This window comes from Dendrobates tinctorius, unplaced genomic scaffold, assembly GCF_039654945.1.
Source record: "Dendrobates tinctorius isolate UK_male_01 unplaced genomic scaffold, ASM3965494v1 ptg000073l, whole genome shotgun sequence".
In the NCBI taxonomy this organism is placed as follows: Eukaryota; Metazoa; Chordata; class Amphibia; order Anura; family Dendrobatidae; genus Dendrobates; species Dendrobates tinctorius.
Genome location: NW_027361741.1, coordinates 1,811,723 through 1,883,811, shown reverse-complemented (window position 1 = coordinate 1,883,811; position 72,089 = coordinate 1,811,723). Strand labels below are relative to the sequence as shown.

Sequence of the window (72,089 nt, the reverse complement as noted above, 5' to 3'; positions counted from 1 at the left end):
ACGAGGTGTACGGAGCGGAGCCGTGTGTACGAGGTGTACGGAGCGGAGCTGTGTGTACGAGGTGTACGGAGCGGAGCCGTGTGTGTACGAGGTTTACGGAGCGGAGCCGTGTGTGTACGAGGTGTACTGAGCGGAGCCGCGTGTGTATGAGGTGTACGGTGCGCAGCCGTGTGTACGAGGTGTACGGAGCGGAGCCGTGTGTACGAGGTGTACGGAGCGGAGCCGTGTGTGTACGAGGTGTACGGAGCGGAGCCGTGTGTGTACGAGGTGTACGGAGAGGAGCCGTGTGTGTACGAGGTGTACGGCGCGGAGCCGTGTGTGTACGAGGTGTACGGAGCAGAGCCGTGTGTGTACGAGGTGTACAGAGAGGAGCCGTGTGTGTACGAGGTGTACGGAGCGGAGCCGTGTGTGTACGAGGTGTACGGAGCGGAGCCGTGTGTACAAGGTGTACGGAGCGGAGCAGTGTGTACGAGGTGTACGGAGCGGAGCCGCGTGTACGAGGTGTACGGAGAGGAGCCACGCGTGTACGAGGTGTACGGAGAGGAGCCACGCGTGTACGAGGTGGACGGAGTGGAGCCGTGTGTGTATGGAGTGGAGCCATATGTGTACGGGATGTACGGAGCGGAGCCAAGTGTGTACAAAGCATACAAAGCGGGCTTTTCCCACGGACACAGGAGTACATGGCGCAGCCCCGAGGAGCATTTTAAAACACACACATGACGTTCCACCTGAAGTGATATGCTGGAAGCTGACCGGAAATGAGATAATTTCTTGAGGAGATTGTGACGGAACCAGGAATGCTTCAGATCCATCACCGTGTCCTCCTCCGACAGCGCAGACAGCAGGATCGCCTTGGAATCGGGGATGCCGGCCATGTGAGCGGATCATGATAGGTCCTGCACCGGGAGGCTCAGGTGGGCACTACAATGGGAGCCGGGCTGCTATAGTATCTTTGTAGAATCTTTCTTTATTTCTTTCTCTCTTTTTCTTTCTTTCTCTGTTCTTTCATTCTCTGTTCTGTCTTTCCCTCATTTTCTTTCTCTCTCTGTTCTTTCTTTCTCTCTCTGTTCTTTCTTTCTCTCTCTAATCTTTCTTTTTTTCTCTCTCTGTTCTTTCTTCCCTCTCTCTCTTTCTCTCTGTTCTTTCTTTCTTTTCTTTACTTCTTTCTTTCTCTCTCTGTTCTTTCTCTGTCTCTCTCTGTTCTTTCTTTCCCCTTTCTTTCTCGCTCTCTGTTTTCTTTTTTCTCTCTCTCTCTGTTTTCTCTCTTCCTTAGTGCCAGTCAGAGTGCCCATAATGCCAGCCACTGTGCCCTCAGTACCAGTCAGTGTGATCAGCAGTGCTAAATGGGTGCGATTAGGTGTGGACATGGGTGTGACTAGTTGTGAAATGGGTGTGGCTGGGCGTGGCCAAAAATTTGCAGCGGCGCGCTGCGCGCGACGCAGTCTTTGTCCATCTTTCCCTTCTTCAAAAGTTGGGAGGTATGATAGGGGCGGCTATGACCAGGGGGTCTGGTTGCCCAATAGAGAGCAGTTCTGCCAGGAATTCTCTCACCGTGCGTACAAAAGGGGACAGAGCTTTGGGAGGAGTACTGTACCTAAAAGCAATAAATAGGACTGAGCTGAAATACCGGGCACAGCTGTGACTACATGTTATATAGTCGTGTTAATCTCCTCTCACTTCTTGTAAACTACAAGTGTACAAAGATATTATATAGTCACCATGTGACTAGTGGGCCTGTGTAACTTCAAATGCCAGGGCTGAATTTTAGTCCCAGTCCGGCCCTGTTCTGACCCCTCTTGCGCTGCCGTCCAGAACCCAAAGATGTTCTATAGGTGGCAGCAGTGTCAGAGGTGTGGGGTAAAGGAAAAGCTACCTCATCACCAGCATCTTCATGTACTGAAGTCTGCCAAGATGCTTCAGCGCTGGTGGATGGGACCGAGGGACCAGATGTGAGGGAAGGCAGGGAAGGTGCAGATGGGTTGGGTTTGTTGAAGTGGTCCTCAGTGGTGGACTCCTGTGGGATCGCTCCAGAAAGGTTCAACTCTGCAGGCTCTCGAGTGCTGCAGACGGTGCTGTGGAACAAAGAAAAAAAATGTAATTAAGCTATTGCTTGGCCCTGGCTGAAACAAAAAAAAAAGTTACACAAGTAAACATTTTTTACTTAGTAAAGGGGAATATTTACCTTCCGCTCACCATAATCGACTGGAGGAACAACAGGGTTCTAGCATACTTATACTTTGAGATCCTGCATCCTCCCGATCCACTCGGGGCCTGCATCTCTTTGTTGAACTCCCTCTTAAAGAGATCCCTGAGTGACCGCCACCGCTTGATAACTCTGTCCCCTGTAAAGTGAAAGCACAAATTGATTAGTATACAACACATTAAATCCTGCAACATAACATACTGAACTGTGAATACTCACGTGCTTGATTCTGGGTCCAAGCATCAAGGTCCTCCCAATCTTCAACAACTTTGCGGCACACTTCCTCCCAGAGCCGACGGGTCACAACATCAGCGTGGCCGCAGTCCCACATGTTCCACAGCGGCTCCCGCTCTCAGACTAGAACGATAAGGAGGTCGATGTCTAGACCTGCCTCCTCACCGTCAGAGTCGAGATCACACTCTGACGCCTGTTAAAAAAGACAAAAAGCATTACACTCAAATCATCCACATGAAGTTGAAAAATACAAAAACCAAAAATTAAAAAAAAGGTACTTACTCTCTGCTGACCGCCCAGATGCTCACGCCGACGACCCTGGGAGGCGCTTTGAGAACCTCTATGTTGAGCCCCAGAATCGAAAGACTATAAAAAAACCCATTATGTGTTTGGATGTAATCTTATGTGATGTGTGTACTGTGATGTCTGTGACGATCTTTTTTTATAAGTTGGGTGTACTGTGATGATTTGTTTTTCATGTGTTTGGTGTACTGTGATGATTGTGATGATCTGTTTCTGCGATGCATGTAAGAAATTTACACTCTGCGAGCCCACTCCGGGTCTTTCTCCACAAGGTCTGTCTCCTTCAGGAAGCACCTCTGATGCTGCATCTTCCTGTTAAACAAGAATTAATGCATATAGGGTTATGTGTGCAAAAAATGTTAACATCATAGTAACATAGTAATTAAGGTTGAAGGAAGACTTTAAGTCTATCTAGTTCAACCCATATCCTATCCTAACTTGCCCTAACATATTGATCCAGAGGAAGGCAAAAAAAACCCATGTGGCAAACAGTAAGCTTCAAATAGGGGAAAAATATTCCTTCCCGACTCCACATACGGCAATCAGACTAGCTCCCTGGATTGACGCAATAGTAAGCAAAAAGGAAAAATTTTTTTTTACCTGTTTGCTGATGATGTGAGGGAGGGCTCCCAGAAGAAGAAATGTTTGAGACTGGCTGGCCTGGCTGTGTGGCTGGTAGGCCTGGCTATGTCGCTGGTAGGCCTGGCTGGGTCACTGGACACTGTAACTCCTGCTGGCTGGTCTCGGGCTGGCTGGACTCCCGCTGGCTGGACTCCCACTGGCTGGACTCCCGCTGGCTTGTTTGTTCGGACATTGACGAGTGAAGCCCTACCTGTCAGGTTTATATACCTTTCCTAATTGGGGACTGGCTAATTGGATCCTAAATAAATTGGAGCATGCTCAGTTAAAAAAAAGAATCCGTCGCCGGATTCTGTCATTTGATGGATTACGACGGATCTGGCGCTCAAAGGCTTCTAATCGAGCAAACGATGGATGGCGACGGATCCGTCGCTGTCCGATTTTTCGACGTAGACAAAAAGTGTTAAATTATTCCCGTAGTCCTAATTTAACAATGGCTGGGTCACTTCAATTGTGTGTCAATATCATATTCTTATATGGTATGGTGCCATGAAAGAAGAAAGTGAAGGAGAAGTGTAATTTAAAATGTATATATTTATTTATAAGTAATTAAAATATATAATATAAAAGACAAAAAAGGGGGGACCTCCAAATACAGGAGGAGGATTGCCCAGCACTAATTTATCAACATATTATCATAAATAGGTAAAAAATGATCAGAAATAGTTGTTGAAATCAATAAATAATATGGATAAATAAATGAATAAAGTGCACAGTGAGGATATATATATATATATATATATATATATTAGCAGGATGAAAAGACAGGGTTTAGATTAAAGAAGCCCAAAAATATCTCAGTACCCTCAAAAAGAAAGGCAGATGAATGTATAACCAGTAATGCAAAAATCTTGCTATTGAATACTGGCGAAAAAAGAAGAAATATGCAGCACTCACCGATATAGCTGAAAAACTGTGCATCTTTATTTCACATAAATTCCATCAAATGTGTGGACATGCAGGACGTTACAGGAATGCTAAGGGAGGGAGGTGCCGGACAACGGCCGTTTCGCGATTACTCGCTTCTACGGGTCCAGGTGACACACACGGCTTCGCGCCGTACACCTCGTACACACACAGCCCCGCTCCGTTCACCTCGTACACAGGTGACTCCGCTCTGTACACCTTGTACACACTCGGCTCCGCTCCGTGCACCTCGTACACGCGCGTCTCCGCTCCATACACATCGTACATGCGCTGCTCCGCTTCGTACACATCGTACACCGCCGCTGTGTGTGTACGAGGTGTACGGAGAAGAGCCACACGTTTACGAGGTGTACGGAGCAGAGCCGAGTGTGTGCACGAGGTGTAAGGAGCGGAGCCGTGTGTGTACAAAGTGTACAGAGCTGAGCCGTTTGTGCGAGGTGTATGTAGCAAAGCCGCATGTATACAAGATTTACAGAGCGTGGCAGCGTGTGTACAAGGTGTACGGAGCAGAGCCGCATGTATATGAGGTTTACGAAGCAAAGGCATGTGTGTACGGAGCGGAGCCGTGGGTGCGAGGTGTACGGAGCAGAGCCGCGCGTGTGCGAGGTGTACGGAGCAGAGCCCTTTGTGTACAAAGTGTACAGAGCTGAGCCGTGTGATTATGGAGCATAGCGAATCCACGTGTGTATGAGGTGTATGGAGCAAAGCTGCATGTGTACAAGGTTTACAGAGCGTGGCTGCGTGTGTACAAGGTGTACGGAGTAGAGCCGCATGTGTACGAGGTTTAAAGAGCAGAGCCATGTGTGTACTGAGTGGAGCCATGTGTGTACGAGGCATACAAAGTGGAACAGTGTGTGTATGAGGTGTGCGGAGCCATGCGTGTACAAGGTGTATGATGGGGAGCATTCATACCTCCCAACCGTCCCAGATTTTGAGAGTCTGCCCCACTGCCCCGACCGGGAGCTGACTTTTCCCGTGGACACAGGAGTACACGGCGGAGCTTCGAAGAGCACTTGAAAACTCGCACGTGACGTTCCATCGGAAGTGACATGCTGGAAGCTGACCGGAAATTAGGTAATTTCAGGAGGAGATTGTGACGGAACCATGGAGGCACTTCAGGGAAAGCTTCAGATCATCACCAAGTCCTCTTCCGACAGCACGGACAGCGGGATCGCCTTGGACTCGGGGATGTCGGCTGTTGTGAGTTCATTTTCTGGTCTACCAGTTGTGAGTTCTCCTTCCAGGCTCCCTCTGGTGGTAACAGGAGGTAGTGAGGCTGATTTAATCAGTAGAGATCTGCCACCTGATAATGAGGATGATGATTGGACCTCAGGAATTTCAGACTGGATTTAAGTCAGCCGACGCCCTGTTCTGGTGCTGGTGATTGCTTCTGGCTTTTCAGGTCTTGGTATTCAGCTCTGTTCCAGTCATTTCAAGCTAAGTTTTCCTGCTAATGTTCACACTTGATTTTGTTGGTCTATTCAGTTTTTTGTGTGGTCAGCCAGCCCCGGCTGGGGCTGTGCTGAATTTCCACTCTTATTCATCTGTATTTGTCAATTTGCTTTTTGTCCCCTATTAGAGTGGCCTCTTTTTGCTCTGTCTCAGAATATTTCAGAGTGCTGATATAGTGGGAGAAGTCTAGTGTCTTCAGGGTTAATTTTGTTATCAGAAGTGTTGGACATTATTTTTGTAGGGTTTTTGGCAGGTTGCAGACAGTGTCTTTCCTTTCCTGTTCTTTCTAGTTAGTTTGGGCCCCATCGTTTGCTCAGCCTATTTTCCTGCCTGTGTTTGTGTTTTCATCTTGTTTCACCGTCAATACATGTGTGGGGGCTGTCTTTACTTTGGGGTCTGCTCTGGGGCAGTTAGTTTTCCCCTTTCTTGCTTTAGGCTTATTTAGTCCTCCGGCGGTGACGAGGCATCTAGGATCATCGTAGGAATGCTCCACGGCTGCTGCTAGTTGTGTGGTTAGGATCAGGGATCTGCAATCTGCATAGTTACCAACCTCACTGATTTTTCTGGGACGTAGCTTGTTTTTTCCTCCTCGGTAACCCATTCATAACAGAATCACCAGCCATACCGCAGATTCTAGGGTACTCAAAAGCAGGAAAAGGTTGTTAAAAAAAAAAAAGTGTCAGAATTTTTTTTTTAATGTATTTTTTCCTCTTTTTCTCTGGGGTCGTAGGAGGAATTTTTTTCCCCTAATGGAAATTAAGCAATTGTCTGATCGTGTGGAGCAACTTGCTGCTGAAGTGTAGGAAATTTCCACCTACCTCATTCAGTCACATGCTGCTGAACCTAAGATCCCTACTCCTGATGTGTTTTCTGGGGATTGGTCTAAATTTCTGAATTTTAAGAATAACTGTAAATTATTTCTTGCCTTGAAGCCTAACTCATCGGGGAGCTCTGCGCAGCAGGTTAAAATTGTCATCTCCTTGCTGCGCGGCGATCCCCAGGATTGGGCTTTTTCTCTGACACCTGAAAATCCTATTCTGACTAATGTGGATGCATTTTTTCAAGCCTTGGGGTTGTTGTTTGATGAACCTATTGCTGTTGATCAAGCTGAGAGAATACTGTTGGCATTAAACCAGGGTCAGGATTCTGCAGTTATATTGTTAAAAATTCCGAAAGTGGTAGTCCTTACTACAAGGAATGATAGTGCATTGGCAGCTCTCTTTCGGAAGGGATTATCAGAGACCGTAAAAAATGTTATGGTGGGATTTCCCATTCCCTCTGGTCTGGATGATTCTATGTCATTAGCCATTCAAGTTGATCGGCGCTTACGTGAACGTAAAACTACACAGGAGGCGCTGCCACCTTTTGAACAAACGTCTGAACCTATGCAATGTGATGGGGTTTTGTCTAGGGCGCAACGTCAGGAGTTTAGAAGGCGTAATAAGTTGTGTTTTTTCTGTGGAGACGTCTCTCATACTATTTCTGTCTGCCCAAAATGAGAGAAACGTTTTGCACACACATTTGCTGTGGGCAGTATACAACCTAAGTTTCTTTTAGCAATTACTCTGATCTGCTCCTTATCCACGTTTTCCACTAAGGCTTTTGTGGATTCAGGAGCAGCTCTGAATCTGATGGATTTGGACTTTGCTAAACGTTGTGGTTTTTCCATGAGGCCTCTGCGGACGCCTATTCCTTTGAGGGGTATTGATGCTACTCCTTTGGCGGAGAATAAACCCCAGTTTTGAACCCAGGTGATAATGCGAGTTACCCCAGACCACCAAGAAAATTGTAAATTTTTGCTGCTGCATAATTTGCATGATACTATTGTTCTGGGTTTTCCCTGGTTGCAAACTCATAATCCAGTTTTGGATTGGAAATCTGGGTCTGTGGTGAGTTGGAGTTGTCAGTGTGTTCTTAGGGATGCACCTGTTTTCTCCACCTCTCCTCAGTCTCATGATATTCCTGATTATCTGGCCGATTTTTCTGATGTATTTAGAGAGAGTAAGTCTGCATCTTTGCCTCCTCATAGGAGTTATGACTGTGCAATTGAGTTGATGCCTGGGTGTAAATTTCCCAAGGGTCAGCATTTCAACTTATCAGTACCCGAACATGATGCTATGCGATCCTATATTAAGGAGTCGTTGGAGAAGGGTCATATTAGACCATCCTCGTCACCTTTAGGTGCTGGGTTTTTTTTGTGGCCAAGAATGATGGTTCATTAAGACCGTGTATTGATTATCGTTCCCTTAACAAGATGACGGTTAAATATCAGTACCCGTTACCTCTGAGGTCTGATTTGTTTTCCAGAGTTAAGAGTGCCTGCTGGTTTACTAAGCTTGACCTCAGGGGTGCGTATAATCTTATTCGCATCAAGCACGGGGATGAATGGAAGATGGCGTTTAATATTCCGGAGGGACATTTTGAGTACCTGGTGATGCCTTTTGGGCTCACTAATGCCCCTTCTGTCTTCCAATCCTTTATGAATGATATTTTCCGTGATTTTGTGGATAAGTTTTTGATCATCTATCTGGATGATATTTTGATCTTTTCTAGTGATTGTGATTCTCATGTGGAACACGTCCGAACTGTGTTCCGGATTTTGAGGGAGAATTCCCTGTTTGTTAAGGGATCGAAATGCCTCTATGGTGTACAGAGGATTTCATTTTTGGGATTTATCTTGTCGCCGTCGACTATTGAAATGGACCCGGCCAAGGTACAGGCCATCTATGATTGGGTTCAGCCTACTTCTTTGAAGGCCCTCCAGAAGTTTTTGGGTTTTGCTAATTTCTATCGTAAATTTATAGCTAATTTTTCTGGTATTGTAAAACCACTGACTGATCTGACCAAGAAGGGCGCTGATGTGCTGAATTGGTCTCCTGAGGCTGTCTCAGCATTTCAGGAGCTTAAGCGGAGATTTACTTCAGCTCCAGTTTTACGTCAGCCTGATGTCTCACTTCCATTTCAGGTGGAGGTAGATGCTTCTGAGATAGGTGCAGGAGCTGTTTTGTCCCAAAAGGACCCTGTGACTTCTAAGATGAATCCCTGTGCCTTCTTTTCTCAAAAGTTCTCCCCATCTGAAAGCAACTATGACGTGGGGAATCGGGAACTGTTGGCCATGAAATGGGCATTTGAGGAGTGGAGACATTGGTTGGAGGGAGCTAGACATCAAGTTGTGGTCCTCACCAATCACAAAAATTTGATTTATCTGGAGTCGGCCAAACGCTTGAATCCTAGACAGGCTAGATGGGCCTTGTTTTTCATGCATTTTAATTTTGTGGTCTCTTTTCTTCCGGGCACTAAGAATGTTAAGGCAGACGCCCTTTCTAGGAGTTTCTTTGCCAATTCTCTTGATGTGACCGAGCCTACTACCATCCTAGGGGAGGGGGTAGTTCTTTCTGCCATTTCTCCCGATTTGAGACGCGCCCTGGAGGAATTTCAGGAGGATAAACCTGAGCATTGCCCTATGGGAAAATTGTATGTTCCTGACCAGTGGAGAAAGAGAGTGATGTCTGAAATTCATTGCTCCGCATTGGCTGGTCATCCAGGTATTTTTGGTACCAGAGATTTGGGGAGTCGGTCTTTTTGGTGGCCTGCCTTATCTTGTGATGTCAGGAATTTTGTACAGTCCTGTTGGACTTGTTCTCGGTCTAAACCCTGTTCTCGTTCTAGTGGGTTGCTGATTCCCCTGCCGGTGCCCAAGAGGCCATGGACCCATATCTCAATGGATTTTATTTCTGATCTTCCTGTCTCTCAGAGAATGACTGTTATCTGGGTGATTTGTGATAGATTTTCGAAGATGGTCCATCTTGTACCACTCCCAAAGTTGCCATCTTCCGCTGAGTTGGTGTCCTTGTTTTTACAACAGGTGTTTCGGTAACATGGGATTCCTGAGAACATTGTGTCGGACAGAGGAGTCCAGTTTGTTTCTGGATTCTGGAAAGCCTTTTGTTCCAATCTGGGAATTGAGTTATCCTTCTCCTCTGCGTTTCATCCCCAGACCAAAGGACAGACTGAGAGAACAAACCAGACCTTGGAGTCTTATTTAAGATGTTTTATATCTGCTGATCAGGATGATTGGGTCTCATTTTTGCCCTTGGCCGAATTCGCGTTGAACAATAGAGCTAGTTCTGCCACTTTGATGTCACCCTTTTTCTGTAATTTTGGGTTTCATCCTCGATTCTCTTCAGGGCAAGTGGAATCTTTGTCCTGCACAGGTGTGGACACTGTGGTTGAGAGAATGCAGCAGATATGGGACTAAGTGGTGGATAAGTTTTCACTCTCTCAGGAAAAGGCCCAGCGATTTTCCAACCGGCATAGGACCATTGGTCCCCGGTTTAAAGTGGGTGATATGGTTTGGTTGTCATCTAAGAATATTCCTATGAAGATTGCATCTCCAAAATTTAAGCCAAGATTTATTGGACCTTAAAAGATTTTGGAGATTCTTAATCCTGTTTCTTTTCGATTGGCTCTTCCAGTTACGTTCAAGATCAATAATGTATTTCACAAATCTCTGTTGAAGAGGTTTGTTGAGCCAGTGGTTCCAGTGGCAGCACCTCCTGACCCTGTGTTGGTTGAAGGCAATGTGGAATATGAGGTAGAGAAAATATTGGATTCTCGTTTGGTTAGACGGAGACTCCAGTATTTGGTCAAATGGAAGGGTTATGGCCAGGAGGATAATTCCTGGGCCTCTGCCTCTGATATTCATGCCAATAGATTGGTTCGTGCTTTTCACCGGGCCCATCCTGATCGGCCTGGTGGCGTGGATGAGGGTTCGGTGACCCCTCCTCAAGGGGGGGTACTGTTGTGAGTTCATTTTCTGGTCTACCAGTTGTGAGTTCTCCTTCCAGGCTCCCTCTGGTGGTAACAGGAGGTAGTGAGGCTGATTTAATCAGTAGAGATCTGCCACCTGATAATGAGGATGATGATTGGACCTCAGGAATTTCAGACTGGATTAAAGTCAGCTGACGCCCTATTCTGGTGCTGGTGATTCCTTCTGGCTTTTCAGCTGTTGGTGTTCAGCTTTGTTCCAGTCATTTCAAGCTAAGTTTTTCTGCTAATGTTCACACTTGATTTTGTTGGTCTATTCAGTTTTTTGTGTGGTCAGCCAGCCCTGGCTGGGGCTGTGCTGAATTTCCCCTCTTATTTATCTGTATTTGCCAATTTGCTTCTTGTCCCCTTTTAGAGTGGCCTCTTTTTGCTCTGTCTCAGAATATTTCAGAGTGCTGATATAGTGGGGGAAGTCTAGTGACTTTAGGGTTAATTTTGTTATCAGAAGTGTTGGACATTATTTTTGTAGGGTTTTTGGCAGATTGCAGACAGTGTCTTTCCTTTCCTTTCTAGTTAGTTTGGGCCCCATCACTTACTCAGCCTATTTTCCTGCCTGTGTTTGTGTTTTCATCTTGTTTCACCATCAATACATGTGTGGGGGCTGTTATGAATGAGTCACCGAGGAGGAAAAAACAAAAAAAGCAAGCTAAGCCCAGAAAACCGGAGAGGTTGGTAACTAGCAGATTGCAGACCCCTGATCCTATCCCCAACAACTAGCAGTAGCCGTGGAGCGTGCCTACGGTGGTCCTAGATGCCTCGTCACGGCCGGAGAACTAAATAAGCCTAAAGAAAGAAAGGGAAAATCTAACCTGCCCCAGAGCAGACCCCAAGGCAATAGACAGCCCCCAACATGTATTGTCGGTGAAACAAGATGAAAACACAGACACAGATAGAAAGATAGGCTGAGCCAACGATGGGGCCCTCACTAACTAGAAAGGACAGGAAAGAAAAGCAGCTGTCTGCAATCACGCAAAAAACCCTGCCAAGAAAAATGTCCAACACGTCTGATAGAAAAAGGCCTTGAAGTCGCTAGACTTCTAATCACTAAATCAGCACTCAGGTATATTATGAAGACAGAGCAAAAGAGATCAACTGATCAGAGACAAAATGGGAACTCAGCCCAGTCCCAGCAGGGCTGGCTGAACACAAAAACTAAGTAAACCAGACAAAAACTCATATGAACAATAGCAGAGAAAACTTAGCTTTAGGAAGGCAGGAACCAAACTGGAAACCAGAAGCCACAGTCAGGAAAAATCACCAGCAAGAAACTAGGGAGTTGGCTGCCTTAAATCCAATCAGAAACCCCTGATGTCCAATCGCAGTCCTCTTCCTCAGGTGGCCGGTCTCTGCCATTTAGATCAGCTTCATTACCTCCCTTCACCAACAGAGGGAGTCCAGATAGAGAACTCACTACTCCTCTGTCAGCACAGCCAGCTCCATAACCCTCACCAGAAGCCAGAAGCAAACCCGAAAATGAGCTCACAACAGTACCCCCCCTTGAGGAGGGGTCACCGAACCCTCATCCACGCCACCGGGGCGATCAGGATGGGCCCGATGAAAAGCACGAACCAATCTATCGGCATGAATATCAGAGGCAGAGACCCAAGAATTGTCCTCCTGGCCATAACCCTTCCACTTGACCAAATACTGGAGTCTCAGTCTAGCCAGATGAGAATCCAGTATTTTCTCTACCTCATATTCTACATTACCTTCAACCAATACAGGGTCAGGAGGTGCAGCCATAGGAACTACTGGCTCAACATATCTTTTCAACAGCGACTTATGAAATACGTTTTGGATCTTAAACGTAACAGGAAGAGCCAATCGAAAAGAAACTGGAATAAGAATCTACAAAATCTTGTAAGGTCCAATAAATCTTGGCTTGAACTTTGGAGAAGCCACCTTCATAGAGATATTCTTTGATGACAACCAAACCATATCACCCACTTTAAACCGGGGACCAATGGTCCTATGCCGGTTAGAAAACCGCTGGGCGTTTTCCTGGGAGAGAAACAACTTATCCACTACTTGGTCCCAAATCTGCTTCATTCTCTCTACCACAGTGTCAACACCTGGGCAGGCTGAAGATTCCACTTGCCCTGAAGAAAATTGAGGATGAAACCCAAAGTTACAGAAAAAGGGCGACATCAAGGTGGCAGAACTAGCTCTATTATTTAAAGCGAATTCGGCCAAGGGCAAAAATGAAACCCAATCATCCTGATCAGCAGATATAAAACATCTCAAATAGGACTCCAAAGTCTGGTTTGTTCTCTCCGTCTGCCCATTGGTCTGAGGGTGAAACGCAGAGGAGAAGGACAACTGAATTCCCAGCTTGGAACAAAAGGCTTTCCAGAATCTGGAAACAAACTGAACTCCTCTGTCCGATACAATGTTCTCAGGAATCCCATGCAACCGAACCACCTGTTGTAAAAACAAGGGTACCAACTGTGAGGAAGATGGCAACTTTGGGAGTGGTACAAGATCGACCATCTTAGAGAATCTATCACAAATCACCCAGATAACAGTCATTCTCTGAGAGACAGGAAGATCAGAAATAAAATCCATTGAATATGGGTCCATGGCCTCTTAGGCACCGGCAAGGGCATCAACAACCCACTAGAGCGAGAACAGGGCTTAGACCGGGAACAAGTCCCACAGAACTGCACAAAATTCCTGACATTAAGAGATAAAGCGGGCCACCAAAAAGACCGACTCACCAAATCTCTGGTACCAAAAATACCTGGATGACCAGCCAATGCAGAGCAATGAACTTCAGACATCACTCTCTTCCTCCACTGGTCAGGAACATACAATTTTCCCATAGGACAACGCTCAGGTTTGTCCTCCTGGAATTCTTCCAGAGCAAGTCTCAAATCGGGCGAGATGGCAGAAAGAACTACCCCCTCACCTAGGATGGTAGTAGGCTCGGTCACAATAGGAGAATCAGCAAAGAAACTCCTAGAAAGGGCGTCTGTCTTAACATTCTTAGTGCCTGGAAGAAAGGAGACCACAAAATCAAAACACGTAAAAAACAAGGCCCATCTAGCCTGTCTAGGATTCAAGCGTTTGGCCGACTCAAGGTAAATCAAATTCTTGTGGTCAGTGAGGACCACAACTTGATGTCTAGCTCCCTCCAACCAATGTCTCCACTCCTCAAATGCCCATTTCATGGCTAACAATTCCCGATTCCCCACATCATAGTTGCATTCAGAAGGGGAGAACTTTTGGGAAAAGAAGGCACAGGGATTCATTTTAGAAGTCACCGGATCTTTTTGGGACAAAACAGCTCCTGCACCAATCTCTGAAGTGTCTACCTCCACCTGAAAAGGAAGTGAGACATCAGGTTGCCGCAAAACCGGAGCAGAAACGAACCTCCGCTTCAGCTCCTGAAAGGCCGAAACAGCCTCTGAAGACCAATTCAGCACATCAGCACCCTTCTTAGTTAAATCAGTCAGTGGTTTAGCAATACCAGAAAAATTAGCTATAAATTTACGATAAAAATTAGCAAAACCCAAAAACTTCTGGAGAGCCTTCAAAGAAGTGGGTTGAACCCAATCATAAATGGCCTGTACCTTGGCCGGGTCCATTTCAATAGTTGACGGAGACAAAATAAATCCCAAAAATGAAATCCTCTGTACACCAAAAAGGCACTTCGATCCCTTAACATACAAGGAATTCTCCCTCAAAATCCGGAACACAGTCTGAACATGTTCCACATGAGAATCCCAATCCCTGGAAAAGATCAAAATATCATCCAGATAGATGATCAAAAACTTATCCACAAAGTCCCGGAAAATATCATTCATGAAGGATTGGAAGACAGAAGGGGCATTAGTGAGCCCAAAAGGTATCACCAGGTACTCAAAATGTCCCTCTGGAGTATTAAACGCCGTCTTCCATTCATCCCCATGCTTGATTCGAATAAGATTATACGCCCCCTGAGGTCAAGCTTAGTAAACCAGCAAGCACCTTTAACTCTGGAGAATAAATCAGAAATCAGGGGTAACGGATACTGAAATTTAACCGTAATTTTGTTGAGGGAACGATAGTCAATACAAGGCCTTAATGAACCATCTTTATTGGCCACGAAAAAAAACCCAGCACCTAAGGGCGAAGAGGATGGTCTAATATGACCCTTCTCCAACGACTCCTTAATATAAGATCGCATAGCCTCATGTTCGGGTACAGATAAATTGAAAAGTCGACCCTTGGGAAATTTACACCCAGGTCTCAACTCAATTGCACAGTCATAACTCCTATGAGGAGGCAAAGACGCAGACTTGCTCTCACTAAATACATCATAAAAATCAGCCAAATAGTCAGGAACATCATGCGACTGGGGAGAGGTGGAGAAAACGGGAGTGTCGCCAAGAGCACACCGACAACCCCAACTCACCACAGACACAGATTTCCAATCCGAAACCGGATTATGGATTTGCAACCAGGGAAAACCCAGAACAATGGTATCATGTAAATTATGCAACACCAAAAATCTGCAATTTTCTTGGTGGTCTGGGGCGACCTGCATTATCACCTGGGTCCAAAACTGAGGTTTATTCTTCACAAAAGGAGTAGCATCAATACCCCTCAAAGGAATAGGCGACCGCAGAGGTGTCATAGGAAAACCACAACGTTTAGCAAAATCCAAGTCCATTAGATTCAAGGCTGCTCCTGAATCCACAAAAGCCTTCGCGGAAAATGTGGATAAGGAGCAGATCAGAGTAATTGCCAAAAGAAACTTAGGTTGTACACCACCCACAGCAAATGTGTGTGCAAAACGTTTCTCTCGTTTAGGGCAGACAGAAATAACATGAGAGGCATCTCCACAGAAAAAACACAGCTTATTACGTCTTCTACACTCCTGACGTTGCGCCCTAGACAAAACTCCATCACTGGGGAAAACGTGTGTGCGTATCAAGCCACACCCCTCATTATGATGTCACAATGGTTGCCATGGCGATGCTGATGTCATCATAGGTTGCAAGCCCCGCCACTCATTATGATGTCATAATGGTTGACTATGGGATGGAGGATGTGTGATGGGTATATGGGCACTGGACTATGGGATGGAGGATATGTATGACGGGTATATGGGCACGGGACTATGGGATGGAGGATGTGTGATCGGTATATGGGCACTGGACTATGGGATGGAGGATATGCATGATGGGTATATGGGCACGGGACTATGGGATGGCAGATATGTATGATTGGTATATGGGCACGGGACTATGGGATGGAGGATATGTATGATGGATATATGGGCATTGGAATATGAGATGAAGGATGTGTGATGGGTATATGGGCACTCGACTATGGGATGGCAAATATGTATGATGGGTATATGGGCATGGGACTATGGGATGGAGGATGTGTGATGGGTATATGGGCACTCGACTATGGGATGGAGGATATGCATGATGGGTATATGGGCACGGGCCTATGGGATCATGGATATGTATGATGGGTATATGGTTTTGGCTTACAAATACTGATGTAAAATATTGACCAGATACTGAACGTGTGAATGTGGCATTAAAGTGATAAATGGGAATAGTGATTATCAAAATTACAACTCATCTTACAAAACACAAGCCCTCATACAACTATGGAAAAATTAAAAAGCTATCGCTCTTTGAAGAAGGATAGAATAAAATAAAAGCACCAAAATAAAAAATGGAAAGGAAGAGATAAGGCACAGATGCTCTGTCTGGCCTTACCCTTTAGAAATTGTTATATATCTTTAATTGTTGGACTTTTCTTATGACATGCCATCTTTGTTGTATAAGCACAATAAAAAGACCATTCACTAGTTATCCGATATGCATAGATTAGTCAATTTTGGCCCATTTAGTCATTTATCTGAAATATTCTGTAAAATTCAAGTGTATAACTTAGCATCGTGCTGGGAGGTACATTTCGGCACACTCTTTGCTGTACCTGTGTCATGATATTTTGATAACCTTTTGTATTTGAAAGCACATCAAAGAAATAAAAAACCAACACAAAAATACATGCTAATCTATGGATTTTGGATGACTCTATGGTTTGCTGTCTTGGCTCCTCTCATGAACATACACACTCTATGAGATCAGTGGGAAGTGCAGTGGTGAAAAAAATTTAGGCATCAAATAAATAGATTTTTTGTCAAGTGGAGTTGCCTTTGTTTGCTTTTCTTTAACAAACAGCTGACAGCTTTTTCTTTAAGGCCACTAAATTCAGAGCCAAAGATGTTTAACTGCTTGGTGTGTTTTGTGAGGCAGGGCAATTGTGTTGGCTATTTGCTTTCTGTGTAATAAATGAGATTGCTTCAGGTGAGGAGTGCTGGAAGGGTGGAATGTTAGGACAGATTTACACCTGTCCCACAGCTTAAATTGACAGCACTATAGCCTACAGAGATGGCCAGTGGTGCCAGCCAGTCTGGAAGTCATCAGGTAACTCCTATAGAATAGAAACTAGATTACACACACATCCACAACACTTCAGTTTCATGTACATCACTACCAAGTCACTTACCAACCTCAGGTATCTGTATTTTTTCTAAGGAATACACATAAAAAATAAGGAAATCCTATGCATAACCGAGCGATGAATATATTATACAGGGTATAAAAACAGATATTGTGACTCTGCATTAATCATAAACACAAGAAGCAAAATTCTTTATATGGACATTAATCCATAACATATTTTTTTTTTTATTAAGAAGTACTTTTTTAGTTTTTATCAGTTAAAAAATTCCTATCTCAATTCATTTGGCTAATAACAAAACTTAAAATAACGAGGTTTTCTTACATGAGAGACTGGGAAAAAAATGTTAAGGTTAAGAAAAAGAATCCTTCATCTTTCTCCAGAAATAGCGCCACTCTTAATTGTAGGCTGCATTTGGTATCGTGGTGGATGATAGCAGTTTTACGCACAGTCCCCTTTGGACAGTTTTGCACTTTTTTAATTCTATCAATTACCCACTATCCTTAACAAAGGGGTTAATGAAAAAAATACTTTTCTAAAGAGCTAACAATTTGGGCTAGATTCACACTCACACAATGTTTTACACTGAGCGCTATGTCGGGATTTTTATTAGAATTCCTGAAAAACAGTAAACCACGTTTTTGTACATGTTTGATGAATACTGTCAGGACCGAGGCAATAGAGTGTCCTCAGTGATTCCATCAGCTCCATTCAAGTGGTTCTGTCGAGTTTCTTTCAGAATATAGTTTTTTGGGGATTCCAAAGATGTGCTTGGTGTAGAGCGCTGTATAGGTGTGATCCTAGCCTTCGATGTGCAGAAACAAATATAATCCATATCTGATATACCGTGATACAAAATGATGACGATTGCAGTGTATTAGATATTAGAATTGTTAATGACTTTAACACAAAAACATAAGGAAATAAAATTATATTTTTTTTATTTCACAGGTGATTGGTGCTGCTTGTTGTGGGATGCAAATTACTTTGCGGATTGTGATTGCCAAAATGTCATCAAATCAGAAAGGAAAGTTAATGGTTTACTCAAACAATGTAATGTAACTTGGCATAAATTGGTGTTTTACAGATATGTAAATAACAGGCATACCAGAGGAGAATGAAATGTAGTATGGGAACAATGCTACCATTTCCCAAGCAAAGTTTTAAAGCACAACTTCATTACTTAACTATTGCTAAGATGTGTACAAACATATAAAGCATCCAGAGACTACACACCAGAATTAAGGGCCTGTCACACTAAGAGATATCGCTAGCAATATCGCTATAACTAGTGACGTTATAGCGATATTGCTAGCGATATTGCTGTGTCTGATACTTACCTACGACCGGCTCCTCTGCTGGTTATCGCTGATCGCACGAGAACGTCCTGGACTGCTTCTCGTCGTCAGCTTCCTGCTGTGACGACGAGCGACGCGTGGAGCCGGGCGGGAGGACGCAGGATCGCCTGGTGTGACAGGTAAGTAGCAACCCCCGTCCCCAGCGATGTCGCTAGTGAGATCTGCCTGTGTGGCAGCTCACTAGCGACCACTTAGCGATGTACCAGCGATTCTGACCGCGTCATATCGCTGGTCGGGATTGCTGGTACATCGCTAGGTGTGACAGTACCATTAGAGGGCTTGCCACTTTTCAGATATAGTTGGCATACATATGTTTATAGAGGGCTCCATAGATTCTATCTTTTTTAATGGAAGAAAAAATTCTCCGGCAAAGTTATGATCACGTGACATAGATTTCCTTAAAGGGGTTGACCACTTTTGTTGCCATTTTTTCCTTACTTAAACCCATACAATTGGGGTAAACATTATTTTTGCAATTGGGTTTCATTAACATTTTGTGCACCGCTTGCCTTGTATAGTCTCTGTATTAGGCTTGGATCACACTTGCGTGTGGAATGCGAGAAACTCACGCATCAATACCCGGCACTGCCGCTGGCACTCAGGATCGGAGTGTGCGGCTACATGTATTTGTATGCAGCTGAACGCTCTGGTCCGAACCGCCAGCTGCAGTGAGTTTCCCGCATTCCACACGCAAGTGTGACCCCCATCCTTACACTGTCTATTGCTGGCTGTAGCATGATTTAGTGGGGTTGGACACATTATCTATATTTTAACAGATGTGTTGGAGACAAGATTTTGTGACCCTTGCTATTATATAGGCATGAAAGGTTCTTCTCTTACTCTTTTTAGTGCAGCTTTCCTGTCCATACAATGGCTGCTGGTGGAGGAACATGTGACCGGGCCTGTCCATCAGTTTTGTCCAATTGAAAATCTCGCATTCGAAACTGCTTCTCCATTGGAGGACAAGATGGACAGGTCTGGTCACATGTTCCTTCATCAGAACATATTTTGTGGACAGGAGTGAGATATAGTGTGTGAGGAAAGCTGCATTAACAAGCAGGGGGAGAATCTGTCATACCTATATAATAGTAAGTGCCACAAAATCAAGTCTCTGGCACCTCTGATATAATAAAAAAGTGGCCAACCCTGGTAACTCATTATTCAGCTAGCAATAGCTGAAACCCACACACTTTTAAAGGGAATCAGTCCCCCTTTTGAGCTTTTTGAGTTATTAATATGGGTCTACAGGTTTTATATAGGTGAAATTAGTCATACCTGGATTATGGCTTGTTCAGTAAAAATCATCTTTTATAACTTTAATCTTTCAGGCTATGGGGCGTATGCTGCCGGGAGATAAGGCTACCTCTGCACTGTGGGGAAATCACCTTAAGGGTATGTGCCCACGTTGCAGTTTTGAAGCAGAATATTCCTGAGCGGAAACGCACACCCTTTGCCGGAAAAACGCATGCGTTTTATGACGCACTTTTATAAGCGTTTTTGATGCTTTTGTTAAGCGTTTTAGCATGAGTTTTTCTATGTGTCTTTGCAATACAACTGTATTCGGATTCAATTATGATTACATGGGATGCTTTTCTTAAGCATTTCTGCGGCAGAAACGCGCATCTAAAAGTGCCGCGGAAACGCTTAAAAAAACGCAACGTGGGCACACAGCCTTACAGTGCGCTGGAGATAACTGGGACCGGAAGTTACAGTGACTGCACACATCAAAATTGAAGACAATGTCCACAGAAGGGTGGAACATTGCAGAGGAGAAATGGCAGGCAGAATGCGCAGGATTTTAAGCTGTGCACATGATGTCAAAAGGGACACTGATGAGGAGAGGAGAAATCTTGTATAGTGAAGACTGGAGGCAGTCTCATCTTCTGGACAGCGTATGCCCCATAGCCTGGAAGATCAAAGCTATAAAAGATAATTTTTTCTGAAAAAGCCATCATCTAGGAGGCACACAGGCATCACTAATTTCAGGGTGACAGATTCCCTTTAATGTAAGTGGAGGTCAGGTGGGAGCTTTTGTGCCTGTCATTTGACAGTCTTATCGTCTCTACACTTTGTTTTTCTGTTCCACTAACAAAATAGAAAAAAGTAATCGATAAAGCAGATATGAGCATACTGAGATGAGATGCAGGGAGAGGGACGAAGGAGCTTACCACGCTGGGAATATATAGTTGAAAATTGACTCGGACTTCCTCCTGAGGGTGCCGTTTCCACTGGCGATCACAGGAAAGTAGACAAAAAAAAATGGGGAACAAATTCCATCCCATCCATCCAGGGAAAAGACAATTTCTTTACCTTAGGCACGAGGCCTCACATTTTAGTGTTTTTAACCTTGTTTTAATAAAGAAATCGTATTTTCCCTGGACGGACGTGCCGGAATTTTTCCTCCGTTTTTTTGTCCAGATGTGAACATACTCTACGTTGTAATTCTATCACTTTTTCTCATGTAGTGTGTGACAAGGATGCATGCAAAAAATAGTTGTGTAGTGATGGAAGCTCTAATGTACAACACATGTCCCATGTATGTCTGATCATGAGTAGAGAAGGATGCTATGGATGCAACAGCTCCATCATTATGCTTCATGCTGCACTGTCCCAAAGTGCATTTAACAAAAAAGAAGCAAGATTAATGAAGACAATGAAAAAGTATATTTAGGAAATGGGTAACCCTTTTTATAATCTAATCACCATGACAACAGATATAAACATCTAGGAAGTTCATTAAAACACTATAGCAAATACTGGAGTTATTCATCTTCGGTAACTTCATATTATGTAGATGTTTTCTCTTCTTCAGCCAGGTAGAAAAGAACAATGTCTTATCCATAAGATACAAAGGCATTGTCCACTAGTCCGGCGCCAGATTTAGCACAGTGTGCTGCAAATAAAATTCAATTCAACTGATTTTTATCAAGAGAGAAGACTAATAAATAAACACCAGGCAGACAGGGAGGCTATTGCTAGTGACACAAGTGGCCCTACATGTGAACACTGACATTTAAAGCATTACACATTTTTACTTTGCAGACTTTTTCCTGTACAAATACATTTCACTGTACAAATGTTAAATATTACCACGAAATACAGATAGAGGAAAACACATATATATTTTCACATGTATCTTGTTTGACCTTTCCTGTTCTTTAAGTTGTTATCACTACGTTTACTGTAAAAAAACCTGACAGACAATGTCCAGATACCATAGGAATCTGGGATCTATGTTTACTACTGCCTACATGCTGCAACACAAGAGGTCACACATTCCCACCATGCAAGGACCTGTCGCCACTTCCCACTGCTTGTTGAAATGAGAGCTCCCTCAGTCAGCCCACTGAAGAGAGTGGAGCCAGTGACACTCACCTTCTGTCTTAACACACACTTAGATGTCATTGAATCCATTAAGTCCCAGGGAGGCTGCGGGTCTGCTGTGCTGAATGAGGGTCCAGGCGAAATCTCTCAGCCAGCTCTCATCTCTCAGAGGTCTCTTCCTGGCCAAGAACCAAGTCTTATTTAGGAACATAACAGCATCTTTGTTCTGTCAAGTGCAAGGTGGCTAGCTTTATTTTAACTCTCTGAGTGCTGATTTTAGGAAAGTATGATATAATTCATAAAAACTTTAAACGTTTTCCTAATGGCATTAGGCATAAGAGAATCAAGCACCTATTTAATGACCATTTCAATTTTGTACATTTGTGCAGACTGTATATAAATATTTTTTGGGGATTGAAAGATGATTATGTTCAACTAAATTTAGACTATCTTGTATCCAGTATTGATCTCAGTTCTAGAATTAGAACTTAATGGGTTTCGGGTAATTTATGCCTAATATTGGCCTGCTATCTAGATGTAAGCTGGTGAAGTAAGTATTGAACATGTCACCAACTTGCTAAGTAATTATATTTATAAAGGTGCTATTGACATGAAATTTTCACCTAATGTCGGGAACAACCCATCCAATCCACACAGGCAAAGAAGTCACACTATAGATGTCCAAATATTAAGTTATGTTGAAAAATGAGAATTGACACAGAAAAAGTATTGAACACCTGAAGGAGAGGTGCAAAAAAAACCATAGAAAGTCATGCCCCCAGCTGAAATCTATCAGCAATTTGAAAGCTATCCTGTAACGTAGTGAAAAATAATATCAGCTGGTTCAACTAATGGCCTATAAAAAGATGTCTCATTACCAAGGTGCCAAAAAAAATTCTTATGATGGTTAAAACAAGTGAGCTGTCTTAAGACCTTCACAACCTTATTGTTGCAAAATAGACTGATGGCATTGGTTACAGAAGAATTTGTAAACTACTGAAGGATCCTATGAGCATTGACCATAATCCAAAAGTGAAGAGAACATAATTTCACCATAAACCAGGTGCTTTTCGCAAGATTTTAGAGGAATGGAAAGAATTATAATTAGAATTGTCTAAGGGTACCGTTACACTTAAAGATGCACCAGCGATCCCGATAACGATGCGACCTTGTCAGGATCGCTGGTGCATCACTACATGATCGCTGGTGAGCTGCCAAACAGGCAGCTTCACCAGCGATCAGCACCAGCGAGGACGCTGGTATCTAAGGTAAATATTGGCTTACTAAGCGGCGCGCATCACTTAGTTACCCGATGTGTACCTTAGAAACCTGCGTGCTCGCGCCAGGAGCTGCGAGCACGCAGGTTTCTAAGGTACACATGGGGTAACTAAGTGACGCGCGCAGCTTAGTAATCCGATATTAAGGCTAATTTCACACTTGCTTTTTTTTCCAGCGCGTTTTTAGCGCAAAAAAACGCATAGAAAAAACGCATACAAGTGCATACAAACGCTGCGTTTTTTTCAAGCATTTTTATGCGCATGCAGGAAAAAAACGCAGCGTTTTTGTGCGTTTGTATGCGTTTTTTGTGCGTTTGCGTTTTTATACAGATTTTGGAAAAACCCCCCAAAAAAGAAAAAAAAAACATTCAACAACACACAAGACCAATGGGACTTCATTGTGGGTGTGATATGTTAATATATAGACCCTGTCTACAGTATTCTTCACATTTGCTTGATTCTTCTCGTGACCATGGATCTGCGCTGGAAGAGTTTTCACTTCAACTTGGATTTGGACATCGCGATGGCTCAGGCGTATGCAGTTGCTTGCCATGAACAAAGGAAGAGAGAGAGGCAGCGAAGACGGCAGCGGCGGCGTATGTGGATACATCCGATTGTTGAACTCCGGGAGAGCCGTGGGGCATACCACACCCTCTACAGCGAGCTCCAGGCAAACCCGGAGAAATTTACAGATTATATCCGGATGTCCCAAGAAAGTTTCAGGGATTTGCTTGCTCGTGTCCAACAATCCATCCGGAGACAGGACACACAGCTCCGTCGTGCGATTCCTCCTGAGGAACGGCTACTGGTGACATTACGGTATGTAATATTTAAAAACCAAGGGGTGCGGTCTGATGGTTTTTTTTTTAAATTTAGTATTCAAAACCTTGGGTAATTAGTTTTCGTGAATGTACTAATATTTTATTTTATAGTTTTTTAAAATAATATACATAAATATTAATTTTACTTCTTTGTCTGTTCACAGATTCCTGGCGACTGGAGAAACCCTATCTTCACTACACTTCCAGTACCGTATTGGAATCTCTACCTTGTCTGGAATTGTTGCTGACACCTGCCGGGCTCTCTGGAATGTTCTTTGTCCAGAATTTATGCCCCTGCCCACCGCTGAAAAGTGGATGGAAATTGCTGACAAATTCTGGACAGTATGCAATTTTCCCAACTGTTTGGGAGCTGTTGATGGTAAACACATACGGATCATCAAACCCAAAAGAACGGGATCTGAGTACTATAATTACAAAAAGTACTTTTCAATAGTACTCATGGCCATTGTGGATGCCGGATGTATGTTTGTAGCAGTGGACATTGGAGCATTTGGCCGTGGTAATGACTCACAGGCTTTTAAAAACTCAGACATGGGCCGGAGGTTGTATGGCAACCAATTTAATTTCCCTATGCCACGGCCTCTTCCTCACACCGAAGCTCTGCCACTGCCCTTTGTAATGGTTGGCGATGAGGCTTTTCAAATGTGCGGAAACTTACTGAAACCCTACTCCAGCCGGGACTTGGACCACACCAAAAAAATATTTAATTACAGGCTGACCAGGGCCAGAAGAACTGTCGAGTGTGCTTTTGGGATTCTTGTCTCCAGATGGGGAATTCTGGGCACGGCCATTAATCTTAAACTTGAAACAGTCGATGAGGTGGTGAAGGCCTGTGTGGTTCTACATAACTTTGTGATGGCTAAAGAGCACCCGACCTTTGAACTGGACGATGATGCTCCTAACCCATTGCCTGAATTCACTCAGCACACTCACAGGTCATCCGTTGAAGTTGGCCAAATGAGGGACCAATTTGCGGCCTACTTTATTTCTGATGTAGGACGGGTGCACTGGCAAGATGAAATGGTGTAATGTTTTTGTTTGTTTATGGTAATAAAAAACCTTATTTGATACCATTACTGAGTGCACTATATTTTTTAAACTCCAATTAAATAAAAAACTTCCCATGTATAACTGAATTTTTTGATGTTCACACACCTGGGCAGGTAAATACACATATGAGTTAAAATGCAGCATTGCTAGTCTGCGTGAAATATATTGGAACGAGCAAAGCTGCAGGCCATGAATCAGGAAACCAATTTTTTTCAAGAGAAAATTGTCCAACTAGTTTAAAAAAAAGTATGTGATTTTTTTCAAAACCCAACCCTCAAAACCCAACCCCAATGAAAGTCAATGGGGAATACAAGTCAGCATTGAGTGGATGAATGTAATCAGCTCAATTCCAACTTTTATTTAAAATTGTGGTAGTGTAGAAATAGACAAGTTTCTAGAGTTATTACACTAGGCCTTGGAATGACTATACTAGGCCGTGGTATTTCAAATATGAGTATAGTAGGCCTTGGGCCTACTAGTATAGTCATATGTGAAATACCACGGCCTAGTATAGTCATACCAAGGCCTACTGTAATAACTCGATTTTTACCAACTAGGAGCTTGTTTCACGAAAAACAAACTGGTGAAACTTGACAAGTTTCAACAGTTTGTTTTTCATGAAACCAGATTCTAGTTGGTAAAACTAGAGTTATTACACTAGGCCTTGGAATGACTATACTAGGCCGTGGTATTTCAAATACGAGTATAGTAGGCCTTGGGCCTACTAGTATAGTCATATGTGAAATACCACGGCCTAGTATAGTCATACCAAGGCCTACTGTAATAACTCGATTTTTACCAACTAGGAGCTTGTTTCACGAAAAACAAACTGGTGAAACTTGACAAGTTTCACCAGTTTGTTTTTCATGAAACCAGATTCTAGTTGGTAAAACTAGAGTTATTACACTAGGCCTTGGTATGACTATACTAGTCCGTGTTATTTCACATATGACTATACTAGGCCTTGGGTTGGTTTTTAACATGTATTTACCCATCAGTGTGTGTGAGCGGCGCAAACAACATTAATGAAACTTTGTAATGGTGAACCACAAATGTAAATTTATTTTTAATCACAAAAATAAACCAAAAAATTATTTTTTCCGGCATTTGGGGGCAGATGGTTTCAATTTGGGGGTGTGCAGGGAATATGCAACACTTGCAGTTGAAGACGGTGTTTGAGGGGAAGGGGCAACAAAACTTGTGGGGAAAGGTAGTCCAGTTAAGGGAATTAAACTAGGAACACTTGGAGGAGAGGAAATCTGTTCAGGTACATTTGTTGTAATGGCATGTCGCCGTAGGCTTGTGTGCCTGGACCGACTTTGGCCCAATGCCCACCTTGATTGATTTCGCCTTGAACTTGGGGCAAATATTGAGTGTAGGTCCCCCGTCTGCTGAGGTGGCTGCTGCTGCTGAGGTGGCTGCTGCTGCTGAGGTGGCTGCTGCTGCTGCTGAGGTGGTGGCTGCTGCTGCTGCTGAGGTGGTGGCTGCTGCTGCTGCTGAGGTGGCGGCTGCTGCTGCTGCTGAGGTGGCGGCTGCTGCTGAGGTGGCTGCTGCTGCTGCTCTTGGTTGGCAGTGCTCGTCCTTGCAGGAGGACTGGTGGCGGCAGTGATGGTCCAGGTTTCCGGAGTGGTGGTGGCAGGGCTGTTCCATGTTTGCCTAGTGGTGGCTGAGCTCCACGCATGCATGGGAGTGGCGGTGGTGCTCCAGACAGGAGCAGCGCTTGCCATGGTGGTGTCGGTGAAGTGACCAGCTGCACTCAGACTTGTGGTGGTGTAACGGTGGGTGTCCTGGCTTTGAATAGAGGTGTCCGTGCAGTGGTATGCAGCACAAGTCGGTAGTGAGGTGAAGCGAGTCAATGGTGGCACAGGTGGAAATGACACCACTGACTGCTGACCGTACCGATTATGCTGCATAGCCTGCAAGAAAGCATTGTTGCAGGCCTGCAGCACATTCAGCTGTTGCTCAGGACTAAGGTGTTCCGCCATGCCCTTTTCAATCTTACTAAAAAAATGGTGTGCTGGTCTGTTGAGGTCGGCCTCCAGACGGTCAAGGCGCTGTTCTACAGAATTGAAGCGGTGTTCAAAGTGGTTAAAACCACGTTCCATGAGTGCAAAACCGCTTTCAACTCTGTCGGACAGCGACTTGAGGCTGGAATTAAATGCCTCGCTCAAATGCATAAACTCGGGCAAGACATTCCTGTCCAAGGCCCTCTGCCGCTGGCGGGTAGTGCCCGCATAACCAGTGGCAGAGACCTGGGACAGGGGAACACCTGATGGCCCAGCTTCCTGGTCACCAGCTGTGTGTATGGCTGACCTGCAAGGTGCTTCCTGGCTGTCGGATGGCTAGGACGGGTCAGAGGACGTCCGAGGAAGGACCGCTCCAGGGCCAGGTTGCAGGGTGCTGCTCCAGGTGCTGTGGAAGAAAGGAAAATCATTACTACCATGCCTTTACAAGAAGCATCAGCTGTGGATTAGAAAAACACAGATTAATAAAAATAAAAACCCAAAATTTATAATACTTACGATCTCGTGGCAAGGACCGGTCTTAGGAACTGCAACGCGTGATAGTGACGGTATCTAGTTCTGGTCCTTGACGCAGATCCACTGCGAACCTGGCCCTCAGCACGAACATCACTGTTGAAGCGGTCCTTGATCGATCGCCAACGTGTTCGGACTTTGTCCACTGTTGGGAAAAAAAAAACAGTGCCGTCAAGGACAACAGTCACTGCGGCACAATATAGCAATACAATACTCAAAGCAGTCACTGTAGAGCCCGATGACACTGTTGGGTTTCCTGCTAGAATATACCTAGCACGAAACCCAACAGTGCCGTCAAGGACAACAGTCACTGCGGCACAATATAGCAATACAATACTCAAAGCAGTCACTGTAGAGCCCGATGACACTGTTGGGTTTCCTGCTAGAATATACCTAGCACGAAACCCAACAGTGCCGTCAAGGACAACAGTCACTGCGGCACAATATAGCAATACAATACTCAAAGCAGTCACTGTAGAGCCCGATGACACTGTTGGGTTTCCTGCTAGAATATACCTAGCACGAAACCCAACAGTGCCGTCAAGGACAACAGTCACTGCGGCACAATACAGAGCAGGGAAATACTCACTAAACGCCTTTTTGGAGGATGCTGTGGCGCTGTCCCAGCCATCCATCAACGCTGCGGCCACCTCATTCCATAGCCGCCGGGTCACCACATTGTCCTTGTACAGCCGGTCACGGCTGTCCCACAACGGCGCACGCTCCTGGACCAGGCTGATGAGCTGCTCATTATCCAGGTAGACGTCTTCATCCCGTTGTGGAACCTAGACAAAACACATTCATTAGAATAATCAAATTTAAATTGAATAAAAAGTTACAAAAAAAAGAAACATAAAAAAGAGTAAAAATAGAAGATAAAAAATAAAGAACATTACAAATCATTTGATACACACATTCCGTATCACCACCGGGACTTGGCTTCGCTGCTCCTGCTCTTCGCCCTCAGTAGTCCCGTCCGCAGAAGATGATGATGATGATGATGTCTTAAAAAAGTTGAAAAAAACGTAAGAGATTTGGAGTAGCAGCAGATATACTTACCAGATGCACGAAAATAATCACCTCACGGTCTGCTTGCTCCAATTCCTGCCGCGATGGGGAATATTCGGATTCTGAAGACATACTGCATGTAAAAATAATAAAAATCATTAGTACATACATAATTTAAAAGGACAGGCATATAATGTAATATACTCACATTCTTGACGCTGATAGAAGATGGGTTCCTTGGTGACTGTCTGCTCTCCAATCTGTCAGTGTAGTAGTGGCAGAGTTTTGGCAGGCACCTCCTTTATATAGACTTTTTTTTTTTGACTTTAGAAGTTTATAACTAGTACAACAAGTGGACACCACCAAAAAAACGCAGTGCTAAAAAAACGCATACATGCGCATGCCAGTGCGCACGTATGCGCATCCATAGGCTATAATGGCCATTTTTAGCGCAAAACGTGCGCATACGTGCGCATGCGCTTTTTTGCAGGACCAAAAAATGCAACATGTAGCGTCTGTAAATTACAAACGCACACCCCAAAAAAACGCAGCGCATGAAAATCGCATACGTGCGCATGCCAGCGCGCAGGTATGCGCACCCATGTTTAATATAGGGGAAAAAACGCATGCGCAAGTATGCGTTTTTTTCAAGCGCAAAAAAACGCAAATGTGAAACCAGCCTTAGATACCAGCTCCCAGCGCCTGCTTAGAGCGCTGGGCGCTTCGCTGATTGTTGGCTCCCGCTGCCACACACAGCGATATGAGCTGGCCAGCGGGAGAGCAACGATCAAAAAATGGCCCAGGACGATAGTGCATGATCAGCGATACCCGGCGGAGGGGCCGGTCGCTGATCCCCGTCACACACAGCGATCTCGCTGGCGAGATCGCTGTGGCGTCACAAAATCAGCGATCTCACTAGCGAGATCGCTGTGTGTGACGGGGCCTTAAGAGCCAAGGACCACCTGTGAAAAGCTACAGAAAGACCTGCAATTAGCAGGCACAATTGTTTCAAATAAACTATAAGTAATGCCCTGCCCTGTATGCAGGTTCACCAAGCAAAACTCCATTATGGAACAAAAAACTGTAAAAGTCCATTTAATTTTTTATCAACAACCTTTAGACAAGCCTGTGAAATACTGGGAACATATAGTCTGGTCTAAAGTGACCATAATTTATCTCTTTGAATGACATAATACAGAAGCCAAAAGGCACTGCATATCACCTAAAAACACCATACCAACAGAGAAGCTTGGAGGTGGGAAAATCATGATGTCTGACTGTTTTTCAGCATAGTGCACTGACAAACTTCATCTGATTGAAGGAAGGGTAAATGGACAAATTTACAGAGTCATTCTTGATAAAAATCTGCTGCCATCTTCCAGGATGATGAAGATGAAGCGAGTGTGGACATTTCACAAGATAATGATCCCAAACACACAGTCAAGGAAACTCTCAATTGGTTTCAGAGAAAGAAAATAGAGCTGCTAAAATGGCCTAGCCAATCACCTGACATGAATTCAATAGAACATTTATGGAAGGAACTAAAGCTCAGAGTTCATACAAGGAGCCCATAGAGCCTTCAGGATTTGAAGAGTGTTTGTGTGGAAGGATAGGTTAAAATCACTCCCGAGCAATACATGCGACTAGTTTCTCCATACAAGAGGAATCCTGAAGCTGTTATCACTAACAAAGGCTTTTGTATGAAGTATTAATAAAATATCAGTAAGCATGTTCAATACTTTTGTGTCATTTCTAATTATTACACATAACTTAATTTATGGACATCTATGGTTTACTTTCTTTGCCTGTGTGGATTGGATTTATTGTTACCGATATCTGGTGAGAACTTCATGTCAATTGCATGTTTAGAAATATATTTACTTAGAAAATTAGTGACGTGTTCAATACTTATTTCACCCACACTAACTTTAGTTGATAACCCTAACCAGATATTCAGATATCCATTTTTTTGCATACACAAAATAAAAGAAAATAGACTGGGACATTTTCTTCAGTGTTTGGTATATGTGTCTATGTTTCCTAACAGTGATTTATCCCTTTTTTTTGTAGCCTGCAAAAAAAAAATCCAAGCTTCTCCTACCTATTATATAGTTAGCAAAGGAAAGCACTCTAACGACACATGGATGAGTGCTGTTAAAAAAATTCTAAGGATCCATTTGCATGGGCAGGTTTGACCATGGTTTAGATAAAAAATGGGCATATATCTATGTTTTGCTCTCATTCAGTCCAGAAAAGAACCCAAAATATGAACAGCCCCATAGAACACATATTTATTATACTCTATCTATCAAAAACACAGACAAAACACATATGTGAAAACTGGACATATAAAATAGGGTTTAATTTTGTTTGAGGAAAATTAAGCAGTCAGCAGTATCATCAAATATGCCACATACAGTATCTAAAAGCCCTTGGGCCTACACTGGCATGAGCAGCAGTTGCTCTGTTTCAGTTACAGATAACAAATTTATGAAAACTGAAATATGCTTTTTCTTGACTATAGCATCCATTCATAATCCAAAGAACTGTATATATTATGTAGACTCTTCCAAATTTATTTTTATAAACTTTAAAGTAACATCTGGCCTAAATGGGTTTTCAGCTGAAAAAAAAAATTGTAAAGAAAAAAAAAAAAAAAAAGGAAAAATGTGTTAACGTGTTGTGTGTGAATCCATCCTTGTAAGACAAGACTATGCATCAAACGTGGCATTTCGACATTTTGATAAATGAAGTAATATATAACATAGGATTTTCTTACTGAGTGATAGATATCAAAACTAAATCCATGAACCGAGGGTTAAATAATGAAAATTACATAAACTCCTTCTATATTTCAATAGTACATGTGGTTTAGAAAATCCCACTGACACAGGCATAGTTCATACCAACTGTGTGCAGTACCTTTCATCACAGCAGTTATTTGCCAACTTAGAATGTGCACACGCTTCTCGCACATTATACTATACTTGGACACACAGAGAGGTGAGGTGAATTGATTACTTCCTTAACACCCTTTGTTGGTTTTTCTAGAAAGGAACCTTCAATTATTACAAATACTGTATTTTCCAAACCAGACTTTTACTGACAGCCAAATTGCAGGTTTGCTTTCACTGTTCTCCAAGCTTCTGAGAGACAGGTGGAGCTGAAAGTTTGACACACATCCCCTCTCTATGTAAATATAGTGTTCTAAAAGATACAAAAGATCAACCATTTACCCTTAATAACAATCTCTTTATTAGTTAATTAGAAGTTCACATTGATGTATTTGAGAAAAAACAAATTAGATTTGCAGCAAATATGCGCAACTCTAATCACTAGAAAACGTAGAATTGCTCGGAAATACACTTAGGCTGGAGTCACACATAGAAACTCACCAGCGATCCTGACAACGATATCAATGTGTCAGGATCGCTGGTGAATCGCTATGTGATCGCTGGTGAGCTGTCAAACAGACAGCTTCACCAGCGATCAGCACAGCGACGCCCAGCGCCCGGCATCGCTGTGTACATTAGTAACCAGCGCGCTGATTCAGGAAGCTGGTAACTAACGTACACATCGGGTATCCAAGGGACGTGTGTCCCTAGATACCCAATTTGTACGTTAGCTACCAGCTCCCTGCATCAGCGCGCTGGTAACTAAAGTACACATCGGGTATCTAAGGGACGCATGTCCCTTGGATACCCGATGTGTACATTAGTTACCAGCAGATCGCTGGTCTCCCGCCTGTCACACGCAGCGATGCATGATGGCCAGTGGGAGACCAGCGACCAAAAAAAGTCCTGGCCTTTCCAGCAGCGATCAGCGATACCGGCAGGGGGGCCGGTTGCTGATCACTGTCACACACAGCGATCTCGCTGGTGAGATTGCTGTTGTGTCACAAAAATTGTGACTCAGCAGCGATCTCGCTAGCGAGATCACTATGTGTGACGGGGCCTTTATGGCAGAAGAGAGTATTGCTTATCTCAGATTGCCCAGATACTGACCAACACTGTAGAATTATTATTATTTATTATTATTTTAGCGCCATTTATTCCATGGCGCTTTACATGTGAGGAGGGGTATACATAATACATACAAGTACAGTAATCTTAAACAATACAAGTCACGACTGGTACAGGATGAGAGAGGACCCTGCCCGCGAGGGCTCACAATCTACAATGGGATGGGTGAGGATACAGTAGGCGAGGGTAGAGCTGGTCGTGCAGCGGTTTGGTGGATCGGTGGTTACTGCAAGTTGTATGCTTGTCGGAAGAGGTAGGTCTTCAAGTTCTTTTAGAAGGTAGGAAAATCCGGAAGATGTATCATGGGGGAAACCTGATGCTTCAGCAGTGTGGGAAATGATGCTGGGCAAGTTTCTTTTTTTGCAAATCGAATCTCAAAATGTTCGAATTGCGTGAAAATTCGACTAAGGGTACCGTTACACCTAGCGATGCACCAGCGATCCCAACCAGCGATATGACGAGGTCAGGATCGCTGGTACATCGCTAGGTGGTCGCTAGTGAGCTGCCACACAGGCAGATCTCACTAGCGACATCGCTGGGGACGGGGATCGCTACTTACCTGTCAGATGCGGCGATCCTGCGTCCTCCCGCCCGGCTCCACGCGTCGCTCGTCGGCGCCACAGTAAGCCCAGCAGGAAGTGACCGACGAGAAATGATCCAGCAGCTTCTCGCGCGATCAGCGATAACCAGCGGGGGAGCCGGTCGGAGGTAAGTATCATATACAGCGATATCGCTGCAACGTCACAAAATCGGTGACTTTACAGCGATATTGCTAGCGATATCGCAGTGTGTAACGGGGGCTTAAAACCTTGATCTTCGTTGGATTTGCTCTTTTACGCTTATTGATATCGGACATTTATGGCAGATCCACATTTCATATGTTTGATAGATGCATAGCTTCCCTGTGGGACCCACATCTTGTAAAAATCGGGCTCCCCTGTCTTGCAACAACCTCAACGCTCTTTCCATTGACTTGTATAGGAACTGCAGAAAGAATGGAGCAAGTGATTTAAATAATTGATGTTCATTTTAAGGTAGACTTGTTTTAGGTCATTATTTTGCATCCTAACTCAATTGACCCTCAGCTAGCTGTGATGAATTTCATGACACTAAACGTATGCATGGCTAAGAAAGGATTTTTAAAGGTAGAAAAAAAGACATTGTAACCCCAATTCTTCAAAGTGTTAAACACTTTGAACATTTGTAAAATTTTGAGTTGGAGAGGAGCCAGTTTGGGATGAGGCATTATGACCACCCATCAAATTAATTGAAAGCGGCAGCATGTCTTAAGCTAGAAATGCAACTCCAGTCCCTGACTGAAGGAACATTTCTGCCAAGATGCATGACACTGATAAGATGCACAGAATTCAGAAAGTGGTGTTCATATGTGAATGGGACCTGTGCCCTCAGACACTTACAAATAGTCATTAGAAACCAACACATATAGCATTAAGTTTTTTTATAGCATTTACTATATGGATTAAATTATTATTTATTATTGTAGCGCCATTTATTCCATGGCGCTTTACATGTGAAAGGAGTATACATAATAAAAAGCAAGTAAAATAATCTTGAACAACACAAGTAACTGACTGGTATAGGAGCAGAAAGGACCCTGTCCGCGAGAGCTCACCTTCTACAAAGGATGGGTGAGGATGTAGTAGGTGAGGGCAGAGCTGGTCATTCAGCGGTATGGTGGTTACTGCAGGTTGTAGGCTTGTCGGAAGAGGTAGGTCTTCATGTTCATTTTGAAGGTTTCCATAGTAGGGGAGGGTCTAATATGTTGGGGTAGAGAGCTCCAGAGTAGGGGGGCTGTATGATAAAAATCTTGTATGTGATTGTGGGAAGAGGAGATAAGCGGGGAGGTAAAGTACTGGGAGACAAGGTCACAGATGTATGGAGGAAACAGGTTGTGGATGACTTTGTATGCCATGGTCAGGGTTCTGAACTGGAGTCATAAGTTTAGATTTTGACAGATCAGACTTTTAAAGACTGAAATACTGAGTGATTACTTTTATAATTTTTATTTTTAATCTGAACAAAGATGAGTGATTCAGATTTTTAGCTACTGTATTTATAAACTTTTTAAAATAATTGTTTTTACTTTATACTTTATTTTTTAGTCCCTATAATAAACCTGAACCTGTAATTATCTGCATGACAGACTCTTAAGAAACCAAGTATGTGGATGGGCTTCAGAGGAGTCCAAAAGATAGCAACCAAAGGGGTCTTCAACAGTCTTCAGCAACTCTTTGGCTCCCTGCAATTGCATTGTGGAGAGGTAGATGGATGCCAGTAAGGCTACTTTCACACATCAGGTTTTCGGCGTCAGGCGCGATCCGGCGTCGTGCCGGAACGCCGGATCCGGCAAATGTTTAGTAAAACCGGATGTGACGGATCCGGTTTTCTGCTGGATCCGTCTTTTTCTTGACAGACAAAACCGGATCCGTCTCATCCGGTTCATCCGTTTTTCTATCCGTTTTTCAACGGGTTACGCCGGATCCGGTTTTTAAAATTGACCCTTGTGGCCTTCCGAACGGGATTGGCTACTGGAAAACTATATATAGAGTGTTCCTACAGCCCTTCTTTGACAGGTTGTCGAGGAGAAAGTGCAGGTTGGAGAGAAGAGCAAGTTACTGGCGAAGATGGATGTTGTCATTGGAAATATTTTGAAGAATTTGGCGGATTTTATAGCGGAGGCGAATCGTTTGAGGGTGATTGTTCTGGAGAAGGAGAGAGCGAGACAGCAGCGCATCAGGCATCGTAGACGACGTTTGTGGATCCACCCCATCACAGCCAAGAGAATGACGCGTGGGGTCTATTCTACACTCTGCATGGACCTTCGACGAAACCCGGATAAATTTTTTGGATATGTTAGGATGAAAATGGAGAATTTTGATTACTTGGTGGAGCGCATTGCACACCTCATAAGAAAAGCGGACACCTATTGCCGCTTCTCTGTTTCACCCGCAGAGCGTCTGATGGTGACTTTAAGGTAAGCCACATTTATTGGATGTGATCGCATCAGAGCACACTTTCACTGCAATCTTGTTGGTGGTAGTTTGTATCTCCAAGTGTTATAGCTCAGTTTTGGTATGTAATGCTGTGATTTAAAACTAATTTATTGTTTTTTAATTCCCCACAGATTTCTTGCAACTGGAGAATCCCTTTCGTCACTGCATTTCCAGTACAGACTCGGGATTTCCACCATATCTGGAATAGTGAAGTACACATGCCGTGCACTGTGGGTCTCCTTAGCTGAAGAGTTTTTACCAGAGCCCACAACAGAGAGGTGGATTGAAATTGCTGACAAGTTTCAACAGATATGTCAGTTTCCCAACTGCTTGGGCGCTGTGGACGGGAAACATATCCGCATTGTAAAGCCAGCTGGATCGGGATCGGAATATTTCAATTACAAGAAATATTTTTCAATTGTCCTCATGGCCATCGCTGACGCGGAATACAAATTTATTGCGGTTGATATTGGGGCCTATGGCCGCTCCAATGACTCTCAAGTTTTCAAACTGTCTGCCATGGGGCGTAAACTGTATGGAAACACCTTCCAGTTCCCACCACCTAGACCGCTGCCGCAAACATCTGGTCCACCTATGCCATTTGTCTGTGCAGGGGATGAAGCCTTCCAGCTGTCAGAACACCTTTTGAAACCGTACTCTAGCAGAGGATTGACAAGACCAAAACGCATTTTTAATTACCACCTCACAAGAGCAAGAAGAATGGTTGAATGTACCTTTGGTATTCTGACAGCCAAATGGCGGGTCCTATTGACTGCGATCAACCTCAAGACAGAAACTGTGGACGAGGTGATCAAAGCGTGCGTGGTACTCCACAATTTTGTTATCTGCAAGGAACCCATTTCCATTGAGGACACCTCTGAAGAAACCACCTTGCAAGATTACCATGACATTACCACTAGAAGTTCTGTGACGGTTTCAGTAATGAGGGACAATTTTGCACTATACTTTGTCACCTCAAGGCAGAGTACACTGGCAGGATGACAGAGTGTGAAAGATTTGTGCCCTAACCAAACTTGTGTACCTTCTGTACCAACAGTATATACCTTTGCCAACCAAAGTTGGCTATCTTGTCATGGTCTCTATTTTTAGCTTTAGGCCACATGTGTGTACCTGGTTGTGTTTTATGCAAAGTATTTCACCTTTTAACAAAAGTTGTGTACATTGTTAGGAAATCACCAACAATAAACACAACTTTTTAGGTGAAATACTTTGCTTCAAACACAACCAGGAACACAACTGTGGCAAAAAGCTAAAATTTACCCACAGTTATATACCGTATTTTTCGCTTTATAAGACGCTCCGGATTATAAGACGCACCACAATTTTTGAGGAGAAAAATAAGAAAAAAATATTTTTTAATAAAATGGTGGTGCCTCTTATAATCCTTGCATCTTATTGCTTACCGGGGTTGGTGGCTGCGGTGTAGAGGGGTCCCAGGCTCGCTGCTGGAGGAGGCAGGCGTGGAGTGATGCTGCAGGCCGCATTCAGGGATGAGGGGGGGCTCCGATGTGTGCTGTTGCTGCTGCAGAGTCTTGTGCTGGTGTCAGGTTTCTCCACTTGTCCGGCGGTTGGAAGCCGGTGCTGCGGGTGCTCCGGTGCGGCGTTGTGTGCCCATCGATGCCCGGGGCTCTGGTCTGTCGAACAATGTCGGCAATGTTCCCTGTATATGTGCGCTGAAGTGCCGGTAAAAAAAAAATGGCCGCCGGCGCGTGCGCAGATGGGATCTCGGGACCAGTTCTCGAGAGATGAGATCTGAAATCTCATCTCTCGAGAGCTGGATCCGAGATCCCATCTGTGCACGCGCGGTGGCCATTTTTTTGCAGGCACCACCGCGCGCACACAGGGAACCCAGGGAAAATGGCCGCCGGTGCGTGCGCAGATGGGATCTCGGGACCCACCTCTCGAGAGATGAGATTTCAAATCTCATCTCTCGAGAACTGGGTCCCGAGATCCCATCTGCGCACGCGCCGGCGGCCATCTTTTTACCGGCACACAGGGAACTGAGGAAATGCCGGGGCTCTGGCCTGTCGCACAATGTTGGCAGAGCCCCGGGCATCGACGGGCACACAACGCGGCACCGGACACACCCGCAGCAGCGGCCAGCAACCGCCGGACGCCCCCGATCACAGCCTAGGTAAGGCATGTCCGCTTTGTAAGACGCACCCCTGTTTTCCCCCCAAATTTTGGGGGAAAAAAAGTGCGTCTTACAAAGCGGAAAATACGGTACCTAGTTTTGAATACCATTTCACCTTTTAAATACCCTGTATTTAACCTTTTTCGCCGCAGAAAGAAATGACAGACAACCAGTGTAAAATAATTTAACTTTTATTGAAAAATGTTTTTTTTAGTAAACTTTTTTAAAATTTTAATAAACTTGTTTAATAAAGCTTTGAAACCATAAAACTGGTCATTTTTATTTAAATATACACAATATAAATCTGTGTAGTGTGTGGTGGAAATACTGCTGGAGGGGCTGCGGGACACTTCGACACTGGGAGTGTGGAGAGAGGACTGGGATCGTGGTGGGGAAGGAACAGTTAGAGGTGAAGGTGTGGAAAAAACTACAGAATGGGTGGACATGTGGGAAGCAGAAGAGGTGGTGGAGTGGAGGGTTGGGCAGGGACTGTAGGAGCAGATGATGTTGATGGCAAGTTGTATGGGGAAGGAGTTTGGTACGGGGCAGGTTGCTGGAAGTGGGGAGATGTCTGGTACTGGGGAGGTTGCTTGAAGTGGGGAGATGGCTGGTACTGGGGAGGTTGCTGGTGCTGGGGAGGTTGCTGGTGCTGGGGAGGTTGCTGGTGCTGGGGAGGTTGCTGGTGCTGGGGAGGTTGCTGGTGCTGGGGAGGTGGATGGTATGTAATAGGAGGGGGAGGATGGAAAGTGGCTGGAGGGGGTGTAGATGTAATAGGAGGGGGAGGATGGAAAGTGGCTGGAGGGGGTGTAGATGTAATAGGAGGGGGAGGATGGAAAGTGGCTGGAGGGGGTGCAGGTGGAGGAACTACTGTGGTGGGAGGAGGAGGTTGGGAGGTAACTTGCTGGAGAGCAGCGTGGCATGAATGCATTACATGCATCTGCTGGGCAAGAGAGCGTTTCCATGCGCTCCACAACAGACCTGAAAAAGGTGTGGTTTGGCGAAGATCTTGCTTCTGAATGCATGGTTTGCAGAAGTGTCTTCACCTCCAGAATGCTGGAGTTGATCTGCTGATAGCCTGCGGAGATTTGCTCTGACAAGACTTTTAGACAGTTCTGGAAAGATGCATTCAGATGCAAGAACTCTGGCGCATAAGACTTTTCCTGACCCCTCTGCCGCTGCCGCCCAGTACCCGCAGGTGTACTAGAGGTGGCAGGGGCAGAAGGGTGGGGTAAAGGGAAAGCGATCTCCTCACCAGCAGCTTCATGTAATGTAGGCGGCCACGATGCTCCTGTGCTGGTGGATGGGACAGATGGGTCGAATGTGTGGGAAGGCTGGGAAGGTGCAGATGTACCGGGGCGGTCGAAGTGTCCCTCGGTGCCGGTCTCCTCAGGGATCGCCTCAGAAGGGTCCAATCGTGCAGGCTCCCGAGTGCTGCTCACCGTGCTGTGGAATAAAGAGAAAAAAAAACAATTAAAATAGTGACATAGTATGGCCCTGGCTGAAAAAAAAAAGTTACATCTAAACATTTTTTTGTCACATGTGGTGTGTAATATTTACCTTCTGGTGAGCATTGTCTCCCGGAGGAACGACAGGGCTCGTGCGTACTTGTACTTGCTCCTGCGTCCTCCAGATCCACTCGGGGCCCGCATCTCTTTATTGAACTCCTTCTTGAAACGATCCCTCACAGACCGCCACCGCTTCACAATTCTCTCCCCTGAAACGAGAAAGGACAAAGTGGTTAGTATACAACATCAGTGTTTCCCAAACTCCAGCCCTCATGGTCCCCAGGGGTCATGTTTTCAGGATTTCCAAAGTAAATAGAAATCCTGAACACATGATCCGTGGGGACCACGAGGACTGGAGTTCGGGAAACACTGGTTTAAATCAAGCAACCGGTACTGTATATACTTACGCTCTTTAATCTGGGCCCGAGCTTCGAGGTCCTCCCAGAGGTCCACAAGGAGCGAACAGATTTCCTCCCAGAGTCGTCGGGTAACGATCAGGTCAGCGTGGCAGCGGTCAGCCATATTCCAGAGCGGCTCCCTTTCTCTGACGAGATCGATGAGGCGGTCCACATCAATCCCTCCATCCTCACCGTCAGAGTCGGGAGCACGCTGTGAAGGCTGTTAAAGAAAAAGACAAAAATATCATAATTAGCCTCCACAAAAGAAATGAAATAAAAAGTGCAAAAAAAAACAAAGCAAAAATATTTATACTTACACGCTGGTGACCGCCGCGTTGCTGTCGCCGACGACCCTGGGAGGCACTGCGAGGACCTCTTGGCCGAGCACCAGATTGGGAAGACTAGAGAAGAAAACAAAAAATGTTATGTCTTTGGATGTAGGCATTTGTTTGCTGTGTGTGGTCTGCAGAACATTGTTTTCTATGTGTTGTGTGTAGTGTGATGTTGTGTTTCTGCGTTTGATGCAAAAAACTTACCAATTGTGAGCCCACTCCAAGTGTCTGTCCACCCCTTCCTTCTTCTTCTGGGAGCTCCTCTTCATCTTGTGATTCCTGTTTTGAAATAAAAGGCAATGAATACACATATATTACAGAGATGATGGATTTTGGAAATAAAAACTTACCGTCAAACGCTGACGATGCGAGGGAGGGCTCCCAGAAGATGTGCTGTCTTCCTCATGGCCAGACTCCATGGCTGTGGGTGGTGTTTCTGCTGCTGCCATTGCTGCTGCTGCTGCATCTATTGGGCGGCTGTTGAATAAAGAGAAACAAAGGGCCAATGAATATCTTGATATTCCATAGCCCTAGTTTGGAGGAATGGGGGATTTGATAATTACCGTCTCTCATCTGCTGCTGGACTCCCCTCCCGTTGTTCAGCATGCTGCTCCATTTGGGGTGGTGCTGATGGTGCTGCTGCTGCAGATGTCTGCTGCCTTCTCCTGCTCCTGGTTCTTGGCTTGGGTGGCATGTTGGGTGTGGCTGAGGGTCCCATTGTCTTGCTTTTATATATGTCCTGTGGGCAGAGCTACTGAGCATGCTCAGACCAAAGAAACCGGATCCGGCCGCCGGATCCGGCTGTCGCCGGATCAGGCGCATTGCGGCGCTCATAGGCTTTCATTGTATGAAATAGCCGGACACGCCGGATCCGGCATGTCCGGCTTTTTCGCCGGAGACAAAAAATGTTACAGTAGCCGTTTTTTCCAGACGCCGGATCGCGTCACATTGCTGGATCCGGCGAAAATCGGATGAAACGCATGGCCATCCGGCTCGATCCGGCTCTAATGCAAGTCAATGGGGGGGAAACCGGATCCGGCATTGCATTTCGCCGGATCCGGTTTTAGTCAAAAGCGCCGGATCGCGCCTGACGCCGAAAACCTGATGTGTGAAAGAGGCCTAAGAAACCCTTACTAAGATTGTGCTACTTAATTATTGCTGTTAGTAATTGACACCAGCATTTATGTAGTTAGGCAGCAGTGATCAGATCTAGCTCCGGTTATCGCTGTTATAGACTGGTGCTACTGTAACTGTATGACACAGCCATCTCTTGCCATGTATGGAGTTGGCTCAGTTCCTGCGCTCTCTCCATACACCTGCACCAATATCTCATGGTGGCAGAAAGGGTTACGCTGAACGGGCCTGTGACTTTATTTTTTATTGTCATGTTTTTCCTATGTGTTTAGCTAATTTTTATATTAATGAAACGCCTTATATTCTTAGCTGCAATCACTGTCATGTGGTTGTCCCAAGGTGTCATGTACAGTAAAGGCCCCTTTACATTTAGCGATGCACCAGCGATCCGACCAGCGATCCGACCCGGTCAGGATCGCTGTTGCATCGCTAAATGATCGCTAGTGAGCTGTCACACAGGCAGACCTCACAGCGATGCAGCAGCGATGCAGCACATGATACTCACCTTTCACACACAGCGATCCTGACGTCCTCTCGCCCGCCTCCACGCATCACTCGTCGGCGCCAGCAGGAAGCCCAGCAGGAAGCGCCCGACGAGAATTGGAGCCGGACATTCTCATGCGATCAGCGATGAACAGCGGGGGAGCCGGTCGGAGGTAAGTATCACACATAGCAATATCGCTAGCGATCTCACTATAACGTCACAAAATCGGTGACGTTATAGCGATGCCGCTATGTGTAAAACCCCCTTAAGGCTAATATCTCTGGAGGAAGCAGAACAGCGCATATGGTCAATGGTGCAGTATGGATTATATAGACAGGATAGGGTGAAATAGAGGTCAAGGCAGGAACAATTCAACAAGGTGCTTGGGTCAGCAACAGGCAATCAAATTTCAAGTAGAAAGGTGTATAGATTGGTCATGGTTCAAGCTCGACATCAGGAATTCATGAAACAAAGTAACACATCAGGTTATTAGTAATTATTTCTAAATTTTATCATAGACATCAAGCAAGTGCATAGGATCCAACTTCGATCATAGCTCATACATGTAAAAGTGTATATGTCAATTCCGGAAGCTAAGGGGAAAATGAATGTATTGGAATAGGTCTTGTTTAATTTAACCGTCAACTTGTTAGCTCAGATCTATAGTATCAATGAAAAAAAATGACAATTTGACAGTGTTGAATTTCAATTTACCTTTTTTCTTTCTACTGAAACCAGGCTTTGACTGGCCCACAGAAGAACAGGTAAATCCCTTAGTGGTGTGCTGTGCACGAGTGGGCCCCTCATCTTCCTAAATGAGCTGTGTTTAGTACAGTATACATAAGGCAACATATACAGAGGGCAAGATTTTATTATACATTAAAGCAAGCAACCCAGTCTATTATAAAGAAGAAAATTTTAAATTATGAATAATAATCAGGTAATATTACATGTAGCTGAACATCCAGACGCAACAGTCAATGTGCTCTTGGCACCCCAGTCCAACGCTGACTTACACCATGGGAGAGTTAGAAGGCTACATACAATTTAGATGCTATTCTGTCCCACTTAAAATGGTTAGTTAGGCCAACATTAATCATATGTGTCTGGCCAGCTTAATTTGGCTAAAAAAGTCTCATTGATGTCTGAGTTGAGAACAATTAATACTTATGCCTCAACTGCACTACCTCGTTGGTATCAACGCTAAACCAGGTAAATATTGAAATCCTGTCCAAGATTTGGAAGAATAAAACATGTCAAGAGATGACATCACGGTGCTTCAGTGGTGAACACTACTGCTTTGCAGCACTGGGGTCCTGGGTTCAAATCCCAACAAGGGCAACATCTGTAAGGAGTTTTTATGTTCTTCCTCTGTTTGTGTGGGTAAACCCTGGTTTTCCAGTTTCTTCCCACACTCCAAAAAATACATACTCATAGGGAGTTTAGATTGGGAGCCCCAATAGGGACAGTATTGATGATGTCTGTAAAGCGCTATGTAAATGAGTAAAATAAATAAATAAGACTTTTTATGTACAGTTTAAAAGGAAGCATTATTTGAGGTAATAGGTAAATTGAAGCTATAAAACTCAGTATTAATTGCATCAAAGACTGTCAGCAATGTATTTTTTATACACTTCTAAGAGGATGTCTTCAATTTAACAAGGGTCTTCAATAATGTCCTTTGACACGAGTGGATTTTCTGTGCGAAACTAGTGATCATTAAAGATACAGCAATTCATAAAAAATACAATAAAAACAATACAATGAAAAACAGCAAAAATGTTGCAAAAACATATTTACCGCATATTATTTGGATGGAAAAAAAAGGAAAATAATTTGTGAATTTTCTATAAGCATATTCATTGGGATGTGGGTCTCATTTGTTAAAACTAAGATGTGAAGGCAATAAAAACAAAAGTGTATTTAAGGGCTGATAACAATTTCAATTAACAATGAAATAGTGAGCACACATTTTGGGACATTTCATATGTTCAAGCTTTGCTTTGATACTTTGTATTTGGCATTAGTCTGCAGAACAACATGTCCTAGATACTTGGCTGAGAAGATGACAACACTTAATCCTCCACAAGAAGAACATATTAGGTTTTAAAGTTAAATGGGCTACTATTCTATCATAGATAAAGTGTGTGCACTGGCTGGCATTCAAGTCTCCATGTATAGTGCTGCCATTTACTTATATAGAAGGCATGCTTATTAGTCCGTCCATTGCTCCAGCAAAAGTCTACTTACGTGGTTTTGAGATGTAGACGTCCCCATCTGTCAGTTATGGAACATAACATGATTAATTTACTCTCTGTCTCAAATCATATTCTTCAACACAAATCCTATTTTTGAAAGCCGAAGCATTTAATTTTAAAGTACTGCAGATAACCACTTCTACCATCTCAAATCATTTCATCTAGTGGTCTGCTGAGGCTTTTATAAGGGGGGTCTCAATGGAAGTATGTATAAAAACACCTGCGCCGTCAATACTAAACTTTAATATCTTCTCAAATATTTGTCCGGTGCTCTCATGTAATTCTTATCAATTTGGATAGGTCTCGCTACTGAAATATGTATTAGCAGTCTGGATTTGATTTATTGTTGCCGTTAACCTTTTTGCTGCTGTATGTTTTGTACAGCAAAACATTTCCTACCTTTTTTACAGGCTCCGAGCCTTGACAGGGGTTAATGGAGCTCTAAACAGCAAAGCACGCAAAACAGTTTTATTTTTTCATCCAGTCAATTTGCAATATGATTGATTTTGAACAGCATTATGGACGGAAGGACATTAATAAGATTCTCAGCAGAGCAGGGCAAGGTTCCTGGGAGACGGCAGTACTTGAAATGAGAATTACTAATAAAACAGATAGTAAATGAGCTGGCATTTTAGAGTTCAGTAGTACTTGTTTGGCCAGGAAGAGATGATGCACATGTACCTTTTCTAGAAAAGTTCATAAATTATTTCATTGCTATATCACATATAAGCTTCAATTAACTCATTAATTCCCAATAAGATACTATCATTTTAAACTGTACAAAGATTAAGTCAAAGCTCAAACACCTCTGTTACCAAAATACACTGTTTTATAGTGACAATAATTTAACATTTGTCCAATTTACCTATGTGAATCTCAGATCACGCTACTTCTAAAGATAAACTAAATATCTCTAACGGAATAACAATACATTCTTCTTATATATTTTTCTGGTTGCATCACAGTTGTAGAAAGATGTATATCCTAGCAGTTATATTCCTAAAAGTAAGCTACTCGCATGATTCTATGCCAACCTAGTTATTAACCTAAAGAAGGATATCAACTTGATCTAATATTGACTTTTTGGAAATTCCAAGATTAGTGTTATGGAAAAAACTATTAAATTATTATTATTATTACTACCATGGTTATAGATGGGAAAAAAAAGTATCAAAATATAGGGTGTTCGTCAATGGTTATTTTAATGACCTGGCTGATGTGGTGGTATAAGGGTTAACAATATAGAAGACAGTATGAAGTGATGTAAAGTGCTGATGTGGTCTACATCTTTAACCCTTGCTCTCCAGACTCATCTAAGGTCCCGTGAGTACAGAACACGTTTTCATTGTGGTGGAATAAAATCATGCCCTTGTATTTTAGTTTCTGTTTCTAATTGCTCTACAGAGATTGATAATTTACAATTATACCATTCAATCTTTTCTAGTCTCTCTGTTATTTCCTTCTGCTATTGAATAATGTTCCCACACTCGGAAAACAATTTCTAGTAAAATTTGACACTGACAACCTAATTGACTTATTTAATCATGGTATATGTTGAGTTTATATTAAACATATTCACTGCAATTTATATCATCGCGCAGTATAGTCTACTTAGTTTTTTTTTTTAATTGGTAAGAATAATATTGTAACTTTTTGCAGTTAGCTTGAAAAATTAGATTCTGTATAGATGGTGGTTCATTTTTTGCCATTAAAATTCTTGTACATTGTAAACCATATACAGTCATATGTAAAAGTTTGGGCACCCCTATTAATGTTAACCTTTTTTCTTTATAACAATTTTGTTTTTTGCAACAGCTATTTCAGTTTTATATATCTAATAACTGATGGACTCAGTTATATTTCTGGATTCAAATGAGGTTTATTGCATTAACAGAAAATGTGCAATCTGCATTTAAACAAAATTTGACCGGTGCAAAAGTATGGGCACCCTTATCATTTTCTTGATTTGAACACTCCTAACTACTTTTTACTGACTTCCTGAAGCACTAAATTGGTTTTGTAACCTGAAATATAACTGAGTCCATCAGTTATTAGATATATGAAACTGAAATAGCTGTTGCAAAAACCAAAATTGTTATAAAGAAAAAAGGTTAACATTAATAGGGGTGCCCAAACTTTTACATATGACTGTACGTCATGCACGTCACGTTTACAATAGATAAGAAGCTGAAAAATTCAAGTTGTAAAATGCCATAAAGACTGGTCTTGCAGCAGAAATGTATATTATTGTGTGGGCTTCTGTTTCAATCATCTTACAGAACATTGAATTATCTTAGCAGATGTTATTACAAAGTACAGCATCATTTATACTGCCAATGCAATAATTAGATTTTTATTGGTTTCAGTAATTTCAGAAAATTGCTTCACTTTGGGTAATGTGCTTTCTTATGACCAGAGCTCCATTGATCTCACCAATGACGATTATTAGGCTTCTGGAAAATGAAATGGTTCTCCAGAATAACAAATGCAAAGGAGAAACTCATCCTCATGATTACTAACTGGAGGTACATTTCCGAATAGGTCATCATCGCGTACAATCGGCTGCCAAAAACTTATTAACATAAGGGTTTTTATTCAACTTTTAATTAGTTCATATTTTAATTTATTGCTTGCAAAAATAATACCTTGCGAACAATGTTTTTTTGGCTTATATCGCAGATTACTGATTAATGGTTTAACAAAACATACACTGTTTAATTTACGATTTGAAAAAAACACAAAGCCATTTCGTTTTATGGAACACAGTTTATTGTAAATTTAACTTTAAGGCCTCATTTAATTAGAAAAAATACTTCTTGATGAAAAACAAAAATTATTTTGCTTCAATAACAACCCAAAGCTCAGAAATACCATGAGACAAAAATGCCCAAAGCCAGTTTTATTTGTTTTATATCGTAAAGTGGTTTAACTACTTTTATGTGAATTATCTGTTTAAGAAATGAAACGAGAACAATGTGGAAATGAAAAATAAAAAAATAGTCATAAAACTCATAAAAATAGTATGTATGCGAATACGCAGCATGTTTCTAATAAAAATAAATATTTATTGCTTTCTATTATTATCAGGAAGTGTTTGTTCTTTTCTAACCTAATGTACACAGATTGTAAAGAACTGAAAAGAAAGAGCTCTAGTCAGTTTGAACCATTGTGCTGTTGTTATGTGGGCGCTCATAAAAAATCTCATCAGATGTAATTTGCAGTATAGTAGCCCAGCCTTTGACAAACTGGTAATTATTTGAGTGAAGATGTTCTATCTGTGGTTTGAAGGATATACTTGGCTGGAGGTTGGGGAAAAACAGGATTACTGGACTCGGAGGGGGAGTGGAGAGGTTTGAGTGCAATTTTCCTGCATTTGCTACTAAAATTGGGGAGCTAATTAGATGTACTTGTGAGCAGTTCCATGCAAAGAAAAAAGCTTGGAGTAAATAAATATAGTTACAATGCCGTGAAATAACAGGGTTACAGGTCGAGAATGGAGGGGATCAAGTGAAGGGGGACCTTTAACATGGAATGTGCAGAAACACAAGTGAGATGCAGGACTCATTCAGGAAGCAGACTACATTGAGATTGGATAAGTGTGTGTACAGGGAGCTATGTGTGCACTGGTTCTGCATCCATCCTTTCAATTATCATTTCTTAGGCAAATCTAATCCACAGAGGACATCCATTTAGAGGCCCCTAAGCAGGGCAGAAGGGGATCTGAGGTTTAACTGAATTTGTTTTTCCTTTGAAAAGTTTTGCCCAATTAGCCCCTTGCTGCAATGTGAAGCACATTGACAGGCGATAGATCTAATGAGGGCAGGACAAGAGGGACACATGCAAACTTCGAGAAGCTTTCACTGTTCTCTTTTCTTTTACAGGTGAAAAGATTTCAGTGATCCAGGATGAAATGTCTGCATTCTGTTGTGACAAGATGTCTGCTGCCCATTACCTTATATTTGCAGATATCAACACACAGTGCCAAAATAGAGGTTGTCTTCCCATGGAATGAGCACCAAACAGAGCTTGTTAATGATAGTACAGATAAGCCAGTGATACCTGATTTTTTTTAGAAAATGATAAAGGTCTTAATATGGTGTTAAATAAGATATGAACTAAAAATATGTATTTTCATCTAGCTCTGTACTTGGAACAGTATTGACTTTTTTAAGCTTCCTGTTTTTTTCTCATTAATGTTTTATTTGTCTGTTGTCTTTAATAATTTATGTACGCCAAATACAACTTTTATGGGGAAATTACAAATTTCATATGGCATCTGAGGAAGCATGTGTGCATTTATTCATGCAAACTTTGAGGTTAAAACATATGAACATGTGCCTAGTTCAAAGTTTTTTTCTTTTCATTTTTGTCTTACACTATATGATGCTTTTTGCCTATTTACAGTGGGGAAAAAAGTATTTAGTCAGCCACCAATTGTGCAAGTTCTCCCACTTAAAAGATGAGAGAGGCCTGTAATTGATATCATAGGTAAACCACAACTATGAGAGACAAAATGAGAAAACAAATCCAGAAAATCACCTTGAAGGTTATATGGCAATACTGAAGCGACATCTCAAGACATCAGCCAGGAAGCTAAAAATTGGCTGGAAATGGGTCTTCTAAATGGACAATAGCCAGAAGCACACTGCCAAAATGGTAACAAAGTGGCTTAAGGATAAAAAAGTCAATGTTTTGGAGTGGCCATCACAAAGCCCTGATCTCAATCCTATTGAAAATTTATGGGCAAAGCTGAAAAGCTTTGGAGACCTGGCTAGTCATTGCTTGCGTTGAGAAACATGTGATGGTGTCTCCGCGGCTTGTGTTTTGCATGTTTTTGCATATTTCCCATAAGGGATGGGGGCATTGCTCTAGAATCACTGCGTTGAGAAACATGTGATGGTGTCTCTGCAGTGTTGGATGTTGATCTCCATGAGTTCATTCATCCTCATTTTTCACATATTTAGTAAAGACCTGCAGTCATGGCCGAAAGTGTTGGCATCCTTGAAATTGTTCCAGAAAATGAAGTATTTCTCCCAGAAAATTATTGCAATTACACATGTATTGTTATCGATATTTTTTTTCCTTTATGTGTAATGGAACAACACAAAAAAATACAGAATTAAAGTACATTTGACATAATTTCACACAAACACCAAAAATGGGCCGGATAAAATTGTTGACACCTTTCTAAGGCCGGTTTCACATTAGCGCTTTTTAAGCGCACGCACGGCCGGGGGTAGCTCCGCCCCCGAGCCGGCTCTCTGCCCGGCGTGCCCTCCCCTTGCTTATAGCGCCGCCTCCTAGCGGACAGCGGCGCCTGCGATCGGCGCACCCTATCTTTAGCATAGGGTGCGCAGATCGTGCGCAGGCCGTGCGCTAGTTGCACTTTGACCTGCGCTGCGCACTTTTGACGGTGCGCCGTGCGCGCCAAAATCGAACTTTTCGGATTTTGGCGCGCACGGCGCACCGTCAGAAGTGCGCAGCGCAGGTCAAAGCGCAACTAGCGCACGGCCTGCGCACGATCTGCGCACCCTATGCTAAAGATAGGGTGCGCCGATCGCAGGCGCCGCTGTCCGCTAGGAGGCGGCGCTATAAGCAAGGGGAGGGCACGCCGGGCAGAGAGCCGGCTCGGGGGCGGAGCTACCCCCGGCCGTGCGTGCTCTTAAAAAGCGCTAATGTGAAACCGGCCTAAATTTGTCAGTAAACAATTTTGCTTCAAGCATGTGAAACCCGTTCAAACTCACCTGTGGCAAGTAACAGATGTGCGTAATATGAAAATCACACAAGATAAAAAGTGACACTAAGCATGGAGAACAGAAAGAGGAGACTAGTACTGTCTGAGGACTTGAGAACCAAAATTGTTAAACAATCAAGGTTACAAGTCCATCTCCAGAGATGTTGATGCTCCTTTGCCCATGGTGCACAACATAAATCAAGACATTTACATCCCATGCACTGTAACTAATTTCTCTGGACGGCAGAGAATAATTGGTGAAAGGTTGCAACGCAGGATAGTCCAGATGGTAGATTAGCAGACCCAATCAAGTTCCAAAGAAAATCAACCTGTCCTGCAGGCTATGGGTGCATCAGTGTCAGAGCAAATTATCCATCGACATTTGAATGAAACAAAATGCTGTGGCAGGTGACCCAGGAGGACCCCATTGCTGACACGGAGACATAAAAAACCTGGACTGCAGTTTGCCAAACTGTACTTGAGCAAGCTACCATCCTTTTAAGAAAGCATTTTGTAGACAGATGAGACCAAGATAGAGCTCGTTGGTAAAGCAAACCATTTTATTGTTTACCAAAACGGAATGAGGCCTACAAAGGATTGAATATGAATTCATATTTACTCTATATCTCTTTTGTGACTGTTTCATTTATTTTTGGTAACTTTATCATTAAAGCTTCTCTAAATCTCAATGGTAACATAGCAATGCCATGTGGCAGCAATGAGGTCCTTGGAGGTCCAACCCCAATGCCTTCCGATATTGTGGGAAAGCTCTGAATGCCTTCTCTCACCATTTGTAGAACTCCATGGTTAGTAAATATAAGGCTATTCTTTTGCCCAAGGGTTTAGAAAAACCCTTAATTACAGATGAGCGACTTTGCCTTTTTTCGGGTCGAGTCGGGTTTCATGAAACCCGACTTTCGCAAAAGTCGGGTCGAACGAAATCGGCCGACTATAGGGAAAAGTCGGAGGCCGACTGAAACACGAAACCCAATGCAAGTCAATGGGGAAGCAAAGTCGGTAGGGAGTGGAAGACTGTAAACACACCTACAGTGCCCATTTCAATGCCAAAAACATCAATTCTTATAACTGAAGCTTGTCAAGCTTAATTTACTGCCTAAGAATAATTACGCATTGAAAACTGGGGGTTATTTGGCTAAATTTGTGGGGGGGTTGGGCTGGCTCCAGGTTTTCGTGTGCCCTGAACCAAAGAGCTCCCCTTTAACACATACTACTACTCATGATGCTCCGATACACCACAGAAATATAGGTATCGTACAATGACACATACTTCACTGCTTACATGACATGACTGATCTATTTTAAATTGTACAATAGCTCAAAAACAGGACAGTATATTACTCCATACAGTGTTATGACCACCACATTGTGCGCCATACAGAATGAGCCCCATATATTTCTCCATACCAAATAGTCACTTATAATGTTCCATACAGTATAAGATGAGCTCCACATAATGCTCCATATATAATGGGTGTTGTGAGTTCATTCTCTGGTTCACCAGTTGTGAGTTCTCCTTCCAGACTCCCTCTGGTGGTAACAGGAGGTAGAGAGGCTGATTTGATCGGTGGAGATCTGTCACCTGAGAATGAGGATGACGATTGGATCTCAGGAGTCTCAGATTGGATTTAAGACAGCCGACGCCCTATTCAGTTGCTGGTGATTCCTTCTGGCTTGTCAGCTCTTGGTTTTCAGCTCTGTTCCAGTCATCTAAAGCTAAGTTTTTCTGCTAATGTTCACACTTGATTTTGTTGGTCTATTCAGTTTTTTGGTGTGGTCAGCCAGCCCCGGCTGGGGGCTGTGCTGAATTTCCACTCTTATTTATCAGTATTTTGCCAATTGGCTTTTTGTCCCTAACTAGTTCGGTCTCTTTTTGCTCGGTCTCAGAATATTTCAGAGTGCTGATATAGTGGGAGAAGTCTAGTGACTTCAGGGTTAATTTTGCTATCAGCAGTGTTGGACATGAGTTTTGTAGGGTTTTTTGCAGGTTGCAGACAGTGTCTTTCCTTTCCTTTCCTGTCTAGTTAGTTTGGGCCCCATCATTTGCTCAGCCTATTTTCCTGCCTGTGTTTGTGCCTTCATCTTGTTTCACCGTCAATACATGTGTGGGGGCTATCTATTCCTTTGGGGTCTGGTCTGGGGCAGTTAGTTTTCCCTTTTCTTGCTTTAGGCTTACTTAGTCCTCCGGCCGTGACTAGTCGTCTGGGAACATCATAGGCACGCTCCACGGCTACTGCTAGTTGTGTGGCAAGATCAGGGATCTGCAATCTGCATAGTTACCAACCTCTCTGGTTTTCTGTGACTTAGCTTGTTTTGCTTTTTTCTCCTCGGTGACCTATTCATAACAAATGGGCCCCATTTGTAATGCTCCAGTGTATAATGTGCCCCTTAGATGCTGCTCCAGTGTCTGATATGCCCCATTAACATTGCTCCAGTACATAAAGGGCCTCATTGATGATGCTCCAGTGTATGATGGGCTCTAATAATGCTCCATATATAATGGGCCACATTTGTTATGCTCCAGTGTATAATGTGCCCCTCAGATGCTGCTCCAGTGTCTGATCTGCCCCATTTACATTGCTCCAGTACATGATGGAACCTATTTTTAATTAACCCAGGCTTGGTATGTGAAAAGAGCTCCATGGAATAATCGGAGGTGTGTTCTTCCACATCCTTCACTTTTGGTGTGGGTGAAGGACACAAGGAAAGGGGTTGCTCCTGACCAGAAGCCTACAGTTACGACTCAGTGCTTGCATTTTTTACAACTTCAGAAGAGGAGGCGATAGAGCTGGAGGCTGTTTCAGCAATGTAAGCCACAAACAGTTCCTGATACTCCGGCTTTAAAAGCAGTCTACCTACTCCCAGAAAAGGGAGCCTTACAGGCCTTCCAGAGCTACACCATGACGCTGGCTCAACACCTCCTGCCTTAGCTGCTATTGTGTTTTTGGCTCTACCAGCAGATGCACCACCACCACCATCAGTACCAGGTGGACCTCCACTCCCACATCCGCATCCTCTTCCACCATACTTCCTCATGTTTTTTAAAATGGACCCAAAATATCAGCAGATATATGGTACTGTATCAGAAGTGTACAGCTCTATACAGTATATGGATAACAGTAAATCTCCGTATATATTTCATGAGGCATACACAGACGCTCACAGGCTCAGCATGGATTACCCAATAAAATAACAAGTTGAAAAAGAGGAACATTATCACCAGATACAAGGTATATATAGTATAGTGTAAACATTCTGATTCTTCGTATGCATTTCAGGAGGAAGACACAAACGCTCTCAGGCCCAGTATGGATTACACAAGAATATGAAAAGCTGTACAGCTGTATACAGTGTTGGGGTAATCTTAAAGTTCCAAATATATTGCCGGAGTAACAGACAGACGTTTACAGGCTCATTATGGATTTCACCAGAATCTAAATAGCTAAAAAGGTTAATGTATCAGAAGCGTTCTGTATACAGTGTTGGCCAAATTGAAAATATCGGTATATATTTCCTTAGTCACCCTCAGCCGCTCACTCAGTTTGGTTTTCACCATAATAAAAAATGTTGTAAAAAAGTTCCTGGATAACAAGATAGCAAGTATATATTTTTTAGGGTACAATTGAAATCTCCAGATAAATAGTCCCATTGTCACTCTCAGACGCTTACACAGTATGGATTTGACTGTAATGATAAATGTTGAACAAAGATACTGTACAACAAGTTACAAGCTGTATCGAGTATAGTATAAAAATTTGTTTTTCTGATTCACCGTATATATAGAAGGCGTAACCCACACATGCTCACTCACGATGGATGATGTAGGGAAGGTGGACTGACAGACAAACCAGCCTGTAGTGAGAAGCAGAGGTGTATTGCAGTGTAGGTATGAAGCCTCTAAGATAAGGAGAAAGGGTGCAGTGTTTTAGCTTGCCCATTGGAGGGCAGTGGAGAGTGTAGGAGTGGGACTTCATGACTGCCATTGGTCAGAGAATATGTTAGGTGATGGTGGGCGGAGTTACCAGAACTGGAAGTATAAAAGGCTGAGGGAAGGTTCTGGAAGAGTCAGTCAGCGAAGGGAGCACAGTAAAGAGGAAGTTCTGCTGAGGAAACAGAGACAGTGGAAAGGCTCCAGAGAGGACTGACAGTTGAGGCGGTTACGGGGGGGTGGCCCAGAGGACGGTAGCCACAGACGAAGACGGCCTGGGGCTATCATACGGACGGTGTGCTCAGACTGGTGCAGCGCTGTGGTGGTTGGGCCTAGGCCAGCCACAGTGGAAGAGCCACAGAGGACGCCATGATTATAGTTACAAAGGAAGTGAAGGTACTGGGGCCTGTGTACAGAGAAATGTGAAACGGCTGTGGTGAATTGCTGTTGTCGACAGAAGGATGGGCACTAAAAACGGACCTGTTCAATACAAACTCTGTCTCAGTCTCGTGTTTGTCTGTGGCAAGAAGAGAGTCCCCCCCACAGTTGGTTATCCTACAGATGATGCCTTAATACAAATTTTTGAAATAAGGTACTGCATCAGCACATACCAGGTGTGTCCAGTCTAGGGTTAAATTTCCGTCTGTACTTTCGGAGCCAGACACAGACACTCACAGGCTCACTATGTATTACACCAGAAATAAAAAACTAGAAAAAGGGAAAGGTATTCATAGCGTACATCAGTATACAGTGTTGTGGTACTTTTAAATCTTCGTATATATTTCAATCTCAGTAAGCCAGTCCAGAATCTCCGCTACTGGAAACTACATGGATATAAGTATAGACGCAAAGTCGAGTGTTAGCAGAAATTTTGGAATTACTCCTCGGGGGAAAACCTCCCGGTAGATGTTGCAGAGGCGATGCAGACCCTCAATTACTGTGTCTGTGGAGAAAGCAAAAAAAGGTTCTTTGTGATGAAAGGATTGCGCTATCGCAGGAGCGTGGATCACATCACCATTACTCGTCTCCATCAAATTGTGATCACAGGGTGAGATGTACCCATGGTCCTCACTGCCTATCATGATGTGTCTGGCCATTTTGGAGTGCAAAAGACAGAAGCCACAGGCCGTAGGCGATTCTATTGGAATGTCATGAGAGGAGACATTGAAAAATGGTGGCAGGAATGTCACACGTCTGTGACTATCACAAAAGTGAAAGGTGATCATAAACAACCACTGCATCCACTTGTAAGTTGACGTCCATTTCAAATGGTAGCCATTGATCATCTGAAGGTAGAGGCCAGCAGGACAGGCCATAACTACATCTTAACCATCATTGATCAATACACCAAATTTCTAGTGGCTGTCCCTGTGAAGGATTTAACTGCCCAGACTACACAGCAGTAGAGCAGGGAGAGGTAAGTATTGCAACTTTCAAGTGCTGTGGCCATGACCAAGCAGAGGGGGCACAATCGTGGTCGACGGTACTGGCACAGGGCCCCTCATAGTACGCTGGGGTGTCTGACAGCGAGTGGGCCCTCCCACCATCTGAGACACTGTATTGCACTATGATGGGCCCTGTGCTATTGCCGTCGGCCATCAGTGGGCCCATCCACCTGAGTAACGGCACTTGTCCAGGTCTTGACCCCAGCCGTTGGGTGAGGGGTGGGCAGCCCAGGTATGGAGGTTTAAAAATTGGCATATGTAGATGTGTTGGCTGGACATTCAGCTGCTGCAATGGGCGTAATTGGGCAAGTCCAAGAAAGAGGAGGGAAAAACCGAGGCACTTTTCTGGTAACCTATGTGTCATCAGGGGAAGGTGGTACAAAATCCTTTGAAACCCATGCATGGTTCATTTTAATGAAGGTTAGATCATCAACATTTTGGGTTGACAGATGGGTCCATTTTTCTGTCAGGATTGATCCAGCAGCACTGAAGACTCTTTCAGATAACACACTAGCAGCAGGGCAAGCGAGCTCCTGTAAGGCATATTGTGCCAATTCAGGCCTGGCATCCAGTTTAGAGGTCCAATAGTCAAAGGGGAATGACCTGTGAGGGAGAACATCGATATGGGAGGAAAAGTAGTTTGTAACCATAGTTGACAACTGCTGTCTCCTGTCACTTTTAATCGATGCAGTATTAGCAGTCGTGTGAGCGGTACTTGAGAAATCATTCCACAACATGGTCATTAAACCCCTGTCTCCGACGCCACTTCTGCTGTGTGCACCATGAACAACTCTTCCATTGTGCCCACTGCGGCTCGTGGGAGAACCAGCACCGCTGCTGTGTGCTGGGAAAGCCTCAAACAAATGGTTTACCAGAGTTGCTTGTTTGTTAGCCAATATTATCTCTAGGTTCTCCTGTGGCATGATGTGTAATTTGCCTTTGTAGCATGGATCGAGGATGCTGGCCAGCCATTAGTCATCATCCCTCATCATGTTGGCAAAGCGGGGGTCCCTTTTTAGGATCCGCCAGGCATAATCGCACATGTGGGCCAATGTTCCAGGTGTCAGTGATGCACTGCCCGTGGTGGGTGGAGGAGCAGTTTCTGGCAAATCCACATCCCTACAGCCACGCACAAACACTGCCCCTGACCTGGGAACGCCCACATTTTCTCTTGCCCCTGAGAAACATCCTCCTGCCCAAAATAATCATCCCCCTCATCCTCCTCCTCCTCCTCTTCCTCTTCTTCCTCCACCTCATTCAGGACAGTTCCCTGACCAGACAATGGCTGACTGTCATCAAGGCTTCCCTCCTCCTCCTCCTCCACTGCAGACGCTTGATCCTTAATGTGCGTCAAACTTTGCATGAGCAGACGCATAAGTGGGATGCTCATGCTTATGATGGCGTCGTCTGTGCTTACCATCTGTGTGCATTCCTCAAAACACTGAAGGACTTTACAGAGGTCTTTCAGCTTTGGCCACTGCACACCCGACAATTCCATGTCTTCCCTCAAACTGCCTGCCCGTGTATCCTCCTACATTGCATTACAGCCTGCCTCTGTTCACACAGCCTCTCAGCCATGTGCAGGGTGGAGTTCCACCTTGTTGCAACGTCTATGATTAGGCGGTGCTTGGGGAGGTGGAGCAATCGCTGCAGCTTCTGCATACGACTGGAGTGTACGGCCGAGCAACGGATGTGCGAGCACAGTCTTCGCACCTTATGGAGCAGGGATGTTAACTCCAGATAATTACTAAGGAAGCACTGCACCACCAGGTTCAAAGTGTGAGCCAGGCAAGGTATGTGTGTGAGTTTTGCACGGGCTATGGCTGTCATAAAATTACGGCTGTTATCACTGACTACCTTGCCAGCCTCAAGATGTAGACTGCCCAGCTATGACTCAGTTTGTCGCTGCAAGTAGTCGGCCAGTACCTCCGCGGTGTGTCTGTTGTCGCCCAAAGACATCATCTTTAACACAGCCTGCTGACGCTTACCACTAGCTGTTCGATAGTGGGACACCTCGTGTGCAACACTGCCAGCTGCGGATGTAGTGCTCGTGCGACTGCGCTCTGTGGACGAGCTTTCACTGATAGACGGGGAGGAGGAGGAGCGAAAGCCTACAGCCAACTGTTTCCTATACTCCTATACCGTGGGCTAGGTAGCACTGTTCCACTGCCGCTGTCCCCAGTGGAGCCTGCATCCACCACATTAACCCAGTGCGCAGTGATGGACACGTAACGGCCCTGGCCATGCCTACTGGTCCATGCATCTGTTGTGAGGTGCACCTTTCCACTCACTGACTGTTTTAGTGCATGGACAATGTGGTCTTTCACATGCCGGTGGAGGGCAGGGATGGCTTTTCGAGAAAAGAAGTGACGACTGGGTAGGTCATAGCGTGGGACAGCATCAGCCATGAGGTCGTGGAAAGCTTCGCTTTCAACCAAACGGTAGGGCATCATCTCTAATGAGATTAGTTTGGCAATGTAGGTGTTCAAACACAGTGTACGCGGATGAGAGGATGAGTACTTTCTTGTCCTACTCAGAGTGTCTGGTAGGGTGAGCTGGACAGGAGAGCTGCATATGGGGGAAGTAGCGGTGGACTGGATGGAGTGAGAGGGGGTTGGTGATGGTATTGGTGGTGATGGCCTAGATTCAGTGTTGTGTTGCAAAACCATTGTGATTCCCTGAGTGCTTTGACCTTGCGACGACACCTCCACATTTAGTGCTGGTGGTGTGCTTAGTGGTGGCGGTGGTCTTACAGTGGGGGTAGCGATGGAGCATTGTTGGCTACCTTCAGTCGGAGCAGGTGCACATGTGCTACCTGAGGTTTTGTAGTCCGTCCACGCTTGCAAGTGCATGTTGATTAAATGTCTAAGCATGCAACTGGTATTCAAATTTCTGAGTTGTTTACCTCGGCTAAAGGACCTTCCGCACTTCTTACAGGTAACCTTTCCTTCATCAGTAGGATTTTGGACAAAGAAGTACCACACTGCACTCTTCCTACTATGGTAAACATTTTCTGGCCTTGCACGCTTTGCTAAGTTGACCATCTGGTCAAGCTGTCCTGCAACTCTTTTCGTTTTTGATCCACATTTTAGGACAGCTACGGGCCTACTTGATAACCGCTGCTGCGATGTCAATGCCTGCTGCGGATCCTTCTCCATATATGAACTATTGCCAGCGCCACCCTCCTCCCCCAATGGATGCCAATCCGGGTCCAGACTGCAAGGGCAATGTAGTGCTGTGGGTCAATGTACCAGCAGAATCATCTAGCAGTGGCTGTGTATCAGTGCATTCCATGTAAGATTCATCTTGGACTGGGTAATTCTGGATTTGACTGTATAACCCAGGCATGGTATGTGAAAAGAGCTCCATAGAGTAATCTGAAGTGTGGGCTGCCGCATCCGTAACTTTTGATGGGGGTGAAGGACACAAGGAAAGGGTTTTTTTATGACCAGAAACCTGCACTGACGACTCCGTGCTTGGAATTTTCGACCGTTCAGAAGAGGAGGCAATAGAGCTGGTGGCTGTTTCGGCAATGTATGCCAAAACCTATTCCTGATGCTCCAGCTTTAAAAGCGGTTTTCCGACTCCAAGAAAAGGCAACCTTACAGGCCTTCATGACCCAGAGGATGACGCAGGCTCAACACCTCCTGCCTTAGCTGCTATTGTGCTTTTGCCTGAACCAGCTGATGCACCACCACCATCAGTACCAGCTGCACCCCCCCTGCCCACATCCGCGGACTCTTCCAACATACTTCCTCATGTTTGGGAAAATGTACCAAAAATACCAGCAGAGAGATGGTACTGTATAAGGAGCGTCCATCTGTGTAAGGTGTATTAAACAAATTAAATCAATATATATATTATGTTAGTCACAGACGCTCTCACAGTATGTATTGGACCGTAATCCAACAAGCAGATATACGGAACTGTTTGAAAAAAGGACACGACTCTAAGGTGTAGGTCTGGAAAAACGGAAAAAATCCTCGTTTTTTTTTTCCAGAGTCACACACAGGTAGCTTCTATTTGTCCGTGCTAGAAGGCGGTACATGGTAGTGTGTGAGGAGCGTACACCGCTGTATGGTGTGTGTATGTAAAATTGTCAAGTTCCGTGTATTTTTATAGGGAGTGACACACGCTGTCTCTGTCTAGTTTTGACTGTAATCAAACAGCAGATATACGAAACTGTTTGAAAAATGGACACGACTCTAAGGTGTAGGTGTGGAAAAATGGACAAACTCCTCGTTTCTTTTTTACAGAGTCACACACAGGTAGCTTCTATTTGTCCGTGATACCAGCCGGAATACACGGTAGTGTGTGAGGAGCGTACACCGCTAGACGGTGTGTGAAAAATGAACGCTCAGTAACTCACCAGGACAAAATAATAAAAGTTGGAGTGCTTTGAATAAAGCAGTTTGAACAGTAGTGTGCACACAGCAATGCAGCCAGCAGGTAGCCTTAAAAGGCAGCCTAATCACCACGAGCGCTGCTGCACACAAAAAGAAAAATCCTCCCCTTTCACTGCACACTAACTGTACAGTGAAAAGCGTTATCAGCAGAATCAGGTTATTTTTCTTCTTCCATGCCTAACGCTCTCCCTGTTCAGAATCAGCAGCAGCAGCACCTCTCCCTATTGTAAGATCGGCAGAAGTAAGATGGCGGTCGGCGTTCACAGCCTTTTATACCCCCTATGACGCCACATAAAGCTAGCCAATCACTTCAATGCCCTTCTCTAACATGGTCCTGGCCGCTGCGCATGTCATCGCGTTGCCCACAGTGTGCGTCCTTCATCATTGGGTGAGAAAAGGCGCTGAAAGCATTATTTGAAATGCGACTTTGGCACGCAGATCGGTGACCTCATGGCCAACCTCACGCTAGGGTCGGGTTTCGATCGGCGAAACCCGACTTTGGAGAAAGTCGGCGATTTTTGAATCTGACCGACCTGTTTCGCTCAACTCTACCCTTAATCCTTATTTGTGGGGTACCATGTCTTCTTGATGAATGCTGAAGAATATTAAGAACAATATAGAGAAGTAAAAACATCTCCTATTAATAAATTGTCTAATTTTACAAATAAAAAATACAAATAACAGTGACAGTAAGGCTACATTCATAGGTCTGTGTCTTATGATCCATGTATGGTCATTGATTTCCATATAGGTTTTGGATCTCTTGACTACCACTCAGCAGCCTTACATATGCCTATGGGGCTGTTTAGTTTCGGTCAGGAGACTCATGGTTGTCCTGGAAATCATGGTCTGAACATGAACTGTGAAATTTATATATATGTAGCCAAATATATAAATCCTAAAGTAAATCCTGAAGTAAATTTGCAAAATAATGATGTTTCTGGATGGACATGGCTATTGTTTTCTGTGTATGGGAGACAGTGGTTAATGAATCTTAAATTTAGGAAGCTTTATTGAATTTTTTTTAAATTGGAATTTCAGTCAAGTGATTTACAGCGAATCACAAACACTGCAAAACTCCAGTTGCCTGGAAAATAAGTATGTAATATTCTGAGGTCTCCTAGTTTTGTACTGAACCCATTTCAATCTCTTTAAAGGGAATCTGTAACCTATTTTTAGCCCTATGAGCTGCTGCCATCGCCTTCAGGGGCTTATCTACAGCATTCTATAATGCTGTAGATAAGGCTCCAATGAAACCAGAAAGATAAGAAAAACGAGTTAGATTATACTCACCACGGGTCCGGTCCGATGGGTGTCGCCGTCCGGTCCGGCGCCTCCCACCTTCTAGTGATGATGTCCTCCTTATTACTTCGGCCGTGGCTCCTGTGCAGGCATACTTTATCTGCCCTGTGAAGGGCAGAGTAAAGTAATGCAGTGCGCTGGCGCCGGACCTCTCTGACCTTTCCCAACGCCTGTGCACTGCAGTACTTTACTCTGCCCTCAACAGGGAAGATAAAGTACGCCTGCACAGGAGCCGCAGCAGAAGTAAGAAGGAGGACATCAACGGTAGAAGATGGGAGCCGCCGGACCGGACAGGGACACCCGCCGCACGTGACCGCACCCCCCGGTGAGTACAATCTAACTTGTTTTTCTTATCTTTCAGGTTACATCGGGGGCTTATCTACAGCATTACAGAATGCTGTAGATAAGCCCCCGATGGCGATGGCAGCAGCTCATAGGGCTAAAAATAGATGACAGATTCCCTTTAATGCAAACAACACCACCTTAGTTGTACATGTTGTACATGTCACTTAAGCATATCTGGATATGAGTAAATGGATGGTAACTGATGGTAACCAACAGCTTGATTAATAACATACTGTAATGACAATCTTTTAATGTGTGTAAAATTTTAAAATGGTTAAAAAATTATCCATTTTTTGGAGGCAGATAACTGCTATGCTGGTGTTTATACAAAGGCAGAGCTCACAGAAGAAGCCATGGCTTTTTGAAAAACGTTGGTCCAAACATTATCACTGTTTGGGGAATAACAACAGGTTTGTTGTTTGTTAATTGACGAATCTATGATTTTTTTCTAACAAGTGTTCTAAAAATTATTCCTTTTTCGGAAACATCATTAGGTTTGCTGTTTGGAAAGAAAAGGAGTAATCGCTTTTTCACAAGCTATCCATAGGTTATTGCTATTTTGGGATCAGCAACAGGTTTATTGTTTGGAAAGTGAAGAAACAATGAGTTTTTAACCCCTTAGTGACAGAGCCAGTTTGCAGCTTAATGACCAGGCCAATCTTTACAATTCTGACCATTGTCACTTTATGAGGTTATAACTCTGGAACGCTTTAACGGATCCCACTGATTCTGAGAATGTTTTTTTGTGACATATTGTACTTCATGTTAGTGGTAAAATTTCTTCAATATGTCTTGTGTTTATTTATGAAAAAAAAGGAAATATGGCGAAAATTTAGAAAATTTTGCAAATTTTAAAATTTAAAATTTTTATGCCATTAAATCAGAGAGATGTACCACACAAACTTCTTAATAAATAAATAACATTTCCCACATATCTACTTTACATCAGCACAATTTTGGAAACAATTTTTTTTTTGGTTAGGAAGTTATAAGGGATCAAAGTTGACCATTGATTTCTCATTTTCACAACAAAATTTACAAAACCATTTTTTTTAGGGACCACATCACATTTAAAGTCATTTTGGGGGGTGTGCATGACAGAAAATACCCAAAAGTGACACAATTCTAAAAACTAGACCCCTCAAGGTGCTCAAAACCATATTCAAGAAGTTTATTAACCCTTTATGTGCTTCACAGGAACTAAAGCAATGTGGAAGGAAAAAATTAACATTTAACTTTTTTTGCAAAAAATTTACTTCAGAACCAATTTTTTTATTTTCACAAGTGTTAAAAGAGAAAATGAACCACAAAATTTGTTGTGCAATTTCTCCTGAATACGCTGATACCCAATATGTGGGGGTAAACCACTTTTTCAGAGCATGGCAGAGTTCGCAAGGGAGGGGAGCGACTTTTGACTTTTTCAGGGCAGAATTGGCTTGAATTGAGATCGGATGCCATATTGCGTTCGGAGAGCCCCTGATGTTCCTAAATAGTGGAAACCCCCAACAAGTGACCCCATTTTGGAAACTAGACCCATTAAGGAACGTAGAGCCGTGAATATAAAAAAATCACTGTTTTCCATAAAAATGATCTTTTTGCCCCCAAATTTTTATTTTTACAAGGGTAACAGGAGAAATCATACCCCCACAGTTGTTGTGCGATTTGTTCTGAGAAAGCTGATACCCCATATGTGGGGGTAAACCACTGTTTGTGCGCACGGCAGAGCTTAGAAGGAAGGAGCACCGTTTGACTTTTCAATGCAGAATTGGCTGGAATTGAGATTGGACGCCATGTCACTTTTGGAGAGCACCTGATGTGCCTAAACAGTGAAAAAAAAACACAAGTGACACCATTTTGGAAACTAGACCCCTTAAGAAACTTATCTAGATGTGTGGTGAGCACTTTGAGCCCCCAAGTGCTTCACAGAAGTTTATAACGCATAGCAGTGAAAATAAAAAAAATCACTTTTTTTTCCTCAAAAATGATATTTTAGCCCGCTATGTTTTATTTTCTCAAGGGTAATAGGAGAAATTGGACCACAGAAGTTGGTGTGCAAGTTGTCCTGAGTGCGATGATACGCCATATGTGGGGGAAACCACTGTTTGGATGCATGGGAGAGCTCGGAAGGGAAGGAGCGCCATTTTGGAATGCAGACTTTGATGGAATGGTCATGGGTGTCATGTTGCGTTTGCTGAGCCACTGATGTGCCTAAACAGTATAAACCCCCCACAAGTGACCCCATTTTGGAAACTAGACCCCTGAATGAGCTTATCTAGATATGTGGTGAGCACTTTGATCCCCAAGTGCTTCACAGAAGTTTATAGACGCAAAGCCGTGAAAATGAAAAATATTTTTTTTCCTCAAAAATTATTTTTTAACCCGTTATTTTTTATTTTCCTAAGGATAACAGGAGAAATTGGACCACAAAAGTTGTTGTGCAATTTGTCCTGAGTACGCTGATACCCCATATGTGGGGGGGACCACTGTTTGGGTGCATGGGAGAGCTCGGAAGGGAAGGAGCGCCATTTTGAAATGCAGACTTTGATGGAATGGTCTGCGGGCGTCATGTTGCGTTTGCAGAGCCATTGATGTGCCTAAACAGTATAAACCTCCCCACAATTGACCCTATTTTGGAAACTAGACCCCCAAGGAGCTTTTCTAGATGTGTGGTGAGCACTTTGAACCCCAAAGTGCTTCACAGAAGTATATATCGCAGAGCCGTGAAAATAAAAAAGTCTTTTTGTTTTCCACAAAAGTGAGTTTTTAGCCCCCAATTTTTTATTTTCCCAAGGGTAACAGGAGAATTTAGACCCCCAAAGTTGGTAAATAGTGGAAACCCCTCAATTCTTGCTCCAACCCTAACCCCAACACACCCCTAACCCTAATCCCAACCCTAACCCTAATCCCAACCATAATCCCTAATCCTAATTCTAACCCTAATCCTAATCCGCCCTAACCCTAATTCTAACCCTAAGCCTAATTTTAACCCTAACCCTAGCCCTAACCCTAATTCCAACCCTAACCCTAATTCCAACACTAACTCTAATTCTAGAATGGTCTGTGGGCGTCATGTTGCGTTTGCAGAGCCACTGATGTGCCTAAACAGTATAAACCTCCGCACAATTGACCCCATTTTGGAAACTAGACCCCCAAGGAGCTTTTCTAGATGTGTGGTGAGCCCTTTGAACCCCCAAGTGCTTCACAGAAGTATATATCGCAGAGCCGTGAAAATAAAAAAGTCTTTTTGTTTTCCACAAAAATGAGTTTTTAGCCCCCAATTTTTTATTTTCCCAAGGGTAACAGGAGAAATTAGACCCCCCAAAGTTGGTAAATAGTGGAAACCCCTCAATTCTTGCTCCAACCCTAACCCCAACACACTCCTAACCCTAATCCCAACCCTAACCCTAATCCCAACCCTAATCCCTAATCCTAATTCTAACCCTAATCCTAATTCACCCTAACCCTAATTCTAACCCTAACCCTAATTTTAACCCTAACCCTAGCCCTAACCCTAATTCCAACACTAACTCTAATTCTAGCCCTAACCCTAGCCCTAACCCTAGCCCTAAGCCTAACCCTAGCCCTAACCCTAATGGAAAAATGAAAAAAAAAATATTTTCTTTATTTCATTATGTTTGCCTAACTAAGGGGGTGATAAACGGGGGGGTTATTTACTATTTTATTTTGATCACTATGATAGTTTATCACAGTGATCAAAATGAATGAATGGAATCTGCCAGCTAGAGCCTGCAGATTTGCGGCGGGTGCACTGCGCAGGCGCCCACCATTTTCTTCCGGATCCAAGATGGCGGCACCCACCGGAGGACGCCGGCGGGACAGAGGACCACCCGGAGGGGATACAGGACCACAGGGAGGTACAGGGGGGATCGGGGACCCTATTTCTCTCTCCTCTGATGTGCGATCACATCAGAGGAAAGAGAAATTAAATGCAAAATCGCGGCTTTTTGTTTTTGCGATCGCCATTATAGGGTTAATAACGGCGATCGCAAAAGTGGGGTCGGTAAAAACCGACGCGATTCATGTTCTCTGAGGTCTCGGCTACCGCTGGCAGCCGAGACCCCGGAGAAAATCCGACATTGGGGGGCGCTATTTATTTTCTCCACAGCGCCGTGAATTAACGGCGCTGTGGTTTAAGTACCTTTAATTACCGCCGTTAAAATGCGTATCGGCGGTCGTTAAGGGGTTAAGAAGCTGTGCAAAAATTATCCATTTTATGGAAGCAATAGCTCAAAATAGGAAAAGGGAATGGAAGTCAGCTCACCACATCCAGAAGCACCTTGCTGTATCAGGTGAAGCTGCATGGAGTGGTCCCCGGGGGTGTGGAAAGAAATCAGAGATGAAGGAAGTCTTAGAAACCAATCTATACATGCCATCCTCCTAGGTGGCCAGTTTTTAGATTTCTTATGTTGGGATAATAAAAGGCTATTTTTTATTCCAACGGGATCATCAATTTATATATTGGATATTTGCAGCTTGAGGACCTCCTTCATCTTTGATTTTTTTGGGGAGCAGTGTCAGGTTTATTTAGTCTCCATGAAGGAGGTTTCCCAGCAGCGGTACAGTATAGCTAAAAAACAATGTACAGGAAAGAGATGTGTGTCTATTTCTCAGTAATAACAAACTACTATGCTCATCTTCTTCACTGCTGCAGATTATAATAATATTTTATTTCTCTAGCACCAACATATTTTGCAGAATTTTAAATATTAGAGGAGACATATGCAGACAATGTAAAACATTACAAAGAAGTAACCCATTCAACAGTTACCAAGAGGAGTGACTGTCCTGCTTGCAAGGTTACAGTCTATAAGAAAATATGGTGACACAAAGGGTAAAAAGTACTTTTACTGTATGGTCCAGCCATGATTATAATAAATTGGGGTATTCAATTAAAGCTGCATGAACCAGTCACACACTGCACAGTATGTACACTGTCTCGTGTATTTGTCCAATGTTTTACAGCTTTCTCTTACTATCCCTCTATTGCTAACTTTTGAACTACTACATCCTTTCATTATCCTAACAAACCTTAAAAGGGTTACTGCAGTTTCAACCTCAGCTTTTATACAGCCTCTAATCTTCCCTCCTGATTAGTTGTACTGTACTATATGATGTGGTAACTGCAACGCATTATGAGGTAGCTTGTGTATCTCTGCTTGAGGTCTCTGGCTAATGCAATCTTTGTATAGTTTTTATGTTTAGTGCACCATTTGAAAGAAATAGTAGTATGTGGTTTCTGGACTGATGGACTAGTTCGCACTCTGGTTCCTCACTGTCTAATGGTTTCAGCTTTTATTTTGGATCTTATTTGGCATTTATTTTATGTCATAACAACATAAAATTATGAAAAATAAATGGCAAATTTATTATCATATTAAACCAATAATTCAGTTTTTAGTTCTTAGGCACAAATGCTATATATCTGGGTTCTCAAATAACGACACCATATAGGAGTATACAGTTCATAAATATAATGTACAAAAGGAAAACTGATCATGGCTCCACCTCAACTGCTTTCAGCTTGAATAGATCCAGAGTTTGGGGACATATGCTACAAAAACACAGTGGTTTATTTACAGGGCAAACAGGTACAAAACCATGTGCTTCAAACTTAGAGAGCATGGCACTTATCAATCTTCTCTGGGCATTTATCAGAAATATAAATCAGGCATGCTTGACGAGAGGAGCATATGTATCCCGCGTTATCATAACGTGCATCGACCTGTAACCTCATGAGTTTGCAGGTCCTAGTCAACGTTGGTGACTTCGAATACCACTTTAAGGTACTGGAGATGTTTGGAAGAGGATTGGAGGGACATGTAAGGATGGAGAGTTAGGTATACAGTTGAAGCTAGAAGTTTACATACACTGTATAAAGAGACACATATGCATGTTTTTCTCACTATCTGACGTGAAATCAGAATAAACCTTTCCCATTTTAGGTCAATTAGGATTACCATAATTATTAACATTTGCAAAATGTCAGAATAATGAGAGAGAGAGAATGTTTTAAGGCATTTTTATTACTTACTGCAAAGTCAAAAGTTTACATACAGTAAGATTACTATGCAATTAAACAATTCTTGACTGCCCATATGATGATGTCATGTGTCTGGAAGCATCTGATTTTTTGGGCAAAATCTGAGTTAATTAGAGACACACCTGTGTATGTACTTTAATGCACACCTGAAACACACTGCTTCTTTGTGCAGCATCATGGGAAAGTCTAAAGAAATCAGCCAAGATAACAGGAAGAGAATTGAGGATTTGCACAAGTCTGGCTCATCTTTAGGTACAATTTCAAGATAGCTGAAGGTGCCTCGTTCATCTGTAGAATTATATGCAAATACAAACAAGATGGGAATGTCCAGCCATCATACCGTTCAGGTAGGAGACTGGTTCTGTGCCTCAGAGCTGAACGTGGTTTGTTCAGACATGTACATAGAGTGAAGGAAATAATTATTTGATTTCTTGCTGATTTTGTAAGTTTGTCCACTGACAAAGTCATGAACAGTCTATAATTTTAAGGGTAGGTTAATTTTAACATTGCGAGATAGAATATCAATAATAAAATCCATAATACCCCATTGTATAAATTATATAAATTTATTTGCATTTTGCAGTGAGAATTAAGTATTTGATCCCCTACCAACCATTAAGAGTTATGTCTCCTACTGACCACTTAGATGCTCTTAATCAACTCGTTACCTGCATAACAGCTGTCTTACATAGTCATCTTTATAAAAGACTCCTGTCCACAGACATAATTAATCAGCCAGACTTTAATCTCTACAACATGGGCAAGACCAAAGAGCTTTCTAAGGATGCCAGGAACAAGATCATAGACCTGCACAAAACTGGAATGTCCTACAAAACCATAATTAAGATGCTGGATATGCAGGAGACAACTGTTGGTACAATAGTAAGAAAATGGAAAGAAATACAAAATGACTATCAATCGACATCGATCTGGTGCACCATGCAAGATCTCATCTTGTGGGGTCCCCCTTCTCAAGAAGGCACATGTGCAGGCCAGTCTGAAGCTTGCCATTGAACACCTGGATGATTCTAAGAGTGATTGGGAGAAGGTGCTGTGGTTAGATGAGACAAAAATTGAGGTCTTTGGCATTAACTCAACTTGCCGTGTTTGGACAAAGAGAAATGCTGCCTATGACCCAAAGAACACTGTCCCAATTTCAAGCATAGAGGTGGAAACATTATGCTTTGGGGGTGCTTCTCTGCTAAGGGCACAGAACTACTTCACTGCATCAATGGGAGAATGGATGGAGCCATGTACTGTAAAATTCTGAGTGACAACCTTCCTCCCTCTGTCTGGACATTAAAAATGGGTCGTGACTGGGTCTTCCAGCAAGACAATGACCCAAAACATACAGCCAAGGCAACAAAGGAGTGGCTCCATAAAAAGCACATTAAGTTCATAGATTGGCTTAGCTAATCTCCAGACCTTAATCCCATAGAAAACTTATGCAGGGAGTTGAAGCTCCGAGTTGCCAAGTGACAGCCTCAAAATCTTAATGATTTTGAGATAATCTGCAAAGAGGAGAGGACCAAAATTCCTCCTGACATGTGCGCAAACCTCATCATCAACTACAAAAAACATCTAACTGCTGTGCTTGCCAATAAGGGTTTTGACACAAAGTATTAAATCTTGTTTGCCAGAGGGATCAAATACTTATTTCTCACTGCAAAATGCAAATAAATTTATATAATTTATACAATGTGATTTTTGGGATTTTACTTTTAATCACCTACCCTTAAAATTATAGACTGTTCATGTCTGTGTCAGTGGGCAAACTAAAGGCCCCGTCACACACGCTGATTTTGTGACGCCACAGCGATCTCGCCAGTGAGATCGCTGTGTGTGACGGGGATCAGCGACCGGCCCCCTGCCAGGTATCGCTGATCAAGCACCATCGTCCTTGGATGTTTTTTGATTGCTGGTCTCCCGCTGGCCAGCACACATCGCTGCGTGTGGCGAGAGACCAGCGATCAGCGACGCTGTTTTCCAATGTAAACATCGGGTATCTAAGAGCCGCGCGGCTCTTAGTCACCCACTGTTTACCTTGGAAATCAGTGTGCACGCTGGTTTCTAGGGTAAACATCGGGTATCCAAGAGCCGCGCAGCTCTTAGATACCCACTGTTTACATTGGAAACCAGCTTGCTCGCTGGTCCTGATGGCTGGAGGGGCTGTCTATGTGACAGCTCACCAGCGATCAGCCTAACGATGTCCCAGCGATCCCATCCATGTTGGATCGTTGGTGGGATCGCTGGGACATCGTTATGTGTAACGGGGCCTTTACAAAATCAGCAAGGGATCAAATAATTATTTCCTTCACTGTATCAACCCAAGGACAAAAACAAAAGAGCTTGTGAAGATGATGGCGGAAGCTTGTAAGATTGTGTTCATATCTACAGTGAAACGAGTACTGTATCAAACTGGGTTGAAAGGCCACTCTGCCAGGAAGAAGCCATTGCTTCAAAAGAAGCATAAAATGCCAGATTAATGTTTGCAAATGCACAGAGGAAAAAAGACTTTAATTTTTATAGACATGTCCTGTGGTCTGATGAAGCTAAAATTTTCTGGAATAATGACCATCGTTAAGTTTGGAGGAAAAAGGGAGAAGCTTGGAAACCTAAGAACACCATCCCAACTGTGAAACACGGAGTAGCAGCATTATGTTGTAGGATTGTTTTGCTGCAGGAGGGACTGGTGCACTTTACAAAATAGATGGCATCATGCGAAAAGAAGGTTATGTGGCAATACTGAAGCAACATCTCAAGACATCAGCTAGGAAGCTAAAAATTGGCTGGAAATGGGTCTTTCAAATGGACAATGACCAGAAGCATACTGCAAAAATGGTAACAAAGTGGCTTAAAGGGGTTGTCCGGGCTTTTCACATAATCTCAGTACATATCTGGGCTGCAGAATTATGACAATAAGTAATTTACTTTCTGTCACTAGTTTGCACGGTTTTCTAGATATTCTGAACAGAACGTCCAAGGGGGGGTGTGTTACGGCATTGAAATGAGAACTAGTCGTAACCTAATACTCTACTCCAGAGGGGGAGGATTTGTTACTGTGTGATGAGGGCTTCTTCATGTGGACGGGGAGGGCCTGTAGCTATGGAGGGTGAGGTTGTTGCTATAGAGGGCATGTTTGGAGTAGAGTAGGAGGCTACAACCAGTTCTCATTTCAATGCCATAACACATCCCCCCTTGGACGTTCTGTTCAGAATATCAAGAAAACCGTGCAAACTAGTGACAGAAAGTAAATTACTTATTGTCATAATTCTGCAGCCCAGATATGTACTGAGATAAGGTGAAAAGCCCGGACAACCCCTTTAAGGATAACAAAGTCAATGTTTTGGAGTGGCCATCACAAAACCCTGATCTCAATCCTATTGAAAAATTTATGGGCAAGGCTGAATAAGCATGTGCGAGCAAGGCGACCTACAAACCTGGATCAGTTACAGTGGGGGAAAAAATATTTAGTCAGCCACCAATTGTGCATGTTCTCCCACTTAAAAAACATGAGAGAGGCCTGTAATTGACATTATAGGTAGACCACAACTATGGCCTCTTTCACACATCAGTTTTTTGCCTTCAGGCGCGATCCGGCTTTTTTTTGTAAAACCGGATCCGGCAAAATGCAATGCCGGATCCGGTTTTTCCCCATTGACTTGCATTAGCGCCGGATCGTGCCGGATGGCATTGCGTTTCATCCGTTTTTTGCCGGATCCGGCAACTTGTCTCATTCCGGCGTCTGGAAAAAACGGCTACTGTAACGTTTTTTGTCTCCGGCGAAAAAAGCCGGAAGCGCCGGATCCGGCGCTTCCAGCTTTTTGCTACAATGAAAGTCTATGGGCGCCGGAATGTGCCGGATCCAGAAAAAGACGGATCCAGCCCCCGGATCCGGTTTTTTTAAGTCTGCGCATGCTCAGATCCAATTGGCCAGCCGCCAGGAACAGAGACGGATCCAGCAAAAAACCGGATCCGTTTCTACAGTTCTCCAAAATTTATGCCGGATCCGTTTTTTCTAAAAAAAGCCGGATCCTGCCTGACGGCAAAAAACTGATGTGTGAAAGTAGCCTATGAGAGTCAAAATGAGAAACCAAATCCAGAAAATCACTTTGTCTGATTTGGCAAGATTTATTTTGCAAATTATGGTGGAAAATAAGTATTTGGTCATTAACAAAAGTTCATCTAGGATGAGGCTTTTTTTAATGAATTTATTTATAGCATCAAATAAAAGAATTAAAATACACATTACACATGCGATCATGCTGCAGGTGCCTGCCTGCTGAAGGTGATTTTTTTCAATATATATAATATTCATTATGTAAAATAGGGGGCAGGTCAGTAAGGGATCAGTGATCTGTCAGAATCCATACTGATAAATAACTAACAACATCCAATGAGGCACAGGAAGTAAATAGCCATAAAATAAATAGCCTTTATTCATATATAATTACAAAAACATAAAAGAATTTTAAAAGGAGATACATGTCCAATATACTCTCACAAGGTCCATATTTGGATTACAATGATAATACACAAGTGTGTATGTAATACTGTATTGCAAATAATAGGCACTATAAAAAGCATGGATTCTTTTTGATTGTATAATAACGCTTGCTACTGTATGCTACACTAGCCTCATATGGGCTGTATCCTGATTACATCTCCACAAATAATGCTGGCCTTGATATATTGTATCAGCCTTATATAGGGATTTTTTTGAATGCACATTTTTTTTTGGCTATTATATGCCATATCAGCTGTATGTGAGCAATTACTAACCATATACTTCTGTGATATGCATGTATATCATTATATGAATGCTTCATTTTCCCATTTGGATACCATTCTAATGGGCCTTAATTATATGCACTTTATTTGAAGCATTATTGGCTGTCTTTGCAGAGTATGTTTTAGGCACAACTTCTATTCTAATTCTATAGCAGGGACACTATTTTTGCATTGGTATTGAACTTATACGTTTTTTGTATCATATGTGTAAGTCTCATGCTTTTTATAGTACCTATTATTTTCAATATTGTATTACATACACACTTGTGTATTATCATTGTAATCCACATATGGACCTTGTGAGA

At 43.4% G+C, this 72,089-nt stretch overlaps 1 long non-coding RNA gene across 2 annotated transcripts; it reads left to right on the top strand.

Moving 5' to 3' along the window:
- The first annotated feature begins 16,931 nt into the window (after positions 1-16,931).
- Positions 16,932-48,029, top strand: LOC141096303 (uncharacterized). 2 transcript variants are annotated; one of them, XR_012233636.1, is made up of 4 exons: positions 17,004-17,019; positions 42,235-42,260; positions 46,121-46,279; positions 47,636-48,029. It is a non-coding gene; the product is annotated as an uncharacterized lncRNA (long non-coding RNA). The 2 variants fall into 2 exon arrangements; XR_012233637.1 differs by lacking the exon at positions 42,235-42,260 and having other exon boundaries at positions 16,932-17,019.
- Positions 48,030-72,089: the final 24,060 nt, after the last annotated feature.